This window comes from Cannabis sativa, chromosome 2, assembly GCF_029168945.1.
Source record: "Cannabis sativa cultivar Pink pepper isolate KNU-18-1 chromosome 2, ASM2916894v1, whole genome shotgun sequence".
Classification (NCBI taxonomy): Eukaryota; Viridiplantae; Streptophyta; class Magnoliopsida; order Rosales; family Cannabaceae; genus Cannabis; species Cannabis sativa.
The window spans coordinates 11,369,922-11,442,010 of record NC_083602.1 but is presented as its reverse complement, the minus strand read 5'-3'; the positions used below and the strand labels follow the sequence as shown (position 1 = coordinate 11,442,010).

Sequence of the window (72,089 nt, the reverse complement as noted above, 5' to 3'; positions counted from 1 at the left end):
TTAATTGTGAAGAAAAGAAGTTTTAAGGATAATGTATTAATTAAGAGACTTTGTGTAGTCTAATTAATAGATAATATAAATAGCAAATTTATTTAATAATTAATTATAATTTTATTAAATACATAGTTTTTGTATTTATAGGTTTGAAATTAGAAAATATGTTATTATTGAAAGAAGAATAAGTGGTTGAAATAAAAAAAGGTAAAATTGTAACTAGTAAAAAGCCTTTAAGTTGCCGGCCATTATGTGTGATTTTTGCTCATTATTTTATTCTTTTTAATCCATATAGTTTAAATCTAAGCCCTAAGTGAAATACTATAAAAGGAGCATGATGCTCTCATCTCATCCAACACTTTTAACCTGCCAAATCTAGTTTCTAACTCTGTCAGACAACTAGTAGATGAGCGACACCTTCTATAGAATTTTAAACCGTCCATTATAGTTCTTCACCTATTCGGCATATAGTGATAGAGTGTCATGCCAACACATAGCAAGTAATGTACTAAATCATAGTGTGGAAGACGGTGGTAACCAACCTGAAGGACAGAAAGAGGCTCAGATCTTGATAATACTCTATGACTGAAAAAAACAAGAGCTAGAGATCTGAGCAGAAGGAGTCATATTATTTCACTGCAATCAATGTAAGGTTTTGCAAACTCTTATTTGTTTAATTTCATCGTATTAGAGATATTGATATTTAGGATGTTAATTCAACATACTTGTTAGTAAATATAGATCCTAGTAAAATATTCCCAACAATCTAGTGTTCATCTTTGGACAACCTCCTGGCTTTTGTGGCTTCGACGCTGAACCTCTGAATATAGGTCTTTAGGCTCTTGGTCTCTCCTTTCTTGATATTGGCCAACCACATCCTTGGAATGACATAGTCTCGGGAGGCATGGTGTTTGGCTAAAAACTCATCAGTAAACTACCTGCATGAGGTAATTGAGCTGGGGGCCAACCTCTTAAACCATTTTTATGTTCCGCCTCTGAAAGTCATTGCGAAGAATTGACATCTCACCTTGCTTGTGACCTTTTTCATTTTCATGATTTCATGGAAGGAGCCCAAATAGTTCTTCGGGTAAGTGATTCCTATATTAGGGAGTATGTTAGGCTCTTTGAAATTGGGAGGTAGTTGTTCAAATTAAATCTCTCTAGAGAAGGGTGATTCATCATAAAAATCATCTTCGCTCTAACTACCTTCTTTTAACGCTGCGGATGCTATCCTTCACCGAAGATCTTCCATTTCCTTGTCCAACTTCTACTTTCTTATGTGAAGTTTTTCTCAAAAGTCTAATGCAGTGCATTTTGGGCCATCTTTAGGACAAGGGGTCACTAGCAACGATACCTGCTTCTCGATGGTGGATTTTCGGTTGAGTTTTCCTCTTTAATTGCCCTGGACTACCTGTAATTAGATTTTCTTTGGCTAAAATGAGGGTTCCAGGTCCTTTTGGGGTGACCCTTCTGTGGTGAGGACTCTGGTGTGTTATTCGTGGAGTACTTCAACATCCCCTTCTCCTCTAGCTCACCTTAGCCTTTTTCCTTGCTTCCTGCTATCTTTATTTGATTAAAGGTTCTTCCAACGCCCTTCCAAGAGTTCCTCCAGCACCTTTTGCTTGTTTGCAATTTTTTCTTCTAACCGAAAGTTGTTCATCTTCAACTCGTTCATTTCTTCATTGTGTATGCAAGTTCAAGAGTTTGAGGTCACAGAATAAACTCACTTCTCTTTTCCTGACCTATGGTGCGAGGTTCCACAATCTTTTGGTATGGGTGGCAGAGGATGCCTTATAGTCGACGGGGCCTTATGCCTTTGTGCCCCACCTTCACACTCGGTTGTTATGGAGGCAGTGGCTTTATTACACTGCTCTTCTATCGAGATCTCTTCACGGTGATGGTCTCTTTGCCTTCTAATAAGCAGATCTATAATTTACCAGGTAAATTCACTAACTTATTAATTCCTCATTGCACCACTATAGAACTTGGAATTGCACTCTCAGTTATATAGAACACTCTATATGTTCCACGATATAGATACACTATTAGTTATCCATTGTTATAATCCTAATAATCAATGATCCTCTATAGATGATTTACATTGCATAGGGATTAATTTACCGTTACACTCTTCAATGTATTTTATCCTTAAAAGACTTAGCAACCTTTAAATGATATTTTAGTGAACTAATATAATCACTGAAATGATCTCTATTTAGCGAAGCTCGAACGAAATCATCGTTTCACTTCTATGTCCGGATAGAAGCTATAGATTTCGTATCTATGATTAGCGCTCCCACTCAATTGAACTACCATGTTCTAAATCTATACGTCACGGGAAGAACCATTTGGTCGACTTTAAATAATAGATTAAAGAACACAAATAATGCAACTGAACTAGAACCTAACCATCGCAGGATGGAGATCATTTGATCTAGGATCAACTGGGTGATATTGAATTGAATAGATAATACAGTAAGTTTATTATATCTAGTTCAAGTTCAATATCGATCCCTTCTGATGCATACTCCATACATCCAACCCATGCTTACTTTAACCAATGCCCTGGAAAGGACATTGCACTTATCCAAGATGCAAGTAAACTATGTTGTAGATTATCATATCAGCTAAACTCTGTGTACTTATAAATAATCTAGGAATACATTTAATCACACAATCTTGATTACTTTCAACTGTGTTGACAGCACAATAAACAAGAATATCAGTGTGGTAAGGACTTGGATGAATTTATTAATCAAATAAGTAAATAAATGATCACATGAACCAAATAACACATTAAACACGTAATGAAATTAAATCTGTTTCTTTATTGATAATTGAATAGAAAAGATTACATTGAAATAGAGTTTTAGTTAGGGCACAAAGCCCAACAAACTCCCACTTGCACTAATATAAAACAATCAATACATTTCAATTGATTCTAAATTTAATCTGTGCTTTTCAAATGTAGTTGCAGTCAAAACTTTGGTGAATAGATTAGCTAAGTTGTCTTCAGTGTCCACTTTCTCCACCAGTACGTCCCCTCTGGCCACATAATCTCTGATGATGTGGTATTTCCTCTCTATGTGTTTGCTTCTCTTCTGGCTTCGAGGCTCTTTACTATTGGCTATAGCACCAGTGTTGTCACAAAGTAAAACTAGTGGTTATTCCATTCCAGGAACAACACCAAGTCTTGAGAAGAACTTTATTAGCTAAAAAAGTTCCTTAGCAGCCTCAGCGGCAGCTATGTACTCGGCCTCCATGGTAGAGTCTGATATTGCGGTTTGCTTAGCGCTTCTCCAAACAACTGCTCCACCCCAAGAGTAAAAACCATCCCAGATGTAGACTTTCTGTCATCAAGAGAAGTTTGGAAATCTGAGTCGGTATAGTCTACGGGATTTAAAGCACCACCCTTGTAGACTAACACATAATTCCTTGTACTTTTCAAGTACTTCAAAATATGTTTAACTGCAGTCCAATGTTCTTGTCCTAGATTTGTCTGATACTTGCTCACAATTCCTACTGCATAGCGAATGTCAGGTCTGGTGCATAACATTACATACATTAGACTCCCAACTGTTGAAGCATAAGAAATCCTTCTCATGTCCTCTATCTCTTAAGGATCAGTGGGACACTGTTCCTTAGATAGACGAATACCAAATCTAGAAGGCATTTGTGCCCCTTTGGCATTTGTCATTGAGAATCTCTCTAACACTTTATCAATGTAAGATGTTTGAGAGAGAGCAAAGGATCTGTTCTTCCGGTTATCGATAATCAGAATACCAAGAACATAAGCAGCTGCACCCAAATCTTTCATTTTGAATTGAGTGTCAAGTCATTCCTTGATGTCAGTCATTTTCTTGATATTGTTACCAATAATCAAAATGTCATCAACATAAAGGACCGGGATTATTACCACTTGATTATCCTTGAGTTGGTAAAAACAATGTTAATCATCGTTTTGGTGAAAGTTGTAGGTCTTGATAATTTCATCAAACCTTTTATTCCAAGAGCGAGAAGCTTGCTTAAGTCCATAAATGGACCTATTGAGTTTGCAAACTTTCTTTTTCTGCCCTGGAAGAACATAGCCTTCTGGTTGCTCCATATAGATGGTTCCTTCAAGAATTTCGTTAAGGAAACCTGCCTTGACATCCATTTGGAAAATTTCATAATCGAAAGAGGCTGCTGTGGAGAGAAGAATTCAGATGGATTTGAGCATGGCGACCGGACTAAAAGTTTCCTCATAGTCCATACCTTCTCTTTGGGTATAACCCTTAGTGACTAATCTAGCTTTAAAAGTTTTGACTTCGCCTCCAGCACCTCTTTTCTTCTTGTAAACCCACTTACATCCAATTGGACGATAATCATCAGGTGGATCTACATATTCCCACACTTTGTTCTTTTTCATGGAATCCATTTCTAAATCCATGTCGGCTGACTATTGTTTCTGTTCAGGACTTGCCATTGCCTGTTTATAGGTTAATGGATCATCATCAATACCGTTACGAACGACCATATTGGTTTCACCATCCAAGCCATAACGAGATAGTTTTGTGGAAACCCTTCAAGTACGATGAGGATTCGTGATCTTCTGAGCAAGAACATTAGTGGTAGATTTATCAGTTGTATCAACTTGCAAAGGTTCAACCGAGGAAGTGGGATTATCCTCTACTTTAGTAGAAGAGGCTGGAACATTAGAAGGAATTATATCTGAAAGCATTTCCTCCAATACTACTTTGCTCTGCGGCTTGAAATTCTTAACATAGTCATCTTCAAAGAAAGTGGCATTTGTGGAAACGAACACTTTATCGTCCTTGTGACTATAAAATAGTCCACCCCTAGTCTCTTTAGAATTTCCAACAAACATGCAAACCTCAATTCGCTTTTCTAGTTTGCCATCTTTCTTTCTTAAGACGTGAGCAGGGCACCCATAGATTCTGTAATGGCGTAAACTAGGTATACAATCATTCCATAATTCTAAAGGTGTCTTAGGGACTGATTTAGATGGAACAACATTTAAAATGTCAGTAGCCATCTTAATAGCATATCCCTAGAAGGACGTAGGTAGAGTTGAGTAACTATGCATGGACCTAACCATTTCAAAAAGCATGAGATTTCTTCTTTCTACAATTCCATTTTGCTGTGGAGTGCTAGGGGAAGTCAATTGTGATTAAATTCCAAGTTCAATTAAATGATCTTTGAACTACATTTCCATATATTCTCCACCCCTATTAGTTCGCAAGATCTTTAAAGTTTTACCCAATTAGTTTTGAGCCAATGCTAGAAATTCCTTAAACTTTTCAAACGTTTCAGATTTCTTATGCATAAGGTAAATATGCCCATATCTAGAGTAATTGTCGATGAAAGTGACGAAGTACTCATAACCACCTCTAGCTTTGCCATTCAGTGATCCACAAAGATCCGAATGCACTATGCCTAGTGGTTCTTTGGCACGCTCGCCCTTTGCAGAGAAAGAACGTTTTGTCATTTTGCCTTCTAGGCAAGATTCACAAATTGGTAAATCACCTAAGGTGACATTTTTCAATGGACCACATTTGGTTAACCTGTGAAGTCTATCATAGCCTATATGACCAAGACGTAAGTGCCATAGACATGTTTTGTCTTCATTATCGATCTTTTTCTTTTTATGGTTTCTAGGTTTAGCTACCTTAAACAGTTTAGCGCAAATAGTTCATCTGGTCTTAGAACATAAGCCCTTGTTCCATGGATGCAACACAAATTTGAATGTCATTTCGAGAAATGGTAGAATCAGAACTCGAAAAATTCAATTTGTATTGTTGCAACTGTAAACATGAAACAGAAATCAAGTTTCTACTGAAATTTGGAATAAATAAGACATTGTCTAAATCCAAATTTCTGTTCTGAAACTTGAGTTTGGCTTTTCCTCTAGCTCTAATCGATACCATTTCGTCATTACCAACTTTAAGTTTCAACTCTCTGGATTTTAAATAATTCTAGTTTTCAAGCAATTGCAATGAACAACAGACATGGTTAGTAGATCCAGGATCAAGAATCTAGATGGATTTGTCATTCTCTAAAACACATGATTCAAAAACTAAAGCATTGGAATCACTGCTTAACTATTTTTGGATTGTTCTTATTGCTGGTTGAATCTGTTGTGAAAGATAATCTAAGGAAGTGGAAACATTTTTTCTATTCTTCTCAACTGAGCCTGAAGTAGTAGGATTGTCGGAGGAATTATTCTCAATATCTTCAACTTTTCTTTTGCCCTTATCTACATTACTGGAGAAGGATCTCCATGCAAGTGACAATGTCCGTTCATAAGCACACAATTCAGCATTCAGCATGTCTATGTCGGACGAGTTCCAATTGTTAATCACAAATTGGTTAAAACAATTCCCAGTATATAGTTGCTTTTGGAATTTCATGTTCATCATGAGAAAGTGTGAGGTGATAGTCTGACCAGGAGTCATCTTTACACTTTGAAGTTCATCCCTAAACACATACTCTAGATGAGGATTGGGGTGTGGGTTGTACATTTTTGACACTACAAATATCAATAAATAGAAATAACAAGTAAAGCATATATGTTTGTAAAAATACCAAAAACAAAACATATTTATTATTTTCCAAGGTTTCCAACTGATGTCGCCCAATTAGTTACACTGCCGTCGCGGTAGTAAACGGGTTATATGTCGTATCCACAGGGAGGAAAAATACACTCAAAAGGACAATTAGTAATTTTACAAGAATAAAATATGAACCTTGAATGTGATGAGAATATTGAGAAATGATTTTTCAAAATTAAACAAGTAATTAAAATGAGAAGTGATCAGAAAATGATTATGGAAGACACAAGCTTTGTACATGCAATTATATTTTCCTAATAAAATTGATTCTTTAACCTCAACTATAATTCTACACCATTAATTATAGTTGGAAAATGTGTATGATTAAGCTCACTAGAAAAATATGTTCTCTAATTAAATTAAAACTACTTCTAAAAATATTATCATATTATATAATTTAAATCGACAAAATAGCACCGGCAGAATGCGGTAAAAATCATATAATCTAATAAACACTCTAATAATTAATAGCCTAACTTACATAAGAAAAGCATGACTGAACTTATATAAAAAGTACTATTAAATTTAAAGTGTAATTAAGAAGAAGAGAAATTTAATATAACAAATGTGAAAATGAAGAACAAAGAGAATCAATATATTAGAAGAATAAAAATTGCATGAACTTACACTTGAGTCTTGCCAAAGAAATTAGCCTAGAAAAGGCATTGTCTTTACACCAAAATTAATAGAGCAAAATAAAAAAGAAAGAAAGAAAAGACACAATTTTGGTATAATAACTCTAGTAAAATCTGATGCTCAACACTCATTTTAGGGTCCTATTTATAGAGCCAATTTTGCTCTCAAAATTGATATTTTTCGTCCAATGAATAATGGAGAAAATGGCTCCAATTTTGGATGGAAGTGGAAATATGCGTCAGGTGAAATGGAGTGAAAGGCAGCGTGGGATTCGCATGCTTCAGCTGTTGTTGGAGTCAGACGTGGGACGTTGCTTTTGGCTGCTCCTATTGCTAGGAAATATCAATTAGAGTAAGTTGGGCTCTTAACATTGAAATGATATGAGGTCCATTAAATTCAAAATGGCCCATGCGTACAAGACTTGGTCAAAGGGCAAAACAAAGGGTTATTATATATGTATATGTAATGAATGAATCAATTGGGCCTCTTCAATTATACAATTTACTCAAATTTTAAAAATAACACAAAATTAAATATTTTCAACTTAATTAATTTTACAAACAAAATTATGAAAATATTTAACTTAAATTAACTTTATGTACACAATTAAGACCTTAAATTGTATAAATTTGAGCATTAATCACCAACATCATGAAATATAGTGTCCTAGTAGGCCAAAGTCAAAGATAACATTAGTTGAATAGAGTAGTCAGCTCATCTAAAATGGACACCATTTTAACAACCTTTTATTCGATCAAAATGAGAATCCAACGTTGTCCCGGTAGGCGAGTCAAGATTTTTCTCATTTTATGAGCTTCCACCATTGTTTCATATTCAATAAGTTTATTTCTAAGTAGTCACCGTAGGGGAGAGTCTAATAGAAACGAAAAACTTACAAAATACTTATCACATGAGATCTTACGGTGTTAAATACTTTCAACAAATAACCATCCATAAGGTGGACGAAGTCTAGCGTCTCGAGGTTATATTGAAAATATTTAACCATTGTAAGACCAACAATAGAGATTGAATATCTCTTTGACTAAAGCTCATTATTTAAAATAATGTATTTTTAAATTAATCGTTTATTTTAATCTATATATTTTAATAATAAAAATTACTTAATTTTAAGTTGATCCAAAATTAATTAAAAAAATAATTTTTAACTTTAATTTATTTTTCAAACAATAATTTCGAAAAATGAATTTATAAATAATTATAAAATTTCAAAATTATATAAAATATAATAAAATAAATTTTTGAAAAATATTTAATTTAACTTAATCTAAAATAACAAAATTTTCAACTTAAATAATTTTCGAAATAATTAAGTATCTTGAACTAATCACCTTAATTTGAAAAATATTCCTATTTAAGTTGATCCAAAATTAACAAATTTTCAACTTAAAAAATATTTGAAAGAATATCTTAATAACTAATTTTCTAGAAGATTCTACTTAATTATTAATTTCAAAATATTCTAATTTAAGTTGATCCAAAATTAGTTTGAAAAATAAATTTTCAACTTAAATATATTTTATATGAAAATTCAAATAATTAAGTGTCCAGAAGAATCTAATTAGTTATAACTTCTTTTATTTAATTAAATACAGAAAAATACATCTAGTTTATCTTGAATTTGAATTTCATTAAACTAAGTGCGTTTTTCTTAAATTAATTTCAAAATAATATGATGAATTATTAATTTCATATATTTCGAAATTAATTATGTTGCTAATCAATTTTATTAGGTTAAACTAGTTTAATTAACCTATTTTAGTTATTCAAATCAGGCAAATGGGCCTTCACAATTGGGGTTGTTCATGTGAGGAAGGACTGGGTTTAGTATGTCGTACCCACTAAAAATGGCCCCCTAACTCTCACACAAGGCCCAAAAGAGAGGAATTTAACTTTAATTAAAAGAACTGTTATTAATTGAATAGGCCCAACACTAATTGGGCCTAAATAAAATCTATCAATTGTGACAATTTTATTTAGCAACCTAGTCCATTTTAATTACAAAAATTGAATGGGCTCCCTATATGCATCTAAGCCCGAAACAAACATATAGGCTCACACAGGCACACTGATTTGGATGGATTCTATCATGTTACTAGGTTTATACACAGATGAAAGAAGATTACAAAATTTACCTATTATAAATTATTTATTGGACCTATTGACAATTGAACCATTGGTTAAAATCACATCATTGGATCTCTCAACAAGTTAACCATGACAATTTAGATCAAACAATAATAAGTTTTATAAAACAAGTTTTAATAATAAACAATATATAAAGCACAACATGCAACAAATTGGATATAAGATTTATTTAATTTAAATTAATAAAATAATTAAATAATTTTCAAAAATTCTAAATAATAAAATATTATTTTCGAAATTATAAAATTAAATTAAATAATTAATTTCAAAATTAAACCTATAAATTTGAAAAATTAGGTTTTCAACAAACCTAAATATCTATTCAAAAGATGCTAACAACTTTTCAAATTTTATGTTATTTTAAAACTAAAATTAAATATCCAGTAAAATAAAATGATAAATAAATATCATTTATCTAATTTTATAATTTAATTTAAATAAAATAACAAAATTTGAAAGTTAGCAAAATATCTTTTTATATTTTAAAATTTCTAGATTAAAATAATCTTATTTTAAATTTCAAATAAGATCATTTTATAAAATTAATCAAATAACATAAAATATAAAATATATGACCTTAAATTTAAAAATAAGATAAAATAATAAATCTAAAAATAAGATAATCAACTAAGCAAAAAGATAGATTTTTATCTATTTTCAAGGTTCAAAAACTACTAATATCTTAAATTAATTAAAAAAATTAATTAATTTAATTCTGATAATTAGATTTTACATTTGAAAAATAAAATTCAAAATACAAAACTACACAAAAAAATCGAAACTAATTCCATGAAAAAGCATGAAAAAAATAAAAAAATTGGAAAAAATTGCATTTGGTATGATTGCATACCATCCGCGCGTCCCAGGGGGTGATCAGCCGAGGTTTGCCGCACACTAAGGCTGCATGCAGCATTTCCGCGCGCGTAGGGAGGTGTTCAGATAGGGGAACAACCGAGAAACTTCAGACAACCCCTATCCTAATGCGTGAGCACACGGTGTGATCACTCGTGTCCGCGCGCGCACGTGGGTTGACACCACCTCCTGATTTTTCTATTTTTCAAAAAATTCATGACTAATTCAAATAAAATCGAAATTGAGTTCTGTAAATAAGTGAATAGCTTAATTTTTTCCATACTATCCAATAAAAATGATTAGAACGAAAATCCAATTATTTTACGTATTGTAAACATCAATCAATCATCAATAAACACATGGATCAACATGAATCACATCCAAATCACACATACATTGTTTTAAATCCATATTACTTGAAAGTAAATCAATTACCATGACTCTGAGGCTAGTTGTTGGAATATGTTTTACCAGGATCTAGATTTACTAACAAGTATGTTTTTAACATCCTAATATGAATTTCTAAAACGATGAAAATAAACATATAAAAGGTATGAAAAACCTTACATTGGTTGCAGTAGAATTAAATGACTCCTTCTTCTCTGATCTCTAACCCTTGTTTCCTTTCAGTCGCAGAGTATCACCAAGATCTGAGCCCGAAAGTCCTTCAATTGTTTGGATTCTTCACAGTCTTACATACTATGATTGAGGACTCACTTGTTACGTGTGAACATGCACGCAATCACTAATGCCTGAATTTTGTTTTGTGAAGAAGAGTAAGGATTCGAAAATAAGAGAAGAAAAGAAGAAGAAGTCTCAAAAACCTAGAGAGAAAGAAACTTGGTTAATTGCCTTTTAAGCATTTTTTGGATAATGAGACTTTCTTTTCCTTTTATACTACTTCTCTTAGGGTTGGGGTTGATTTATTTGGAATAAAAAAATGATAAAAATGGAGCAAAAATAGGGATCTAGTGGCCGTCCATGAAGTGGGCCCAATACTAGTTAGATTTTTACAATTTTTCCCAACTATTTATCTATTTTTCGCAAATACCACTTTTGCAATTTCAACCGTATAAATTCCAAAACTATTTATTTAATAATTAAAATAATTATCAAATAAAATTATCATTTATAATATTTATTAATTAGACTCCACAAAGTCTCTTAATTAATAAATTAACCCTGAAATCCTATTTCTTCACAATCAAGGCATTACATAGTGAAAAATAACAAACTAGACTAGAATAATTTTAAAATTATAATTGATTAACTAAAATCAATTAACTAAATCTTACAAGCAGTTTGTCTCAACTAGTATAGGACCATGAGCCTATATAACCGAGCTTCCAATAAGCAGATCTAGAATTTACCAAGTAAACTCACTAACTTATTAATTCCTCATTGCACCACTATAGAACTTGAAATTTCACTCTCAGTTATATAGAACGTCTATATGTTCCACGATATAGATAAGCTATTAGTTATCCATTGTTATTATCCTAATAATCAATGATCTTATATAGATGATTTACATTGCATAGGGATTAATTTACCGTTACACCCTTCAAAGTATTTTATCCTTAAAACACTTAGCAACCTATAAATGATATTTTATTGAACTAATATTGTAAACACCGCATATGATTAATACCTTGAATTATGAAATAATTAGGGTTTATGTATGAGATTTTATTATTATTAATAATAATACAATTATGGGAATTTATTTGAGTTCGTATATATTTATTATGCTATTTATGTAAATTTCTCAATTACTGTGTTTGTGTTCGGAAGCGGTGGAAAGCGGCGTTGGGCCTTTAGAGAATTGTATTATATGGTTTAGAATATTTTTCGGAATATCATTGTTAAGCTTTAGCGGTGTTGGTATTTTAGGGGTTTGGTAAATGACTAAATTACCCTTGAGTTGTTTAATTATTTTTATTAATGGAGGGGCAAGGAGGTCTTTTAGTAAGACTTTTCTTTTGACTTTAATGGTTAAGTCTTGGCTGGGAATGGATTATTTCTAAGAAATTTAACAAAAAAAAAAAAAGAAGAAAGAAGAGAGGTTGCTTAAGTTTGAAGGAAAAACAAAAGGAAAATAGCTTTTTTCTCTCTATCTCTCTCTCTCTTTCGATTCTCTTGGGCAGCAGCTGGGGGTTGAGAATTTGTGTTGAATCAAGGGATTCTAGTAGTAATTGAGGCTTTGTTCAAGGTAATCATTCTCTCTATCTCTTACTTGAAGTTTGTTGTAGTTTAAGTTAGGTTTTGGTGTGAATTTGTGGAAATTGGTGGCTGTTTGATTTGGGAATTGTTTAGGTTAGTTTCTGGTGTTAAATAGAGATTGTTATCTTAATTATAAGCTAAGCTAGGTGAGTATTTTAATGTTTGAATTGAATTTGAGTTTGTGAGTTCAAGTTGGAGCTCTAATGGTGAATTGGGATTTTGTTGGATTTGTTGAGTTCTGTTGGTTGGGTTTGGTTTGGAATAGTGTATGCAGGTATTCTGGAAGTTTTTAGAAGATTTGGTTTTGATTTGAGTAAAGGGGAGGAATTTTTGGGTTCCCAACTCAAAACCGGAATTCCGGTTCCTGGGGCCTTGTCGCAACCGGTCGACCAGTTGGTGCCAGGAACCGGACTTCCGGTTGGCAACCGGTCTGCCGGTTGGGACTTTTTCCCGAGCCCTAGTTTTTCCCGTTTTCTCATAATTTAGGGTGTTATCATCCTTTTTATCGATAGGGTTAAGCTTAGTTTGTATTTTAAATCCCCGTAAAATATTTAGCGTGTCTCTCACCGAAGTTTGAACATTATGGTTTAGGGCCCTGTAAAACGTCGAGCTGCACTTCCACTCAGGCTGACCGGCACACTTGAGCACGGAACGAGGTAAGATAGCGTAAGAATATATATATGAATGTATATGCTTGTTTTGAATGTTATACTACTAGCACTAATATAAAATGATTATTAGAGTGTTAGTATAGTATTGCATGTTAATGTGGTTACGGTGTTACCAACACGAGTACCCAGGGTACGTCGTGTTCGTGGTACAACACTTAGAAATTCCCGGGAGTACAGTTAGGGCTCTACCAACACAAGTACAGAGTTGGTACTTTAGTGCATTTGGTATAGTAGTCGTACTACCCTTAAGAACGTTCTTAATCATTTGGTGAGCTTCGTTGTTAAGCTCAGGGCAGCTTAATCATAAAGCTGGCAGCGTGCTACTTTTATATATTTCTTGCATATCTTACTGAGTTTGTTGACTCATCAGTTTGCTACCTTGTGTAGGTAAAGGAAAAGCAAAGCTGGAGGAACAGTGAGGCGGAACTCGGCATGATTGTACATATCGCGGCAGTGCAACTTGGAGGGTTTCGGTTTACTAGTATTTTGGAGTCTGTATTTTGAGGATGCTTGTCCGCTAAACTTTAAAAAAAATATATATGTACATATTAGTAAAATACTTTTAACTTGTATTTTGATACTCGGGATCCCGATCCATATGATTATTAATGTATAAATTATTAAAATTAATTTTCGGGTTTATTATTATAAAATACGGGCGTTACAGTTTGGTATCAGAGCCACTGGGTTGTCCACTGAAGACCGTCAAGATATGTACAATCAAGGCCAGTGTCGAGTTCAGCTCACGGTTCCGTAAGCTTTATTTCTTTTTGCGAACTGTTTTAAGATATGTTGTATTGTATATATGATTAAATAAGATGTTTTAAATCTTAATTGCAGTCTTGAAAATATTTTCACCACTGTCTGCCCTACGTGCCTTGTGGGTTCGCAGGCTAAGTCCTAAATAATGGACGACCAGCGAAACGTTAGAAGGCAGGGTGAATTGGTTGAGACCGGAGGTGGTCGGGGTGGTAGAAATCCCCAAAACCCCCGTGGACGCGGTAGAGGCCGCGGTAGAGTTCCGAGAGGTGGACAGGAGAATCCACCTCAGGCCCCGGTTGATTGGGAACAAAGGTTTGCTGAGATGCAAACTAGAATTAAGCAACAAGAAGAAGAGATCCGACGACTTAGGCAACTTGATGCTCCTATTGAGCTTCCCCCGCAACCGCCTGCTGCAGCTCCTGCAGCCCCTGCGGTGCCAGCTAAGCAAAATATTGCTGGCAATCGCATGGACCCTTTATATGAGAGGTTCAGGAAGCAAGCGCCTCCAGTATTTCTGGGAGGCCCTGATGTTTTAAAGGTTGAGCAGTGGTTGACCGTTATTGAGAAAATATTGAATTTTATGGGAGTGGTCGGAAATGATAGGGTGGCATGTGCCACATTTCAATTTCAAGAGGATGCCCTGATTTGGTGGGAAATGGTATCCCTCACCAGAGATGTGACCAGAATGACCTGGGAAGAGTTCCGGGAATTATTCAACGCCAAATATTACAATGAGGCGGTCCGCAGTGCAAAGCGGAAGGAATTTGTTGAGTTGGTACAAGGTGAGGGTATGTCAGTGACTGAATATACAACCAAGTTTGATCGCTTGGCTAAGTTAGCCTCTGGAATCGTACCAGCAGACTTCATCAAGAAAGAAAAGTATTTGGCTGGACTGAATGCCAAAATCAGACATGACCTGGTTATTACAACGAATGATACCACAACTTATGCAGAAATGGTTGATAAGGCTCTTTGAGCTGAAGGAGCAGTTAAATTTTTACAAGAAACCCGAGAGTCTTCTGGTGTTGGTGGGATCACTACTCTCCCTATGTTGGGTCCTGAAAAAGAGAGTGGGGGTTCTACCCTTGAACAGAAGAAAAGAACTTTTCCATCTTCGGGAAGTTCAGGGCAAGGAAAAAGGTTTCGAGGAAACCAGAACAGAGGAGGACGTCAGACTTATTCTTATCCTGAGTGCCTGCGTTGCAAGAAGCATCATCCCGGAGTTTGTAACCGGAGAGCCTGTTTTCAGTGTGGTTCGGTGGGACATCTCAGGAAGGACTGTCCTCAGTTGAAGAAAGAGGAACCAAAGCTCGAGGTCAAACCTGTGCCTGCACCGGATCGTGTTTTTGCTATAACTCAGGCTGATGCTGCAGCCAGTCCTTCAGTAGTTTTAGGTCAGTTTCTAATCAATGGTTTTGCTTATACTGTTTTATTTGATTCGGGTGCTACTCGGTCTTATGTGTCATCAAGACTTCTTGATCAGTTTGATAGACCTAGTGATATTCTCGAGACGGGGTTTGGAACCCTGTTGCCTAATGGAGAATTAATTATTTCAAGAAAGTGGATTAGATCTGTAATAATTAGAATTGAAGATAGAGAATTAAATGCTGATCTTGTGGAGTTACCATTGGCCGAATTTGACATTATACTTGGTATGGACTTTTTGTCTAAATACTCTGCTAGTATTGATTGTAAACGGAAAATGGTGACTTTTGAGCCGGAGAATGAGGAACCTTTTGTTTTTGTTGGTTCGGTCCAAGGCTCTCGTGTTCCAAGAATCTCAGCGTTGAAAGCTAGGGATTTGTTACGTAATAGATGTGTTGGATTCTTAGCAGTGGTAGTAGATTCCAGTAAACCTGTGTTACTTGGACCTGACGAAGTTAAAGTGGTTAAAGAATTCCTGGATGTGTTTCCAGAGGAATTGCCTGGATTACCACCTCAGCGGGAGATAGATTTCATCATTGATTTAATTCCTGGAGCAGAACCTGTTTCAAAAGCACCCTACCGAATGGCACCTGCTGAATTAAAAGAACTGAAGATACAACTCCAAGGGATGTTGGATCTAGGGTTTACTCGGCCTAGTGCGTCACCTTGGGGAGCCCCTGTGCTATTTGTGAAGAAGAAAGATGGAACTCTTCGGATGTGTATCGATTATCGGGAGCTGAATAAGTTAACTATTAAGAATAAATATCCTCTGCCCAGAATTGACGATTTGTTTGACCAACTTTAGGGCAAGACAATATTTTCCAAGATTGATTTGAGATCTGGATATCATCAATTGAGAATTCGAGAAGAGGATATTCCGAAGACAGCTTTCCGAACCAGGTATGGTCATTATGAATTCCTGGTTATGTCTTTTGGATTAACAAATGCACCGGCAGCCTTTATGGATCTCATGAATAGGGTATTCAAGGATTTCCTCGATAATTTTGTAATTGTGTTTATCGACGATATTCTTGTATACTCTCGGTCAGAAGCAGAACATGAGCAACATCTTCGAATGGTTCTGCAGTGACTTAGAGATCATAAACTTTATGCAAAGTTCAAAAAGTGTGAGTTTTGGTTGTCACAAGTGTCTTTTCTGGGGCATATTGTTGGAAAAGATGGAATTATGGTTGATCCAGGGAAGATTGAAGTAGTAAAGAATTGGCCTAGACCTAAAACAGTCACCGAAATTCGAAGTTTTCTCGGTTTAGCGGGTTATTATCGGCGTTTTGTGGAAGGATTTTCCAAAATTGCGATGCCGTTGTCCGAGTTAACTAGGAAAAATCAGCGATTTATATGGTCAGATAAGTGTGAAAAGAGTTTTCAAGAGCTGAAGCAACGATTGATTACAGCTCCTGTTCTAGCCTTGCCATCTGATCAAGAAAAGTTTGTGGTGTATTGTGACGCTTCAAGGCAGGGTTTAGGCTGTGTGTTAATGCAAGCAGATAAAGTCATAGTTTATGCTTCTCGGCAATTGAAAGATTATGAGCAGCGTTATCCAACTCACGACCTAGAACTTGCAGCAGTGGTGTTCGCCTTGAAAATTTGGCGACATTACTTGTATGGTGAAAGGTGTGAGATCTATACTGACCACAAGAGTCTCAAGTATTTCTTCACTCAGAAGGATTTGAACATGAGACAGAGAAGGTGGTTAGAATTGGTAAAAGACTATGACTGTGAAATCCTGTATCATCCTGGAAAGGCAAATGTTGTAGCTGATGCCTTAAGCAGAAAAGGACCTGATCAGATATCCAACATGGTCATGATTTCCTCTCAATTAGCCTCAGAAATGGCTAGAGCAAACATTGAGTTTGCGACTGAGAAATTATTTAATCTAACACTTCAGTCAGATTTGTTGGAAAGAATCAGAATGGCCCAGTTAGAAGATTCTGAATTGGTTAAAATTCGAGAAGATGTCTTAGCAGGCAAAGCTAAGGACTTCTCAACTTCTGATAATGGAATGCCGTTGTTTAAAGCACGGGTGTGTGTCCCTGATATCAGTGAGCTTAAAAAGGAAATTTTAGAAGAAGCTCATACTACCCCTTACTCATTACATCCAGGAACCACCAAAATGTATCAAGACTTGAAGCCTTATTTCTGGTGGTATGGGATGAAGAGGGATGTAGTGGACTACGTCACTAAATGCTTAACCTGTCAGCAAATCAAAGCTGAGCATCAGCGACCAGCGGGGTTACTTCAGCCATTAACACTTCCAGAATGGAAGTGGGAAGACATTGCAATGGACTTTGTGGTTGGCTTGCCTAGAACCACAGGAATGTACGACTCAGTTTGGGTTGTGGTGGATCGTTTCACAAAGTCAGCACATTTCTTACCTGTTAAGGTAACCTATACAGTAGATCAGTATGCTGATTTGTATGTGAAAGAAATTGTCCGTCTTCATGGAGTACCGAAGTCAATCGTTTCAGATAGGGATCCTAAATTTACCTCAAAGTTTTGGGTGAGTTTGCAAAAGGCTATGGGAACTAATTTGAAATTTAGCACAGCCTTTCATCCTCAAACCGATGGGCAATCTGAACGAACCATCCAAATACTTGAAGACCTGTTACGAGCTTGTGTCATGGATTTTGGAGGGTCGTGGAGTAAGTATTTGCCTCTGATTGAATTCTCCTATAATAATAGCTATCAAAGTACCATAGGAATGGCTCCCTATGAGGTGCTCTATGGAAGAAAGTGTCGTTCCCCAATTCATTGGGACGAAACAGGAGAACGGAAATACTTGGGCCCTGAATTAGTCCAGAAGACGAATGAAGCAATAGACAAGATCAAAGCTCGAATGCTTGCTTCTCAAAGCAGGCAAAAAAGTTATGCAGATCCCAAGCGATGGGATGTTACATTCCAACCTGGTGATCATGTCTTTTTACGAATATCCCCGGTGAAGGGAATCAGACGTTTTGGAAAGAAAGGTAAATTGAGTCCTAGGTTTATTGGACCTTTTGAAATTTTGGAGAAAGTTGGGCAAGTTGCTTATCGGTTAGCTTTACCTCCTTCCTTGTCAGCAGTGCATAACGTGTTTCATGTTTCCATGCTAAGGAAGTATGTATCTGATCCAATGCACATTTTGAGTTACGAAGCATTGGAATTGCAACCTAACTTATCATATGATGAACAACCAGTGCAAATTCTGGATAGAAAGGAAAAGGTCCTTCGAACTAAAACCATATCATTGGTTAAAGTACTCTGGAGTAATAGTAAAGTGGAAGAAGCCACTTGGGAATTGGAATCTGATATGAAGGCTCAGCATCCTGAGTTGTTCAGGTAGATTTCGGGGGCGAAATCCTTTTAACGGGGGGATAATTATAAAGACCGCATATGATTAATACATTGAATTATTAAATAATTAGGGTTTATGTATGAGATTTTATTATTATTAATAATAATACAATTATGGGAATTTATTTGAGTTCGTATATATTTATTATGCTATTTATGTAAATTTCTCAATTACTGTGTTTGTGTTCGGAAGCGGTGGAAAGCGGCGTTGGGCCTTTAGAGAATTGTATTATATGGCTTAGAATATTTTTCGGAGTATCATTGTTAAGCTTTAGCGGTGTTGGTATTTTAGGGATTTGGTAAATGACTAAATTACCCTTGAGTTGTTTAATTATTTTTATTAATGGAGGGGCAAGGAGGTCTTTTAGTAAGACTTTTCTTTTGACTTTAATGGTTAAGTCTTGGCTGGGAATGGATTATTTCTAAGCAAATTTAAAAAAAAAAAAAAAGAAGAAAGAAGAGAGGTTGCTTAAGTTTGAAGGAAAAACAAAAGGAAAATAGCTTTTTTTTTCTCTCTCTCTCTTTCGATTCTCTTGGGCAGCAGCTGGGGGTTGAGAATTTGTGTTGAATCAAGGGATTCTAGTAGTAATTGAAGCTTTGTTCAAGGTAATCATTCTCTCTATCTCTTACTTGAAGTTTGTTGTAGTTTAAGTTAGGTTTTGGTGTGAATTTGGGGAAATTGGTGGCTGTTTGATTTGGGAATTGTTTAGGTTAGATTCTGGTGTTAAATAGAGATTGTTATCTTAATTATAAGCTAAGCTAGGTAAGTATTTTAATGTTTGAATTGAATTTGAGTTTGTGAGTTCAAGTTGGAGCTCTAATGGTGAATTGGGATTTTGTTGGATTTGTTGAGTTCTGTTGGTTGGGTTTTGTTTGGAATAGTGTATGCAGGTAGTCTGGAAGTTTTTAGAAGATTTGGTTTTGATTTGAGTAAAGGGGAGGAATTTTTGGGTTCCCAGCTCAGAACCGGAATTCCGGTTCCTGGGGCCCTGTCGCAACCGGTCGACCGGTTGGTGCCAGGAACCGGACTTCCGGTTGGCAACCGGTTTGCCGGTTGGGACTTTTTCCCGAGCCCTAGTTTTTTCCGTTTGCTCATAATTTAGGGTGTTATCATCAATTTTATCGATAGGGTTAAACTTAGTTTGTATTTTAAATCCCCGTAAAATATTTAGCGTGTCTCTCACCGAAGTTTGAACATTATGGTTTAGGGCCCTGTAAAACGTCGAGCTGCACTTCCACTCAGGCTGACCGGCACACTTGAGCACGGAACGAGGTAAGATAGCGTAAGAATATATATATGAATGTATATGCTTGTTTTGAATGTTATACTACTAGCACTAATATAAAATGATTATTAGAGTGTTAGTATAGTATTGCATGTTAATGTGGTTACGGTGTTACCAACACGAGTACCCAGGGTACGTCGTGTTCGTGGTACAACACTTAGAAATTCTCGGGAGTACAATTAGGGCTCTACCAACACAAGTACAGAGTTGGTACTTTAGTGCATTTGGTATAGTAGTCGTACTACCCTTAAGAACTTTCTTAATCATTTGGTGAGCTTCGTTGTTAAGCTCAGGGCAGCTTAATCATAAAGCTGGCAGCGTGCTACTTTTATATATTTCTTGCATATCTTACTGAGTCTGTTGACTCATCAGTTTGCTACCTTGTGTAGGTAAAGGAAAAGCAAAGCTGGAGGAACAGTGAGGCGGAACTCGGCATGATTGTACATATCGCGGCAGTGCAACCTGGAGGGTTTCGGTTTACTAGTATTTTGGAGTCTGTATTTTGAGGATGCTTGTCCGCTAAACTTTAAAAAAAAAATATATATGTACATATTAGTAAAATACTTTTAACTTGTATTTTGATACTCGGGATCCCGATCCATATGATTATTAATATATAAATTATTAAAATTAATTTTTCGGGTTTATTATTATAAAATACGGGCGTTACAAATATAATCACTAAAATGAGCGCTCTATCATTTATCTCTATTTAGCCAATCTCGAAGGAAATCATCGTTTCACTTTTATGTCGCGATAGAAGCTATATATTTCGTATCTATTATTAGCACTCCCACTCCATTGAACTACCATGTTCTTAACCTATACGTCATGGGAAGAACCATTTGGTCGACTTTAAATAATAGATTAAAGAACACAAATAATGCAACTGAACTAGAACCTAACAATCTCAAGATTGAGATCATTTGATCTAGGATAAACTAGGTGATATAGAATTGAATAGATATTATGGTAAGTTTATCATATCTAGTTCAAGTTCAATATCGGTCCCTTTCGATGCATACTCCATACATCCAACCAAAACTTACTTTAACCAATGCCCTGGAAAGGACATAACACTTATCCAAGGTGCAAGTAAACCGCGTTGTAGATTATCATATCAGTTAAACCCTGTGTACTGATAAATCTAGGAATACATTTAATCACACAATCTTGATTACTTTCCACTGTGTTAACAACACAATAAACAAGAATATCAGTGTCATAAGCATTTGGATGAATTTATTAATCAAATAAGTAAATAAATGATCACATGAACCAAATAACACATTAAACAAGTAATGAAACTAAATCTATTTCTTTATTGATAATTGAATAGAAAAGATTACATTAAAATAGAGTTTTATTTAGGGCAGAAAGCCCAACAGTAAGTGATATCACTACTACAAATTAGGCTTTTAGTGACAATATATAGTGACACGCATAAAAGTGTAGGTCACTAAATAAATAGGAGTAGGTTTTAGTGACACACACTATTAGACTCTAAATATTCGGTGTTTATCACCCGAAATGTGGGTCACTAAAAATATGTAGTGTCACTAAATACTAAAACCCAAAATTTATAATTTTATAAAAATAAAAAAAAATTATGGCCTATAGAGACGTGCCACGCGTGTGAGCAAATCTATTTGCCAACACGTTATGCGTGTCGCTAAAGGCACATGTGATTACGTGGCGTTAGCGACACGCATAAGGCGTTGGCAAATAGATTTGCTCACACGCGTAGCGTGTCACCATACACCCTTTTAAAATAATGATTAATAATTAGCCTATTAAAAGGTGGCATGGTTTCCTATAATTTCAAACCCTTAAAACTTTCTTTTTCTATAAAAACTAACCAAACAATATAAAATATTTATTAATAAAAAGAAATAAATTGGGGTTTGATTCATAAATAAAACGCGCCCTAAAAAAAGCCCTAATAAAATCGCCTCTTCCCCTCTCTCTCTTCTTCTACAATATCTCTACCTCTCGCCTCTTCCTCTCTCTATCTCCTCTTCTTCAATATCTCTCCTCTCGCCTTCTTTCTTTCTCTTGAAAAATATTGCTGCCCAGCTTCCTCTGGGGACAAGTGTCTGAGACTTTGGAGATTTAGGGCGTAGACGACAGAGATGAGGAGCTTAGGCCGTGGATGCAACAAGGAGATGGTTCTGGTTAGGTGGGATTGGAATCGCACGAGGATTGAAGGTGCTCACTCTCTTCCATTCTTTTCTTTCTCGTTTTATACAAAGTTTGAGGTCAAATAGATTTGATTTGCTTATATCTACTTCTTCCATACTTGATTTATAATTTTTGGAGTTTATTTTTTATGGATCTCTTTCATTTACGTTCTCCTTTACCCCAATTTGTAATTATTTTGTTTCACTGTTCTGGATTTTGATGTGGGTGTGTGAGAAATTTTGTTATTTGATTGTAAACCTAGGCTTTTGATGGAGGGGAGATATAATGGGAACTGAATGTTGAAGATGTTTATAAGGTTGTTTACTTGAATTATTTTTGGAATAGCAATGATATACCAGCTGCCGACTCCGTCAGTAATAAAACCCTCCAAGGAATTGAATTGAAATGGGAAATTCACGCCTTACTTCTCTGTCAATGGAGAATCATCACCCTTCCGGCCACCATGTTGTCCATGGATTCCAGTGCCTCCTCCTTTCACAACGAAGTGGATTTGGGGATGATGTTAGGACCAAGGTGCGGTTCACTTATGCTAGGAGAGGTCAAAATGTTAATGCTTAAGGGTAGTTTGGTCTTATACGGTTAAAGGGTATGATTGTAATTGTGAGTGAGATTGCAAGTTTGTTAAAGTACTGTTTGTGAGGTTTATGGGGTTTATGCTGGTATTGAGATTTCTCTCTCTGCAGCAAGAGCCTTGTAGGCTCTATCTTGTAATCTTTTTACTTGAATTCAATAACACTCACTGTGATGTTTTCTTCTATTTTCTATTGTTAATCTATTATTGAGTAATTGAGGCAGCAGGTTATATCAATTGGTATCAGAGCAATTGATCCGGGAACATGGCGAATACGAGAAGTTCAAAGAAGGTGGTGGAATCGGTTCAATTGGGTGAAGAGGAATCACAGTCACAAGTTCACGGGGATCGGGATTCGATGAGGGAGAAGGTTGAATCTCATGAGCGGGGCATTGCTGTCATTAGCGAGAAGTTGGATCTGCTACTCCGGGGACAAGCGAGAATGGCTACAGAGCTTACCGATGGTTTGCGAAGCCCAATTGGGAGGTCCGTTCAACCTCCGATCGGGTCTAGTGGAGCGGGAAGCCATAATCGGGATGAGACTGGTGGTTATAGGGGACGACGACCTAAATTCCGCCCAAGGAATATCGAGTTGCCTCTGTTCGCTGGTTCGGACCCCGATGATTGGAAGTATCGGGAAGAGAGGTATTTCGGATTGGAGAGGTTAACGGCGGAGGAGCAGTTGGAGGCGGCTGTCTTGTGTTTAGAAGGACCGGCTCTTCGCTGGTTCAGATGGGAGAATCGACGGCGTGAAATCCGCAGCTGGGGCGAGTTGAAGGACCTCGTTCTCCGGCGATTCCTCCCTGCGCACGAAGGATCGGCGTACGATCGGTTTTTGGCGTTGCAGCAGACGTCCACCGTTCAGGAATACCGGCAACAGTTCGAAGCTTTGACGGCGTCATTGGGGGCGGTGGCGGAGCCACTGTTGGAGTCAGCGTTCTTGAAGGGATTGAATTCGGAGATACAAGGGACACTCCGTCTCCTTGAACCGGTGGGGTTGGAGAAGACTATGGAGTTGGCTGAGATAGTGGAAGCCAATCCTAAAGTGGTTCGGGCTTTTGGGAGTGGGCCGAGTAAAGGGGTAAGCCCAAATAGAAATTCTTCATTTAATCCAAATGGGCTCACTCAAAGGACTTTTAATGGACTGAATGGGACAATTAATAAAAGTCTTTCTTCCCAAAATAGTTTCCAACGTGCATCAACCCCCTTAAACCAGAGAAGAGAAATGGAGTTTGGTAAGGGATTCAAGAGACTTACGGAGACTGAGGTGCAAGAGAAAAGAGCTAGAGGAGTGTGTTTCAAGTGTGATGGACCATGGACAAGGGGACATCAATGTAAATCCCCAGAATTACAAATTATTTTGGTGCAAGAGGAAGTGGAAGAAATGGAAGAGTTGACTGCCATGGAAGAACTAGGAGTTAATGAGCAGGAAGGGTTGACTGAAGCTCAAGTGGTGGAAGTGTCACTTAATTCTGTGGTTGGGTTGACTTCTCCAAAAACTATGAAATTGGTGGGTAGTGTTCATGGCCAAGAGGTGACGGTACTTATTGATAGTGGAGCTACTCACAATTTCATAGCTACATCCTTGGTTACTCAACTCAAACTTCCCATTTCAACTACGGAAGCCTATGGAGTTCAAATGGGAACGGGTCAAGCGGTCAAGGGAGCGGGAATTTGTTTGGGGGTGCCGGTTTCATTGCAAACAGTAGAGATAATTGACAATTTTCTGCCTTTGGCTTTGGGAAGCACCGATGTAATCTTGGGTGTCCAGTGGTTGGAGATGTTAGGTGACACTCACCATAATTGGAAGGAAGGGGTCATGAGGTTTCAAAGGGGCGGCCAAACGGTGGAGTTACGAGGTGACCCCACCCTCCACAAGACTCGGGTCTCACTTAAGACGATGATCAAGACCATCAAAGAAGAACATGAAGGGTTGTGGGTGGAGTTCGGCCATACAACTGCCGTGGGGGCTGGGGAGGACATTCCAGCGGCTGTTTTGGAGTTGTTGCAGCGATTTTCAGGTGTTTTTTACATGCCAAACAAATTGCCACCTCCCCGACATCGAGACCATGCTATTTGCCTCCGCTCCGGAGTAGCCCCGATCAGTATACGGCCCTATCGTTACCCTCATGTGCAAAATGATGAGATTGAGAGATTGGTGTGTGAAATGTTGCAAGGGGGGATCTGTCAGCCAAGTACGAGCCCGTTCTCGAGTCCTGTATTACTTGTGAAGAAGAAGGATGGAAGTTGGCGTTTTTGTGTGGATTACCGGGCTCTCAATAAAGAACCCATTGCTGACAAGTTTTCGATACCAGTCATTGATGAGCTTCTTGATGAGTTGTATGGTGCCAAGGTCTTTTCGAAGCTGGATTTGAAGTCGGGGTACCAACAAATTCGGGTGCAACCGGAGGATGTGCCTAAGACTGCTTTTTGGACTCACGAGGGTCACTATGAGTTCTTGGTTATGCCGTTTGGACTCACCAACGCGCCAGCAACATTTCAGGCTAACATGAATGAGGTCTTTAAACCCTTTCTTCGTCGCTTAGTGCTTGTTTTCTTCGACGACATACTGGTTTATAGTCCAACCATGGAGGCACATCTCTCACATTTACAGGTAGTCCTGGATAACTTGGCTAAATACCAATTTTATGCTAACAAGAAAAAGTGTTGTTTTGCCCAACAACAATTGGAATACTTGGGTCACATTATCTCTTCTTCTGGGGTCTCGGTGGACTCCAACAAGGTCCAAGCAATGTTGGATTGGCCGCTGCCCACCAATTTGAAAAGTCTTCGCGGGTTCTTGGGTCTTACGGGGTATTATCGAAAGTTTGTCAAGGGGTATGGATCCATTGCTAGGCCTCTTACGGAGCAATTGAAGAAAGATCGATTTTTTTGGAATGATGAAGCTACCACCGCTTTTGAAGCTCTCAAACACGGCATGGTCACAGTTCCGGTTTTAGCTCTTCCGGACTTCACTAAACAATTTGTTATAGAGGCGGATGCCTCGGGATATGCTCTAGGAGCCGTTCTCATGTAAGAAGGCCGACCCCTTGCGTATTTCAGCCAAGTCTTGAAGCCACGGGCTCAACTTAAGTCCATTTACGAGAAGGAGCTCATGGCCATAGTGTTGGCGATTCTCAAATGGCGGCCATACTTGTTGGGTCGGAGGTTTTTGGTACGCACCGACCAACAAAGCTTGAAATTCCTTTTGGAACAACGTTTGGTGTCTCCGGAACACCAAAAGTGGTTGGTGAAGTTACTGGAGTTTGATTTTGAGATACAATACCGTCCGGGCATTGCTAACAAGGCTGCTGATGCTTTGTCGCGAGTTCTTCCCGCAACTTGTGTCATCCTTACTACATCCTCTTGGCTTGATTGGAATGTGGTCCATCAAGAAGTGCTAGCCGACCCCTTCTTGGCTAAGATTTGTGCTGATTTGGAGCAACACAAGGAGGTTTCCGGGTTCTCCTTTGACCATGGCCAGCTGAGGTACAAGGGCCGAGTAGTGCTTGTTGCCACCTCTTCTCTTTTACCTCAGTTTTTGAAGGAATATCATGAGACTCCCATCGGGGGACATTCCGGGGAATCCCGCACTTACCAACGCCTTCGGGCTGATGTGTTTTGGACGGGGATGAAGCAGCAAGTTGTTGACTTTGTTCGTCGTTGTGAGGTGTGTCAACGCAACAAGTCTATGGCGATGTCTCCAGCCGTTTTGTTGCAACCGTTACCCTTACCCGCCCAGGTGTGGGATGATATCACCATGGATTTAATTGAGGGCTTGCCTCGTTCCGAAGGGGTGGATACTATACTGGTCGTGGTTGATCGTTTGAGCAAGTATAGTCACTTCATTACTCTCTGCCATCCATTTACTGCCAAAACAGTGGCGGAAGCATTCATTGACAATGTTGTCAAGCTCCATGGTATTCCCTGCTCTATTGTCTCGGATCGAGATCGTGTTTTCCTTAGTCACTTCTGGGCTGAACTGTTCAAGCAGCAAGGCACGATTTTGAAGCATAGTACGGCCTACCATCCCCAAACCGATGGTCAAACGGAGGTAGTTAACCGCTGCCTTGAGACCTACTTGCGTTGTTTTGCTTCGGAGAAACCTCGGGTGTGGGCCAAGTGGTTGTCTTGGGCGAAATATTGGTATAATACCAGTTTTCATTCGTCTTTGGGGTGTACACCTTTTAAGGTGCTTTATGGCCGCGACCCTCCCCCTTTAATGCGTTATCCTTCAGGCGGGTCGGCGGTCTTGACCGTGGACCAAATGTTGGAAGATAGGGATTCCTTCCTTGATGATCTCAAAATGCATCTCCTTCGTGCTCAACACCGCATGAAGACCACGGCTGATTCCCACCGTCGTGAGGTCCATTTTGCGGTTGGTGACTTGGTGTTTGTCAAACTCCGTCCCTACCGACAGAAAACGTTGGCTGTCCGTCGTAATGAGAAGTTGGCAGCCCGCTACTATGGGCCATTTCGAGTCTTGAGCCGCGTTGGTGAAGTAGCCTACAAGCTTGACCTTCCTCCTAGCAAGTGCAATGCAGACACCCCGTCTTTCATGTTTCTCAGCTCCGAGCCGTCATTGGGGCAGCCTCCTCTTCTTCCACCTTTCCTCCCCAACTTACTCCGGAGTTGGAACTGCAAGTGGAGCCCGAGGAAGTACTGAATGTGCGCCATGGCACTAGTGGTCCCGGTGATGAACTTGATGTTTTGATCCGTTGGAAGAATTTACCCTTGTTTGAAGCCTCATGGGAGAAGTTTGAGACCATCCACCAACAATTCCCTGTTTTCAACCTTGAGGACAAGGTTCGAGATATGGGGGGGGGGGGTAATATTAGGACCAAGGTGCGGTTCACTTATGCTAGGAGAGGTAAAAATGTTAATGCTTAAGGGTAGTTTGGTTTTATACGGTTAAAGGGTATGATTGTAATTGTGAGTGAGATTGCAAGTTTGTTAAAGTACTGTTTGGGGGGTTCATGGGGTTTATGCTGGTATTGAGATTTCTCTCTCTTCAGCAAGAGCCTTGTAGGCTCTATCTTGTAATCTTTTTACTTGAATTCAATAACACTCACTGTGATGTTTCCTTCTATTTTCTATTGTTAATCTGTTATTGAGTAATTGAGGCAGCAGGTTATATCAGATGAATCGCCAAATCATGCCCTCTCATCCTCAAGAGATCAATCTACCTCTCTCAATTGAGGGCAGCCCTCCTCAACAACCTTGGAATATCTACTCTTGCGATATTTTTGGGTATTTTTCAAAAAAATGTTTTATGTTTCAATGGATATTTGTCAATACTTGTTAGGTTTATTTGCTGTGTTTCTTAATGATTAAATTTTTTGAACAAGGCTTTGTATTTTTTCAAAGGAATATTTTTTGTTCAATATACTTTATTTTTTTTTTATTTTTACTTTCTGTAAATTAATTTTTGGTTATTGAATGTAATTGTATTTATACACTTTTTATGTCTTTTTTATATGAAAATTAAAATAAAACAAATCTGATGTATAAGTATATTAATTATTAAAATAAATAAATAAATAAATAAATAAAATAAAACCCAATCTCAAAAAATTTATTAAAATAAATAAATGAATAAGTATAGTGACTTTTTGTGTGTCACTATATCTCTAAAAATATTAATAAAAAAGAAAAAAGGGATATAGTGACACTTCATGTGTGTGGCTGTTACCTTTGTAGTCTGACAAAACCTGACATTATACGCCTATAGTGACGCGCAAAAAGTGAATATAAAGGGTTCAGTGACACGTGTGAAGTGTCACTAAAAACTAAAAACTGTCTTTCCAATCACCCTCATCAATGACGCGTGTTGAAGTGTCACTAAATAGTTTTAGAGTTACTCAATGTGTGTCACTAAAACGAGTTTTTCTAGTAGTGTATAAAACTAAAGAATTTATAGCTACCCTCATCAACAACCTTATGCATGTTTTTGAAACTATTTTTATCCCTCTAAATCAGGCTTTCCAGTTACAATATACATTACTAGAACAACAATTAAATAGGTAGAAAAATGTAGAACCTCTCTTTCTTTCACTTTCTCTCAAATTTGTACTTCAAATTCAATTGGGAGGGTTGATATGAATCCTGGATCAACAATCTTTTTAATACGAAAACGAGGTGTATCTCAGCCTCTGTTCAACAACATTTACTCTAACTAATCTTCCATCCAAACTCTAAAAACCAAAAAGAAATTGAATTGGGCAAAGAAATGTGATAGACAAATGACTCATTTTGGTTTTTAAATGTTAAGTATAATGTCAAATGCACCTGAAAATAAAATGGGAGAGTGGGTTGTTCACCTTTCTATCGAGAGCAGCAATGGCATCATTCACTTCTGTCTCGTAGTTTCTTGATTTTCATTTGATGAACCTCTAATTTTTATCTCTTTGAACCAAGAAATAAGAATCATAGATGCCACTTGGGATAATGTGAAGTTATGAATTATTAAAGGGAACATGAGGAGAGAGATTGTGAAGATATAATGTCAGATCCGTTGACGCATTACCTGCCACTGGACACTAGATAGAGAGGTCAGTGCATTCCTAACATAGTTCAATAAGTAATTTCTAAGATGATTGGGAAAGCAAGATATAATTCCTTAATTTTTATTTGAACCCTTGATTTAAATGATATGAACATATGATATTAAAAGACTGCCACATATTTGGATCACAATTGGACATGTTAATGATATGAAGTGTCCTCAATTTTGAGAGAGGAACAAATGTGTTAGAAGTTGTTGATGATGGTTTTTTAAGTTCATGTGTTTTGTTGAATTTCCTTCCCTTTTTGGATATTAAAGTCTTTTTTAAGCTAGCGTTCTCTACTAGTTGTAATCCATCTGTGAAAAAAATAATAATTATAATGTAAATCCTTATAATTATTTAATCATACACATGCTCTAACTAATTCCCTGATGCTATTGGATAGTATAACAATGTACAAGCAACTTTATATTTTTATTAAATGCTTAAAAGATAGAACAATGTCATCTCCAGAAAGGTTTTCATCCTGACCTTGCAATTTCCTAACCAACTATAGATTCAAGATAAAAATAGAGTAATTCATGTCAATGCAGAAAATAATTTCTCTAATTTAATATTCTCAATAAAATTTGATAAATATTTAGTTATATATATAAATAAACTTTTTATCACCTATATTACAGCTTCACACATTCATTTAGAAGTTCTAACCATGTCTAAAAAACATAATCTAAACTCTGACCAACTACTTCAGAAATTTGAATGGTCTTAAATATTGGATTGGAATATAATACATACATATACATTTTTTGCAGGGAGATAAACAAGTAGAAGCAAACCTTTAGGGAACAGGAAAAGAAGGAAGGACTATAAAAATCAATAGCTTTCGCCCTCGCCTCCAGTAAGTATGTGCTTTCTCACAGTACATAAAATCTGCAGACCAGCCTAAGCATCATAAACAACATTACAGAGAAGTATCAAATCAATAACTCATGCATGTGTTGCATCTTCATTTTTTCAACCAATCGCTTTGGCCCTCACCTCCATTTCGTCATGAGTTGCATCTTCTTTGACAGATAAAATGTCATAGTGAGTCTTCTGGATGTTGTTGGTTCTGCTCTGGTCAAATAACATAATTGTTGCTTATTTTTTTCAACTTTTAATAGAAAATGCACATAGTAATGAACCATTTAGAAAAAAATACAGAAATTCACAAAAGGGTGCAGATGCTAACAATGATGAATCAATATCGAAAAAAAAAAAAAGAATTACGGAAACAAATATAACATCAAACCCAATCCCCAGTAGAGTTTGAGGATGAAGAAAGTTAGTTATTTTTTCATCACTATGTTAGGACTGTAAGGCCCTAAGATAAATATGGTGTGCTAGAATATAATAAATAGAAAAGTATATGAGTCTTTAGGAGGGTAATTTTGACTGAGGAATTACTATAGAGAGGAAAATTAAAGGGGCATAAGGAGCTTTAATCCTATATTCAATATAATTTTCTACTATTTTGCTACTGTTTAATTGGTTTTATTGAGCTTGAATTACTTAGTTCTCATCACACTATTATCCAAAACTACTGGTGTGGACAACATTTATACATTTTATGTGCTTTTTATTACCAAAATATCTATATGTGTGATACTATGTATAATAAGGTGGGGACAACATTTATACATTTAATGTGCTTTTCATTACCAAAATATCTCTTACACTATCACTTACACAATCAAAAAATAGTTGCAGGGTAATTGCTCGGTTGTTGGCCGAAAGTTGTATCAAATGAAAGTTTCAATCAGACGAAGGTTGTGGGTGATTGGCCGAAGATTGCATCAGACAAAGGCTTCAATCTGATGAAAGTTGCAGGGTAGTTGGCCGAAGGTTGCATCAGACGAAGATTTCAATCAGACGAAATAATTGTTAGCCAAATGTTTATACAACTATTATCAAACACTAAAAATCAGAACAGTGTTTCCACGTATGTAACTCGATTTACATGTCTCTTCATGATTTAATGTGAACAAACACTACTACAAATATTAGAATTCGAGACGGTCCTAAAAAAATTATTTTTTTAGGCGACTGTCTCTAAAAAATTCACTATTTAAAAGCGTCGGGAAAAATGTAGTATTCCAAACGATTTAATATCGTAGTAAACCAAATAGGCGACGTGTTTTAAAAAAAATGTAAATTTTTAGGAGAGCTTATACCAAACAGTTTAAAACCGTCGGGTATAATCGCCGCCTATACTATACCCGACGGTCTTGAACCGTTGAGTATAAGGGCTCATTAAAAATCGTCACCTACTTCTCGCCACATTTCTCACGTGCCCACCTATTTTTTTTATTTTCTACATGCCTACCTATTTCTTCTCACCTATTTTTTTTTCTATTTCCCACACCCTAAAACGAAAATCTTAACTCTCCAAAACCCCACCCATGCCTCCACACCATCACCCTCCTCTCTTGCCGTCTTCCTCTCTCTCCCAACCTCCCTTTCTTCTCATCATTCTCGTCCATCAATCTCCACCCACCCCTCCTCCCGTCGGTCTCCCTCTCCTCTCTGTCACATACGTCAGACCAACACCACCTCCCGCCGATGTCTCTCTCATCTCCGTCTCATACGTCGGATCACCACCACCTCCCGTCTGTCTCCCTCTCTCTCTTTCTCTCTCTCCGAGCTCAATATAAATATATTTTTTTATTTATGTATATACTTTTTTATTTATTATATATATTTATTTTGTTATTGTTTAAAATTAATGTGTTTTAACGTTAGTTGTTATTGCAATATAATTAATTAGTTATTTTATTTTAATTTACATAAAACTACTACAAAACACCCTTTAGAGGCAGTTTTTAAGCTCTTTCAGCGTCGGTTTTGGCGAAATTCGCTACCGACGCTGATCAGAGTGACGCTAAAGGATTTTTAAAAGCTGACGCTATATATACCCCTATGGCGTCAGTTATTATCTAGGAACCGACGCCATAGGGGTATATATGGCATTGGTTCCTATCTAATAACCGACGCCATAGGTGGTGTAGGAACTGACGCTAAAAATGAGCATTTTTCAGTTTTTTAATTTTAGATAATTTATTTTAATTATATATTTATTAATTTATACATTATTTTATATAATTTAAATTACATATTTACTTTTTAAAAGGTAAATTAAATATTATTTATATTAATTTTAAAATTGGCTAAAATACATAATTTCATTTCATAAAAGTAATTAAATATTACACAATCATTAATGTAAAATTAGTCCAAAATATTAATAAGTTAATAAATCTAACTACAAGTTAATCTTAAAAAATTACATAAGGAAAAAAAATTCTTGAGTTTTTCAACCTCAATCGTCATCGTAAATCACCGCCATCAATCGTTCTATCCACTGTCGCTGTAATGGTAACAATTTAGTTTTTGGATCGTATTGCCCCTTACCCCCAAACTGTTAAAAAAATTATAAATTTATATTAGTTGATATATATGTATATTATATCTTTGTTATTATAATAAATACTATAATCAATAATTAAAACTTATAGCTTTTTGATCTTGTATGTAACGGTTGGAGTTTGCATGTGAGACGATGTCAATCATGTATTTCAAAACATAAAAACCACATTCTTGGCTTTTAGGTTGTCTTGGACAATTTGCAAGTGAAATTTCTTGCCACCCGCCAAGATACACATGTGCGTCCCCTATATATCTGAATGCACTGTTTTAAAAAATTATATTAGCATTTCAATTCATTAGTTAATTTAAATTTGTTACATAAGAAGTCATTAAATTATTACCTTTTGATCATTTGATTAATTTCTTCGAGAATTGGGCGGTAACGTACAGGGTCTAAATGGATAATTTTCTTTGACGTAACGACCTCTAGCGTCCAATGCGCACTAGAAAATTATATTGGAATATAAGTAAGATAGTATAAAAATAATTTGAAGTCATAATATAGAAATGAACAATTAGCACTAAAGAATTAAATAGAGTTTACCCGATATTCTAAGGAATAAAGAACATTTGGTGGTTGTTATTCATCAATGATAACCAATCAGCCAATCATCTTGCCGCATTGTCAAAAGACTGACTCTTCTCTTCATCAGTTTTCCCATTCACTACGAGAAGCTCTGGGTCGTAAAACTTGAAAAAATTTCTCATACCATTGATGCTCTCCTAGATGTGCCTGCAAAAATTTTTTTTAAGTGTTAGTGTCTTATAATAATTAGACTAGAATTTGATATATAAGGTTAATTAGATTAAAGAAGAGTATATATCATTCCAAACAGCATTCCCTGGTTGCCGATGAAGTCATACGTAGCAACCTGCTGCAAATCCTCTCCAGATAACGTGATCTGGGTACGCGGTGCTATGAATCCTCGGGGTACAGGAATTGTGATTATATCACGTTTATCTTTGAGGTTCAGGAATTCGAAAACCATCCATTTTAGCGATTTAGGGATCAAGTCCATCTTCTTTTTCGAGAACAATTCATCTTCCCGTGCACCACCGCCTTGTGGAGAAAGCATCGGAGCTTTCCCCTTCGACGCATCATGGGGTCATTGAAGAAATATGGGAGCTCAAGGCGATCTTGAAGTATTATGGGAGCAAAGTGCATAGTTTCTGCAACGATACGTATGCCACTATTTTGAACCTCTCGAGCATCATCTCTTGACTTTGTATGAAAAAGTTTACCCCTTACAATCAGGGACGGAGGGACTTTAGCCCATATGTGGGCTAAAGCCCTCACTCAAATATAAACATCAAATTTTTTATATGTAGATATATACATATATTAATTCACTTTGCTCAATTTATTAAAGTCCAATTCACAAAAGCCCTCACTCAATATCTTAATCATGATTGATGAGCCTACTCTTATTCTAATCAATCCCATTTTAAAAGTAGTCCAATACAAATAATAAAAAAAATAATACTTTATTAAAAAATAAATTAATACCATTGACAATATTTTATCTTATTTTTGTCAATAGTATTATTTTATTTTGTTGAAGATGAAAATTTGAAAGATACATTTATTATTATTTTTATTAGTTTTGACTTAATATTTATTCAAGCCCTCACTCAACTAAATTTCTAGCTTCGTCACTGCTTACAATGTACGCTTCATGCTTTGCTACCGCAAAAGTTGGTCCAAGGGCAATACGACTCAACACATCAGATACTCCATGATTCGGTTCGTTCAACTTTGCTATAATGTTATTCCTTAACCACCCAATGAAAGTTTGACGATGTTGGTCTGCAACCTATTTTTGTTTATTTTTATGATTTCTTGGAACCATTGATTGTAACAGCTCCATATGGTCACTGTAAAACAAGTAAGGTAAATCAAGTTATTGTTCATCGTGACTTAAGTAATGTTAATCAAAGAAAACCATTCTCATACAATTCTATTAAATCGTCAATCAATGGTTCCAAATATACATCGATATTATGTCCAGGTTGTTGCAGGCCTGGTATCATTAAAGAAAGCATGTTAAATTTCCCCTTCATCACTAACCAGGGAGGAAGATTGTACATAACTAGGAAGACAGACCATGAACTATGACGACTACTTAGAGATCTATGTGGATTTACTCCATCCGCAGATAGACCGAGATAAATGTGTCTTGGTTCAAATTTGAATTCAGGATTTATGTAGTTTACTTTTTTCAAAGTTTGGGATTTTGCAGGATGTCTGAGTTTTCCATCTTTCACTCTCTTGGTCTCATGCCAAATCAAATTTTCAGAATGTTCTGCACTACGATATAATCGTTTCAGTCGCGGAATCAAAGGCATGTACCACATCACTTTTTGGGGGATAAGTTTCCTATTCTCCTTACTCTTGTTTACTTTATGGCGGGATAAACCGCAAGTCGGGCAATAATTCATGTCTGCATATTCCTCACGATATAAAATGCAATCGTTCACACATGCATGAATTTTTTCATACTTCAATCGTATAGAATTTAACGTTTTTTTTTCACTTCATAAGTAGATTTTGGGAAGTAGTTTGCAAATGGTAAGATATCTTTAAAAGCAGCTAAAAATTGAGTAAAATATTTATCACTCACTCCATTTTCTGCTTTTATGTTGTAAAACTTTACCATTGTTGGTAATCTTAGTTTTTTACAACCATCGAACAGGGGTTTATCAGCATCACTTAGAAAATTATCGAATTTCTCAGGATCATTAAGAAATTCCTCCTGTGCTTCGTTAAGCAAGTCCAGTGGATGATCATCGAAATCATTACCCTCGATATCATCTACCCCCCACTTTCGTAATGGATATGGATCATCAGGTAAACGTTCGCCATGCCAATACCAAGTAGTATAACTTCTATTGAAATCTCGTAAATACACATGGTCCTTAATCATTGTAATATTCCCTTTAGATACAATACAACAATCTACGCACAGACAATGAATACGATCTTGATTTTTAGAATTCTTTAAGGCAAACTCTAAAAATGTATCGAACCCTACTTGAAATCGCAGTGTGTCTCTCTCCTCACGCATCCATGATTTATCCATAACAAAAATCCTATCTAAAAAAATTCAGTATTTAGTAACTAATTATAGCTAGTTACTAATTACACAATGTAACTAACTAGGTTTCTCACAATTAATTCATATTAATTTATAAATTACTCAAATTCTTGTTTTAGTTTAGTTCATGTTTTTAAGTTGTTTAGTTGATTAGAATGTTGGTAAAATTGAAAAGTTTATATAAATGTGTATATAATTATTTTTTATGTCACCTAACTTCTTATTATTATGTTATAATTAACTAGTTATTTGTGTTATGTAAATATTAATATGTTTTTAGTAAGATTTATCCTAATTCTACCGAAATTTCGGCAGCATAACGGCTGTAATTGTATGTTCCTAAAAATTTTAAAAGTATCTAAAATAACAAACAAAACAAATATAACAATATAGAACAAACAAATTAACATAAACAATACAAAAATTATCCACCCATCTGACCGCAGTACATGTATTCACAGAACCTACTTCACTACGGATTAATATTTAAGATATTCAAACTCAACTAACATGCATTGATAATTAATTATATAATAAGAAAAAGTTAGTTAAATTATATACCTATAAATGCAAGCTCTCAAATACGATCAACACAAAATTATGTCAAACCTACAATATAAAAAAATACAACGAAATTGCAAAAATAATTATTTCATTACTTATAACTAGTTATAAAAAATAGTAACAAGTTACTTAGTTACTAAATTATACATACATATATAATCAATTATATCTCACACTAATTCAATTTTAAAAATTTTATTTCTAAACTAATTAAATCCTTCCAATGTCATTAGCATGCACAATATATATATATATATATTACATAAAATATATACAATACAATATACAAATTGTGTTTACATAAAAATTAATATACACACAATATATACACACATATTCAATAAAATATAAAAATACATATATATACTATATATTGAGGTTTAAATTTTTACCTTATAACCACAATCCGACGAGCAATTCCAGAAAAAATCCGGGCACTATGCACACACAGCACAACAATATTATTAAAATGAAAAAACCCGAAAAATAATTTACAAAAACTAAAAATAAAACAATGTACATTATAAAAATGAATAGAAACTGTATTTATACCTTAAAGGATGTTGAGATTCAATGTTTTCTCAACAAATGATGGTGGCCGGAGTTATACCCACTATTTTTGTATGGGTTCGGATGACACTTAAATAGGGAAAAAAATTAAAAAATTTTGGGTGTATAGGATTAAGTATCAAAAATAGAAGATTTTGCAACAAAAATGGGCTCAAATGGTTGAGAAATGGGGGAGAAATGGGCTGGCGGAGGTGGTGGTTGGCGAGGGTTTTGGGTTCTCTTTGGCTACTGATGGGCTCTGGTTTTGTTCGTGAGGAAGAAGATGAAGACGAGCATAGGGATTGTTTATATAACCCTATCGTCGGTTGTTATAGAATAACTGACAGCATAGTGTACACGTGTCAAATTTCACGTGCACCCTATGCCGTCGGTTATTCTATAACAACCGACGACATAGGGTTAAACTATCAAACCCTATGTCGTTTGATTCCACACCACCTCTAAATGGTATACTTCAATTTTATACATACGGTTTTTATAAAAAAGTGGCCTCTAAAGGTAAATTATCAATAGCGGGTATTTTCATACCCTTTAGCTTTCCTTTTTATAAAATGGGTTCAAAAAAGGGAAGCTAAAGACTTGTTTTTGTAGTAGTGTAAAATTTTAAAACTAATGCAGGAAAAAATAGGGAAAATACAAGGCACGGTTTAAACCGTCGCCTATAGTATAGGGCATGGTTTAAAACCGTCCCCTATACCCTGTTATTGGCGACGGTTTTGAACCGTCGAGTCCACATTAGCGATGGTTTTTAATCGTCGCCTATTTTGCTCGTTTTGCGACGTTGGTATAGGTGACAGTTATAGAAACTAACGGGAATACTTTAAACGACTATTGAAAACCGTCGGGAAAAACCATGTTTGTAGTAGTGAAATTTACCATTAAAAATTTGAAAAATAACGAAAATACACCAGGATAAATATTTTACTATAGTATTGCTGTAATTTTTTTACGGATTATACTTGAGTTGGATTTTTTGGGAGCTCCAGTTCAACTTTTTGGGATATGCATTTCATGGATCTGAAAATTGAAGTCAAGACATTAGTTTTATGGAAATTAAATTAGATTTCCGACTAAATTTTATTTTCGTAGTAGTTTTTCTACATTTTTTTATTAGTTCAAAACAACCCCTTTTTGGATTGATCTTGATGGTCTTCTCAAGTGAAGTCGCCGAAATTAATGGTGGTTCACTTTTAGGTTGAATTTTCGTTTTGATTACTTGGATTACTGTGTGGTTGCAGGATGGTTGACAAGGAAGCATGGTTCCTGGGTTGAAGGTATGCGTAAGTGGTATTTGTGTAATTTTATTTTATTTGGGTTATATATTTGTTTATTTAGCTCATTATAAGTATTTTTGTAATGCTATTTTTTTTTTGTTAAAACTGAAAAAAAGAACCCCTTATTTAATTTTATAAAACAAATTTATACCTATTTAATTTGTTATTATAGGTGAATAAAAAATGTAATTGTTACAATAAAAAGTAACTATTGAATAATGAATCATATACTATATATAATTTAATATAATATTATAAAATACAATGTAACATTGTATTTCTTTGAGTGTACCAAAATGACCCATAAATATAAATTTAAGCAAACTTTTCAAACAGAATATACTTTATTCCCATAATAACACAAATTAAAGAGTACGTAATTGAAATGTATGATGAGATCATCACACACGCACATATGATGATGACCATTTTTATTTATCACATTGAAAACTAAGAAGTGACGATAATATATATATTTAATTTAAAACATTAATTAATTTGTAGTAATATGGATGATCGAGGATCAGAACTGTTTCTGAAGATATTCAACAATATTCTTTTCCAATTTGAAGGCCTGTGCAAGAACATCAGGATTAATAGGTGGGGTTGATCCAAACACGGCGTTAGCAATGGTAATAGTTCCAGCGTTTTGGCTACTAAGTGCAGCAAATGCCACAGCTGGAATGTGTCCTATATTGGCCTGAAAATGAATCAATCCAATTGGGAAAACAAACACATCTCCCTTGTTTAGAACCTTACTAATAAGTCTGTTTCCATCTTGGTTGGACGTAACAAAACCCACATAAAGTGTTCCCTCAACTACAGTAAGAATTTCTGTGCCACGTGGATGAGTGTGAGGTGCATTTTGGCCGTACGGTGCGTAGTCAATACGAACGAATGATATTCCAAGAGTGTTGAGTCCTGGAATTTTGGTCACGTCCACAGCATTCACACTTGACCCAACTGGATTGTTAGTATTCCCAGGAATGTTCAGCCCTGCTAAGAAGAAATCATCTGCATTCGCCAGCTTTGGGTTCTTGCAAAATTTTCCATTCACAAACACTGCATGCACATAAAAAGTAACCCAACATATCATATAATGTTATTAGTATGTAGCCATGCATCAATATTTTAATTTTTAAAGAAGGACACCATGCGGTGAGTACATATATATATAATATATGTAAAATATATGTATTAAAATATACTGTTTTTTATTAAAATAACGTAAGGTTGAAGTTTAAATAAATGTGATTACTTTTTAACTGAGGATCTTAAATCATATTTTAGGTGCACATGTATTATTACTCTTTGGTTTTTTTTTTCTCAGTAGTGTACGTATCATATGCATGCATGGAGTAATTTCTTTGGTAAAAAATAAAACAATTACTTACAAGCTTTGGCTGGATCATCTATTGCTACGCAAAAGTCTTGGAGAGGGCTTGGATCATAGGCAGAAGCAAAAGAGATTGCTAAAGCCAATATAGCCAGAGTGAGAAGAAAACTAGTTCCTTTCATATCTTTTAATGTATATGTATATAGCAAACTTGTGTAATTAATATGATTGGGATGAGAAATTATAGCAGGAGAAAAGATGTATTTATAGATGATTTAGTATGAAGAATTATTCTTATTACTCATCAACTACTGACCACGATAAGGATAATTTAGTCGATATTTAGTGATCAGTGGGTTATTGACGACGTTATAAGTATATATTAATATAAATTTCAAGTGTAAATACCATTATTCGAGCCCACTAAACCTTAGATATATTTATTTAAGTTCCTCATATTTGTTTCTAGCAATGAACTAACATGGAAGTGGTCATTAGTTTTTAATATATATTTCTAATCACAGCGTGTCAAAATTCTCTTCTTTTTTTATTTATTATCGTGCTATTGTTTATCTAGTTGCTGTATCATCAGATTTCCACATATATGACTTAATATATATATATATATAATATCATACATATATTATATATATTACTTAGGTATTTCGTACATATAAACATGCGAAAATTATATATGCATGTATTTGTTTATTTTTTTTTCAAGTCAATTTGCCAAAATTCCACTATGTAGTGGTGTCCTAATAGAAAAAGATTCATTTGTAGATATTTGCTTGGTTATCTTATGTATAAGCTTTATCTGTTTGAATCATGTATAAAGATATGATATATATATATATATATATATATATATACTTTGTTTCCAATGTCACAAGCCCGAGTGCGAGTGATTTGTTGATTGATTAATCCGAACAAATAATTTAATAGAACTTCGACTTCCCTAGAGTGATTTTTCGACTAATCATTTATCTGTTTGAATCATGTATAAAGATATGATATATATATATATATATATATATATATATATATTTTGTTTCCAATGTCACAAGCCGAGTCCTAGGCCCTGACAAATATATAATATCTATAATTTGGGTGGTTAAAAGTCACACTTTGACTCAAGAAGATAAAGCTTATAAATGATCATTTAATTTATATCACAAAATTCTAATTTAAAAGTAATGGATTAACTCCTATATTAATAAAAAAAAAATAGTAACAAAATCAGGACCACACTCATCAATATATAAAAGAACAATAATATTCTCACAGTTATGTAGTTACAAAATAGATAGATTTAATAAGTCTATAAAATATACCAAAATAATACCTAGCATCTATCATTCTTCATTTCTAATTAGTACATAACTAATTTAAGTCATCTATCTATTTCAGCTTAAATACAAAATTAATTTTTTTGTTTTTTTTTGGTAAATCAGCAAGTGCATTAGATCAAAACAAACAATTTATAACAACCAAAGAGCACCCTCATAAAAGGCCTCAAGAAAAACTATAATCTTTACAAAGAGTTAAACCAAGCCCTCTTCACTACTAGTTACATTTTTAGGCCATATACAAGTTATTCTATTCTTAATGACATCTTTAACTTTGCACACAACTCTATCACTATTTCCTATCTCTCCATTCCAAAAAATGTTATTTCGAGTGCACCAAATCAAGTAAATCAAAGCTGTAATGGCAGCAGCAAACACCTTCTTTTTGAAGCCATTGCATCTTGCCTTTGACAGCCACCTGCATATAGCTTTCAAGGATACAGCCGTGACCTCCCATTGCAGCCACCCTTTGATTTTAATCAAGCAATCTTCTTCAATTACTCCAAATCTCATCAGTCTTTCTTTCGTCTTCAACTTCCCAAGCATCGCCAACCATGCAATACAAAATTAGTTTTATAGAAAGATTAAATAGTAGAATAAAACTAAACTAATATTTACTTTCATCCTCAACCGTACAATCCTCATCCACTAGCATCAAACTGAGTTCTTAGAATGGGAGAAAATAGGGGGTGAGCTTATAAAGCCCTGTAGGAAAACAACTATAATATCAAAGGACCCTTGGTTTAAAAAAAAAACCTGCATGGGTTATCTTTGTAAAAATAAAATATCTCATCACCAGTATCAAAATGTATAAACAAAGTAGAGAGACCACAAATAATCACAAAATCAAGCGTCAAACACATATCACACTGTCCACTAGACCCCTAGCTCTCAATACCAATCATAGAAAATGACATCCAAAACCAGGTAATTGTAACTGATAACCACCATAATATCAGGATTCAGATTTAATTCATGTACAGATTCTATGTCTTTCACATACAGGTGAGTGCACACCTAATCTACCTATGATGACACAGAGACTAGGTCGTGAAACAACAATATCCACCGAACAAGATGAACATTGCTCTCATCAGTATAACCAAAGCATGCAAATTATACCATAACAAAAGAACATATTCCTTTTTATTTTCTAGAAAATTTGGCAGCATAACGGCTGTATTTTAAATAAACCTAAAAATCATAACCTGCATAAATATTTGTACAAAAATATATTTGACACTCAGTGTCCAAGAACAGTCCAGAAAAATATGCAGATTAAGTATTAAATTTTTTTAACAATTCAATACATAATACAACTTAGCTGAACCTAACCATATCAGTATTAAGATCCATAGACCTAAGATGAACCATTGATATTGACTTAGAATGATATAACAGTAAGTTTATGATATCATATCCAATATCAATATCGGTCCCTTCTAATATATACTCCATACATCTGATAGTGGTATGCTTTGCCAATGCCTTGGAAAGGACATCACGCTTATCCAAGGTGTCAGTATACTGTAATGACTGCACTTTAGAATATGGATTAGTAAAGACAATTAGCATTGATTATTGGTATTTTTATAGTTATTTATGAATTTATTTAATTGTGGGTCCCATTATTAGAAATGGGCATTAGAGTCATAATTTCTCAATTCTAAAGATTTTATTTAACTCTAGGAGTATTATTTATATTATGCATGAATTATGTAATTTTTATGATTTTGCTCGGCGGTGACGCAAAATACGATGGATAGCCATTTGAATCACTTGGGTAAGTTTAGAACCTTTCTCTTAGTGGGATAAATATTTGACATAGATTGAATACCAGATTTGAGCGGGATTGTAGTTTTTTACCATTTTACCCCTAGACTTTAAATTGCTTAAGTTTAGCACCATGGGAATTTTGGTAATTTGGCAAGTGGGGGGATAGGTGGCTGTTTTAGAACTTGACACCTACCCAATATTTATTCAGCATGTGATTAATGTAATAGACCTTTTACACTTAGGAAAAAAGACAACGAATTAAAGGAAAAATAAAAATCAAGAGAAATTCCATTTCTCTTTCTCTCTCTTTGTTCGGCCAACCCAAACCAGAAGGAAACCAGCTCCAACTCCTGTATTTTTTGAGTGTTGAGCTTAGATTCAAGTGATTTTAAAGCAAAGGTACCTCCTAGTACTCTTAGTTCTTGTTTTTGAAGCTTTAGTTTTGGTTTGAATGTGTAGGTAAAGGAAAGGCGAAGGCTAAACAGGAGTGAGCTTGAGCAAGGATGATGTTGTACATGTCATGGCGGCGCGACCTGGAGTGTTCGGTCTCGGGACATCTGTGGTTTCTATTTTGTAGTCGTTGTGCTCCCTGATTATTGTATTTTGGCATATTTTGTAAAAAAGTTTAGTAACGGGATCCCAGCCTTTGTAAATATTTATATAAAGTTTCATAGTTATTTCAAGAAGTTTTAATTTAACACAATTTTCAAGAAAATTCTTTGATTAGCAAAGATAGCACTTCGATTGAAAATTCACTGTAGCGTGCCTTATTATTAGGGTGTTACATATACCTTATCGTCGATTATCATGTCAATCGAAATCCAGTGAACTGACAAATCACGGGAATTAAACTTTTGAACATATTATCATGATTATATTCCACTGTGCTGACGACACTATAATCATGAACAAATATATATATTTATATATATGTTCTGCACTTAATAGAATTTATACGTTAAACATAATCATGAAATAAATCATGTGAACCATGCAACATAAATTAATTTCTGATCTTTATTAATGAGTAAATCTGATTATATTGAGATAGGTTTTATTTAGGGCAGAAAATCCAACACACTAGGCCAAAACTTTTGTATCGAGTGTTTTGTATTACAATTGTAAATATTTTAAATATAGTATCCCAGTTATGTAAAAGATATTTATCTTCAATTAAAGAGTAATTAAGATTTTTTTTATTAAATAATAATTTTTAATAAATCCGTTGATTAGCAATAGATTTTATAATTAATATAAAATCACGATAACATGCCTAAACTAGTAGGGTGCTACATAAGTCCAATTCAAGTGAGAACTAAACCACTAAGTCATTATTCTGATACTAGCCTACAAGCTCTAAGTCTATGTCTAATAACTCTCTTCTTCACTCTCTCTCACACGCTTGAGATTTGTCAATTCTAATTCCTACTTTGTATCCATAAGGGTGCTATATCAAATCTCATCTATAGTAATTTTAATAGTATTAACCCTCGTTATTAATACAGCTATAAGGAGTGTAGGTCATTACCCACTATCAAAGGGGACCGAACCTCTATAATAATTTTATGTGTTTTTTACTTTTTCATTCTATTTGTGTAACACGTGTAAAGCATCCGATCCATACGACCTCCTGTCGGTTGATCACTTTTCGAGCTCAACACTTTTATTAGTACGTAATTATTAATCATAGATATCTATTACTCTATTTTTCAAGAATATTTGATATCTAGTAATTACTAATTTATTATATTATTTGAATTTAATCTCATCAAAATTCAAACCTAAATATAATAAATTAAGTTTCCATCCTATGAAGTCAATTACCAAGTCATCCTTGTTATCATGGATATTTAACTAAAATATATCATATAGCATTATATTGATTACTATAATCAATACCATTTTAATAAGGTTAAAATCTCGCTCATATTAAAATTCATCATTCAATAACATCTTAATGTATTGAATACTTCAATGAGAGTATTAATGCATGATTATTGAATAATAATATTTCGACTCTAAAGTTCGAAATTTGAAAGTGTTAACTTTTCTATTAATTTCTTTCTCATTAGGCTTTGATATTCCATGTTAAAACATTCACTAATTTAAATTAGTTGGATATTCAAACAATTCCTTGGTATATCTTGTACTTAATTAAATCTCTCATTTATTGAATTATGAATAGTTCTATCGAAAATCATGCTTTAGAAACACTAATTGCTTTTATGAAGAACAATTTAGTTTTCTCAAAATGATCTTGTATTTTAATGAGTAGTATACTCCCACTAAAATACGTTATTACCACTGAATTTTATTAATGGACATGACTATTAAAATTTATAATTTTAATTCTTCAAAATTATCCTCCTTTTAATTGTTTTCTTTATTAAGTTTTAATTGTATGATCACTTTCTATTAATTATTCTATATATCGATATAGTCCTAGCTACCATATCTATTAAAAATATTTTAATTTATTTAAATCATATCTCATATCAATTTAAATTGTTAGTTATAATCTATTAATCTTAATAGATTTAACTATTGAATGTTTAAATGTGAGTTTGTTTTAATTAGAATATTTGATTGAATGTATATGTTTCTGCTAATGATTCCTAAATGAATCACTGATTATACATGATTGAAATAGAATTCCATATCTAGGTATATGTTTGAATAGTCAATTAAATCATATTGAATTTTAAGTTTAATCATATAGAATTAAAATCATATTTTAACTCGTCTTAAAATTACATGTAGAAATATTGATAAGTTACTATTGAATATAGTTACTTATTTATTATTTAATAAAAATTAATTAAAATATTTAAACTTAATTATAGAATTATACTATGTGCATTTAAACAAAAACTAAACTACTTAAGTTAATGGGGCACTCCTTGAGGCATTAAAGACTCATTTTTTATGGGAAACCCAATAAAAAAAGGAATTGGCCCTACTTATTTAGGGGGACTCGAGGTGCCCGTGGTAGGCGATGAATGGAGAAGTCGATTAAGGCAAGAGGGTGGTCTACGATCAGGCTTAGTCTTCTATCCTTGCTCTTCCTGGGTTGGTCAATAATTTCTAAAATATTTGCTAAACATAGATCCTAAAGAGTGAGTTCAAGCAGATCACTAGAAGAAAGGAGTCGATGAGGTTTTCAGACTCAAGGCTTCTGTATCAGTTCTGGTTTATCAAAAGAAAAGGTTATTAGATATCCGTTCAAAACCTAGGTTTGCAAATATCTGGTCCTCGATGGATTGGATGGAAAAGAAGGTCAAAGCAAACCTATTGATTGACCATAGATGGGAACTCCCACACCCTTAGCCAATACCAGCGACTAGTCTTTGGGATACAAGGTATATAGGGTGAGAGCACACTAAGGTAACCCTTAAGCCTACCATGTTGGGCCTCATGCATGTGTTGAACCTAAACATAGCCTGTTAAGCAACCCAGTAGCCGACTCAGTACGCTCTTTTTTTCGGGACCACTTTATTCAGCATATAGCAGTGCAACATCGGAAAATAATCAGGAAGCATACAACAGCAAGCAACATCGGACATTCACCGATTTTGGCAGGGTCCCCAAAAACTAATTTTCTCAATTCTCGTCCATTTGAATGCCTTAGTTGAGTGTTTCCTTATTTCCTGGGATAGTGTAATCCCTAGAGAGTATAATAGAGCCTTGAGTTGTAGACTTGGGTTTCCCAGATTAGGGTTTCCGACATGTGATTTACCTAGTTTTAATATGTGATTAGGGCATCCATCCAGCACGAGACTTCCGTTCAGGTCGACCAACTCACTTGAATCTAGAAAGGAGGTAAGAACTATAAATAATGTGTAATATGAGTATGCGAATGTATGTATGTGTTAATGTATATGCATGCTTTTTGTGATTTATACGCTACCCGCACTTGTACGGTAGTGGTATAGAGTGAATTGATAAAGTGTATGATGTCTGAAGAGTACACTACGGTGTTACTAGCAGTAGTACAGGAAGGTACAAGGTGTATGTGGTACAACACTTAGCAATACTCAACGTGCGGTTTATACCCTACCTACAATAGTACGATAGTAGTACTCTGTAACACCCTAACTAGCATAGGCGTATTACGTGATTTTTAAACATGTTGTGCAGCTCGTTGCTAATCAACGAGGTTTATGGAAAACATGATTAATTAAAATTTTTCCTTTTTAATTAAACTTGTAAAATATTTATACAAAAGACTCAGGATCCCGATTACAAAACCATTTACAAAAGTTTACTGTTTATACAAAATACTTGTCGCCTAGCGACTAATTACAAAAATAGCCTCGCTGTCCTGATGATCGTACGCTCCAGGCCAAACCGCCCCGACATGTACAACATACCACTCTGTAATTACCGGTGACACCCATAAAGTTCAGAATTTTGGTGATCCGTTAGCCACTGTTCAGCCTTCATCACATCTGGAGCTTCCAGAAAGACCGGAGGTGCTTGCTTCCAGAACCGTTCATACAATGGTTCCAATCTGTTGGCCGCCACTACCATTTCGGCCTGAGCAGCAGGGGAGGGTGCCACTGGAACTACTGGCACAGGCACTGCAGGAGCCCCCTGCTGCCTCAATCTCTGTATCTCGTGGTCTTGCTCTTCTGTTCTGGCTTGCATTTCAGCAAACCTAACCTCCCAATTCTGGGCTCCCTAATCGGCTTGGGGAGCCTAGGCAGCCTGTGGCGGGTTCTCATCACCCCGACCACGAGCCCTGCCCCAGGGACCTCTACCTCGGCCCCTAGCTGGCGGGGGAAACTGAGCTCCCTGACCATGATTCGACCCTACCGAATTGCCCTGGCTCCTGGTAGTCCGCCTGGCGTCCATCTAGTCGGAACCGCCTGCGAAACCAAGAGTTGGCATATCAGGTCGTGTTCAAGGAGAGCTTACTAATGTCGCTTAATTTGGAAATTAAAAACGAAACATGCGCCTATTCTACTATCAGGCTACTAACATGTTTCCTATCAGGCTTTTCTTATTCATAAAAATTAAATAAACTACTAAAGCAATAAAAGTTTACTGAATCGTAGAACGAGCTAACTGCTGATGATGATTGTACATGTCGTGACGATCTTCGGAAGACAACCTGGCGGCTCTGATACCAAATTGTAACACCCTAACTAGCATAGGCGTGTTACATGATTTTTAAACATGCTGTGCAGCTCGTTGCTAATCAACGAGGTTTATGAAAAACGTGATTAATTAAAATTTTTGCTTTTTAATTAAACTTGTAAAATATTTATACAAAAGACTCGAGATCCCGATTACAAAACCATTTACAAAAGTTTACTGTTTATACAAAATACTTGTCGCCTAGCAACTAATTACAAAAATAGCCTCGATGTCCCGATGATCGTACGCTCCAGGCCTAACCGCCCCGACATGTACAATCTTCACCGGCTCGCTCACGGTCCATCAGCTCTAGCCTTGCCCTTACCTACACAAAAACATAGCACTGTGAGTCGACAGACTCAAGAAGAAAAGCATTATAATAGTCATACATAAATCCTGGTCATGATCAGACGCCCATACCCCTGACCATAACCCTAACTGCCGTGTCCAACACGATACTAAGTCCCCCTAACTGCCGTGTCCAACACCGTACTGAGTTCTGAACGTTCATAGGGACGGTACTATTGACAAGTAACAGCCTAATCGGTCGAACCGGTCATACTCCGGCTGCTGGTCATACTCCAGCCTGTACCGACGTGTTACAGTATCAGCCTAATCGGTCGAACCGGTCATACTCCGTCATACTCCACTGTACCGACGTGATACGTCAAATAGTACGGAACCACCAACCTAAGTATCAGCCTAATCGGTCGAACCTGGCCATACTCCGCCGCCGGTCATACTCTAGCCCGTACCGACGTGATACAATGTCACTTAATCGGCCGAACCGGTCATACTCCGGCTGCTGGTCATACTCCAGCCTGAACTGACGTGACACAGTTGGATGGTTCGAAGCCAACATACATATCTAATGTAATCTAACAGGCTTCCTACATGCACGCTAAACATGTAAACTACATATGCATACTGTTATACTAATCTTACATGGATTCCGAATTCAGGTGTGCCGGTCAACATGACTGGAACTATCTGCGCGGCGGATTACAGGCTCCTAAACCATAAAAATCACAACACTATAAGTGATACGCTAAATCACTTCCCGGGGACTTAAACTAGGAACTAAAAGTTTCCCTATCGATAAAAAGCATGACAATACCCCATATAACATAAAAACGAGGAAAACTAGGGTTTCTGAAATTTCCCCAACCGGTAGACCGGTTGCCCAACCGGAATTCCGGTTCTGGGAATTTTCAAAACCCATCCGGAATTCCGGATGCACAACCAGAATTCCGGTTCCTCGCAGACAGAAATTCAAAAATTCACACAAAGCTCAAATCTAATCCAAACAACCTCAAACCTTCCAGACCTGTTCTATAGGACCCAAATAACATTTCTAAGGCAACGAACTCGCCCAGATTGCACAGAAACAAAAAGTGTCATTAAAGCCCAAGCTTTGAGTTCCAAAACTCAAACTTGGTTAAAATCAACTAACATGCACCAAAATCAGATCAAACCTACTTAAACATGCATATAAAAGCTTTTGAAAACATAAGAATTCGACCTCAACAAACACAGCAACCAAAACTCACAATTTCACTTTGAAAACTCAAGCTTTTGCATAAAAAATTCAAACTTCAAACAACCTAACTATCAAGCACCACAAGTAGCTTAATTAACTTCAAATGAACATGCTTAAATCTCAGAAATTAACAACAAAATCACAGCAGCAACAACATCAATTTATCATGCATGCATTACACTATTTTCATCAAAATTTAACAAACTTTAAGAAGAAAAGATGAGGAGCTAACCTAGCTTGGATTAAACACACATAAATCTTGAATCCACAAAGAAAGAGGAGAAAAACCCAACTGCTCCTAGGGCCGAAAATAGAGAGAGAACTTTGAGAGAGAAAGAGTTTTCCAATTTTTCTAACTTTGTAATTTTTTGGTAAAATGAAATAAAAAGCTACTAAACACATACAACTTCATTTCAGCCAATAATAACATAAATAAACATATATAACTCATTTACTAAGTCCACTAAAGGACAAAATATCATTGGGGCAAAACGACCATTTTGCCCCTCCACACTAAAATAAAATAAATAACACTAAAGGGGTATTTTTGGGAAAATCTAAATTCCCGGCCATTCCCGACATTCCCAAAGTCAAATAAACCGTCCCAAACTACTAACATACTAAGTTGTGATTTTACTGAGCCAAACACCGAGTTCCATGTTACCGGGCACCGGAAATGCAAAATTATGAAAACTACTAAATGACATAAAAATGCATCTCTGAATTCAACAATAACAGTATAATAATTATTTAAATAGCTATAAATAATTTTCATAATTAAACGTGATTACTGCTAATTTCCAAATTAAACTAAGCGGTCTTTATGACTATTCCCCCCTTAAAAGGATTTCGTCCCTAAAATCTAACTTGAATAACTCTGGATATTGAGCTCTCATATCTGACTCTAGCTCCCAGGTGGCTTCCTCCACCTTGCTGTTTCTCCAGAGAACTTTGACCAATGCTATGGTCTTATTCTGAAGGACTTTATCCTTTATATCCAAGATCTGCACTGGCTGTTCTTCATAAGTCATATCTGGCTGTAGTTCTAGGCTCTCATAACTAAGTATATGAGAGGCATCTGAAACGTATTTTCTCAGCATTGAGACATGGAATACGTTGTGAACTGCTGATAAAGCTGGAGGCAACGCTAACCGGTATGCCACTTGACCTATCTTCTCGAGAATCTCGAAAGGTCCCGTAAATCTAGGGCATAACTTGCCTCTTTTCCCGAAACATTTGATCCCCTTCATTAGAGATACCCGTAAAAACACATGGTCCCCTACTTGGAACTCAACATCTCTGTGTTTCGGATCTGCATAACTTTTCTGTCTACTCTGTGAGGCAAGCATTTTAGCTTTTATCTTCTCTATTGCCTCATTGGTCCGTTGCACTGACTCCGGACCCAAGTACTTTCTCTCCCCTGTCTCATCCCAGTGGATGGGAGATCTACACTACCTACCGTATAACAGTTCATAGGGAGCCATCCCTATCGTACTCTGATAACTGTTGTTGTAAGAAAATTCTATCAACGGTAGATATTTATTCCAAGAGCCTTCAAAATCCATAAAACAGGCTCGTAACATGTCCTCCAATATTTGAATTGTCCTTTCGGACTGACCATCTGTCTGAGGATGGAATGCTGTACTGAATTTCAACTTTGTACCCATTGCTCGTTGTAAACTTTGCCAAAATTTGGAGGTGAACTTCGGATCCCTATCCGAAACTATAGACTTTGGTACCCCGTGAAGTCTTACAATCTCTCTGACATACAATTCTGCCAACTGATCCACTGTAAATGTTGTTCTAACAGGCAGAAAATGAGCAGATTTCGTGAATCGATCCACCACTACCCAGATGGAATCAAACAAACCTGTGGTCCTAGGTAACCCGACCACAAAATCCATCGTGATATCTTCCCACTTCCATTCAGGTAGGGTTAAAGGCTGCAACAACCCTGCTGGTCTCTGATTTTCAGCCTTAATCTGCTGACAAGTGAGGCACCTCGATACGACTTTTACCAAATTCTTGTTCATACCGCTCCACCAGAAGTACGGTTTAAGATCCTGGTACATCTTAGTGGTGCTGAGATGCAGAGAATAAGGGGTAGAATGAGCCTCCTCAACGATCTCATTCCTGAGTTCCACACTATTCGGAACACAAACCCTAGCTTTATACAGAAGCATCCCGTTGTCTGACACTGAAAAGTCCCTGGCTTGACCAGCCAAAACCTCATCTCTGATCTTCACTAACTCTGAATCCGTCATCTCAGCAGGTTTAATTCTATCCAACAGATCAGATTGCAGCGTTAAGTTGTGAAGCTGACCTACCACAAACTCAATGCCGGATCTAACCATATCCTCTGCTAGCTGAGGTGAATCTGAACCATGCTGGTTACTTGCCCGAGACCCTTTCTGCTCAGGGCATCGGCCACTACATTGGCCTTCCTAGGGTGATAGAGAATCTCAGAGTCGTAATCTTTCACTAATTCCAACCAACGTCTCTGTCTCATGTTCAAATCTTTTTGAGTAAAGAAATACTTGAGACTTTTATGGTCGGTATAGATTTCACACCTTTCTCCGTAAAGGTAATGCCGCCAAATCTTCAATGCAAAAACCACCGCGGCCAACTCTAGATCATGAGTCGGGTATCGCTGTTCGTAATCCTTTAACTGATGGGAGGCATAAGCGATGACCCGATCGGCTTGCATCAACACACACCCCAGACCCTGTCTGGATGCATCGCAATAAACAACAAATTTCTCGTTGTCTGAAGGCAAAGCTAGCACTGGAGCGGTAATCAACCTTTGCTTCAGCTCCTGAAAACTAGCTTTGCACTTGTCTGACCAGACAAACTGCTGATTCTTCTTTGTAAGTTCGGTTAGGGGCATTGAAATTTTTGAAAACCCTTCCACGAACCTACGGTAGTACCCAGCTAAACCCAAGAAGCTTCTAATCTCTGTCACTCTCTTCGATCTCGACCAATCCCTGACGAATTCGATCTTCCCGGGATCCACCTTGATCCCATCTTTGTTCACAATGTGCCCTAAGAAGGACACTTGAGATAGCCAAAATTTGCATTTCTTGAACTTGGAATAAAGCTTGTGTTCGCGAAGCCGTTGCAGTACCATCTGAAGATGTAATTCATGCTCCTCTTCTGACTGCGAGTACACAAGGATGTCGTCGATAAACACAATCACACAGATATCGAGGAAATCCTTGAATACCCTATTCATCAAGTCCATGAATGCTGCAGGAGCATTGGTTAGTCCGAACGACATAACCAGGAATTCATAATGTCCATACCTAGTACGGAAAGCCGTCTTCGGAATGTCCTCCTCTCGGATTCTCAACTGATGATAACCCGAATGGAGATCAATCTTAGAAAAGACCGTCTTCCCCTGAAGCTGATCGAACAAATCATCGATCCTAGGTAATGGATATTTATTCTTCACTGTCAGCTTGTTCAATTTTCTATAATCGATGCACATCCTCATAGTTCCATCTTTCTTCTTGACGAATAAAACCGGGGCTCCCCAGGGTGACACACTAGGCCGAATAAACCCGATATCAAGCAACCCTTGGAGCTGAATCTTTAATTCCTTAAGTTCAGCTGGAGCCATTCTATATGGAGCCTTCGAAACCGGTTCCACCCCTGGTGCCAAATCTATCACGAAGTCAATCTCCCGCTGAGGTGGTAACCCTGGAAGTTCTTCGGGAAAAACTTCTAAAAATTCTCGAACCACCTTGATGTCCTCTGGCCGAATGGTATCTGGCCGAGTGGTGTCCACCACCACGGCCAAAAACCCTAAGCATCCACCATGAAATATTTCCCTAGCTGACATGGCCGAAATCAGCGGGATCCGAGATCCCCGAACTGAACCAACAAACACGAATGGTTCTTCACTTTCCGGTTGGAAGATCACCATCTTCCTTTTGCAATCAATACTCGCCGAATATTTAGATAGGAAATCCATTCCTAAAATAATATCGAACTCTACTAGGCTCATCTCTATCAAGTCAGCACTTAACTCTCTATCATCTATCCTGATCGGCATAGACCTAATCCACCTTTTGGAGATAACTAATTCTCCCCCAGGTAATAGGGTTCCAAACCCTGATTCATATCTATCATACGGTCTATCCAATTTACTAAAGACTCTGGCTGCCACATAAGAATGTGTAGCCCCAAAATCAAACAGTACTGAGTAAAGCGAGTTATTAACAGAAAGCTGACCTGTTACAACTGATGGGCTGGCATCTGCATCAGCCTGAGTGATGGAGAACACCCTAGCTGGAGTGGGTATCACCGGAGCCATCGCTGCCTCTGAGCGGAGCTGGGGACAATCCCTCTTGAAGTGTCCGAGCATGCCACAGTGAAAGCATCCCTGACCCTTGCATTCACCCCGATGGTGCCTTTTGCAACTGGGGCACTCGGGATAGGAGAACCGGGTCTCTGCACCACTAGAACGACTACCTCTATTCTGGTTCCCCCGGAACCTCTTGTTCTGACTCGAGCCTCCGGATGCAGTGGATGCTCTCCTCTTCTGGTCCATGGCCGAATCACTACTCCCCCTGCTAAAACCTGATGCAGGAGGGGTAGGAGCCCCGCCACTCGCCGGAGTACTAGCCGACTACGACATACACCCAACTGCGCCCTCAGCTCGCACTGCCTTCTCCACCATCTCCGCATAGGTGGTCTTGTCGTCAGTGGTGATCATCAAGTCATGTTTAATCTTCGCATTTAACCCGTCCAGGTACTTCTCTTTCTTGCTGAAGTCGGTTGGCACTATACCCGAGGCTAACCTCGCCAACCGGTCAAAATAAGTAGTATACTCGGTCACGCTCATATTCTCCCGCTGGGTCAGGTGGGCGAACTCTTTCCTCTTGGCGCTTCTGACCGTCTCGTTATAATACTTGGCGTTAAAGAGTTCCTGGAACCTTTCCCAGGTCATGGTGGGGACGTCATGGATCTGAGACACCATGTCCCACCAGACCAGAGCGTCTTCCTGGAACTAGAAAGTGGCACACACCACTCTATAATTACAAGTGACACCCAGAAAGTTCAGAATTTTGGTGATCACCGTTAGCCACTGTTCGGCCTTCATCACATCAAGACCTCCCAGAAAGACCGGAGGTGCTTGCTTCTAGATTCGTTCATACAATGGTTCCAATCTGTTGGCCGCCACTACCATTTCGGCCTGAGCAGCAGGGGAGGGTGCCACTCGAACTACTGGCACAGGCACTGCAGGAGCCCCCTGCTGCCTCAATCTCTGTATCTCGAGGTCTTGGTCTTCTGTTCTGGCTTGCATTTCAGCAAACCTAACCTCCCAAATTCTGGGCTCCCTAATCGGCTTGGGGAGCCTGGGCAGCCTATAGCGGGTTCTCATCACCCCGACCACGAGCCCTGCCCCTGGGACCTCTACCTCGGCCCCTAGCTGGCGCGGGAAACTGAGCTCCCTGACCATGATTCGACCCTACCGAATTGCCCTGGCTCCTGGTAGTCCGCCTGGCGTCCATCTAGTCGGAACCGCCTGCGAAACCAAGAGTTGGCATATCAGGTCGTGTTCAAGGAGAGCTTACTAATGTCGCTTAATTTGGAAATTAAAAACGAAAGATGCGCCTATTCTACTATCAGGCTACTAACATGTTTCCTATCAGGCTTTTCTTATTCATAAAAATTAAATAAACTACTAAAGCAATAAAAGTTTACTGAACCGTAGAACGAGCTAACTGCTGATGATGATTGTACATGTCGTGACGATCTTCGGAAGACAACCTGGCGGCTCTGATACCAAATTGTAACACCCTAACTAGCATAGGCGTATTACGTGGTTTTTAAACATGCTGTGCAGCTCGTTGCTAATCAACGAGATTTATGGAAAACGTGATTAATTAAAATTTTTGCTTTTTAATTAAAGTTGTAAAATATTTATACAAAAGACTCGAGATCCCGATTACAAAACCATTTACAAAAGTTTACTGTTTATACAAAATACTTGTCGCCTAGCGACTAATTACAAAAATAGCCTCAATGTCCCGATGATCGTACGCTCCAGGCCTAACCGCCCCGACATGTACAATCTTCACCGGCTCGCTCACGGTCCATCAGCTCTAGCCTTGCCCTTACCTACACATAAACATAGCATTGTGAGTCGACAGACTCAGTAAGAAAAGCATTATAATACTCATACATAAATCCTGGTCATGATCAGACGCCCATACCCCTGACCATAACCCTAACTGCCGTGTCCAACACGATACTGAGTCCCCCTAACTCTCGTGTCCAACACGGTACTGAGTTCTGAACGTTCATAGGGACGGTACTATTGACAAGTAACAGCCTAATCGGTCGAACCGGTCATACTCCGGCTGCTGGTCATACTCCAGCCTGAACTGACGTGACACAGTTGGATGGTTCGAAGCCAACATACATATCTAATGTAATCTAACAGGCTTTCTACATGCACGCTAAACATGTAAACTACATATGCATACTGTTATACTAATCTTACCTGGATTCTGAATTCAGGTGTGCCGGTCAACCTGACTGGAACTATCTGCGCGGCGGATTACAGGCTCCGAAACCATAAAAATCACAACACTATAAGTGATACGCTAAATCACTTCCTGGGGACTTAAACTAGGAACTAAAAGTTTCCCTATCGATAAAGAGCATGACAATACCCCAAATAACATAAAAACGAGGAAAACTAGGGTTTCTGAAATTTCCCCAATCGGTAGACCGGTTGCCCAACCAGAATTCCGGTTCTGGGAATTTTCAAAACCCATCAGGAATTCCGGATGCACAACCAGAATTCCGGTTCCTCGCAGACAGAAATTCAAAAATTCACACAAAGCTCAAATCTAATCCAAACAACCTCAAACCTTCCAGACCTGTTCTATAGGACCCAAATAACATTTCTAAGGCAACGAACTCGCAGATTGCACAGAAACAAAAAGTGCCATTAAAGCCCAAGCTTTGAGTTCCAAAACTCAAACTTGGTTAAAATCAACTAACATGCATCCAAATCAGATCAAACCTACTTAAACATGCATATAAAAGCTTTTGAAAACATAAGAATTCAACTTCAACAAACACAGCAACCAAAACTCACAATTTCACTTTGAAAACTCAAGCTTTTGCATAGAAAATTAAAATTTCAAACAACCTAACTATCAAGAACCACAAGTAGCTTAATTAACTTCAAATGAACATGCTTAAATCTCAGAAATTAACAACAAAATCACAGCAGCAACAACATCAATTTATCATGCATGCATTACACTATTTTCATCAAAATTCAACAAACTTTAAGAAGAAAAGATGAGGAGCTAACCTAGCTTGGATTAAACACACATAAATCTTGAATCCACAAAGAAAGAGGAGAAAAACCCAGCTGCTCCTAGGGCCGAAAATAGAGAGAGAACTTTGAGAGAGAAAGAGTTTTCCAATTTTTCTAACTTTGTAATTTTTTGGTAAAATGAAATAAAAAGCTACTAAACACATACAACTTCATTTCAGCCAATAATAACATAAATAAACATATATAACTCATTTACTAAGTCCACTAAAGGACAAAATATCATTGGGGCAAAAAGACTATTTTGCCCCTCCACACTAAAATAACATAAATAACACTAAAGGGGTATTTTTGGGAAAATCTAAATTCCCGGCCATTCCTGACATTCCCAAAGTCAAATAAACCGTCCCAAACTACTAACATACTAAGTTGTAATTTTATTGAGCCAAACACCGATTTCCATGTTACCGGGCACCGGAAATGCAAAATTATGAAAACTACTAAATGACATAAAAATGCATCTCTGAATTCAACAATAACAGTATAATAATTATTTAAATAGCTATAAATAATTTTCATAATTAAACGTGATTAACTGCTAATTTCCAAATTAAACTAAGCGGTCTTTACATACTCAGTCCATGTGGTACATTGGTACATGAACGTAACTTAGTTAGAACGTTCTTGCTCATCTTTTAAGCCTTGTAAATAGGTGTATGGGCGCCTGGATACAAGTCGAAATTATATGATATATTATGCTTTTCTTAATGGGTTTGTTGACTCACAGTTCTGCTATCATGTGTAGGTAAAGGAAAGACAAAAGTTGAATAAGAGTGAGCCTAAGCTAGGATGAGGTTGTACATGTCATGGCACCGCAACCTGGAGTGTTCGGTCTCGAGACAACTCGAGTTATTATTTTGTAGTTTTTGTGCAACCTAGTTATGTATTTTGTGTATTTTGTATAAACGTTTAAAAACGGGATCCCGGTACTTGTAAATAATTTTATAAAGTTATAAAGTTTAATATTTAATGTAAAAGTTTTAATTTCACACGATTTTCGAGTAAGTTCTTTGATTAGCAAAGATAGTACTGTAATTAAAAAATCAGTGTAGCGTGCCTTAGTATTAAGGTGTTACAATTTTGGTATCAGAGCTGCCAAGTTTGTCTACTGAAGCTTGCCCAAACATGTACAATCTTCATCAGAGAAAGCTCGGCTCACGGTTCAGTAAGCTCGTACTTGTTTAGTATTATATGTGATTATTAAAGCATGTTAGGAAGCATATTAGATTATGGTTATTTATTTTAAATGTGTTGCCTTAAAATCTATAGGAGCAGTATTAAGTAATATGATCGCTATCTAACCTGCCTGGCTTATGGGTTCATAGGCTAAGTCCTATTAAATGGATGCCCAATGAAATACAAGAAGTCTGGGTAATATGGTTGAGACCGGAGGCGATCAGGGAAATCAAATTCCCTGGAATCCGCGTGGTCGCGGTTGAGGCCGTGGCAGAATTGAAGGTGATCATCTTGTAAATCCACCACAAGCTCCTCTTGATTAAGAGCAGAGGTTTATGGAGATGCAATATCAAATCCGCCAACAAGAAAAAGAAATTTTGAGATTAAGGCAGTAGGGTCCTCCTGTCGTGCCTCCATAACAAGCTCAGGTCGTTGTAGCTCCAACGGTGCCAGCAGAACAACCTGTTGCCAGCAACCGTATGGAGCCAATATACGAAAGATTCCGTAAGCAAGCACTTCCATTGTTTTTGGGAGGTTCAGATGTAATGAAGGCTGAGCAGTGGCTCACTGAGATTGAGCGAATTTTGAATTTCATGGGGGTGGTTGGAAATGATCGGGTAACTTGCGCCACATTTCAATTCTAAGAAGATGCTCTCGTGTGTTGGGAGTTGGTGTCCTCACTCGAGACATCACTGTAATGACCTAGGAAGAGTTCTGAGAGTTATTCAATGCCAAGTATTACAATGAAGCAGTCCGTAGTGCTCAGAAAGAATTCACTGAGTTGGTGCAAACTGAGAGGATGTTAGTTACTGAGTATACAACAAAGTTTGACCATTTGGCCAAGCTCGCCTAGGGTGTTGTGCCTAAAGACTTCAGTAAGAAAGAAAAATATCTAGTCAGTTTGAATGTGAGAATTAGACATGATTTGGTGATCACTACTAAAGAGGCAACATCATACACAAAGATGGTTGAGAAAGCTCTCCGAGCTGTGGGTGCGGTAAAGTTTCTGTAGGAGCCCTATGTGACTCCAAGTGTTGGTGGGACCCCCACTCTTCCTACGCCTGCTTATGGTAGGAATGGTGGTGATTCCACCACTAACCAGAAGAGAAAAGTTACCCCAGTATCTAGTGGCTCGAGGCAGAGCAAGCAGTTCTGCGGGAACCAAGGTAGAGGTGGACGCTAGGGTTATTCTTACCTTGAGTGTCCACGTTGTATGAAACATCATCCCGGAGAGTGTAACCGGAAGACATGCTTTCAGTGCGGCATGGTAGGGCATTTCAAGAAAGATTGCCCTCAGGCAAAGAAAGAAGAGAAGAAGCCATAGGCAAAGCCCACAACTGCTCGGGTGTTTGCCATCACTCAAGCTGATTTTGCAGCCATTTCTTCTGTGGTGACAGGTCAGTTTCCTATCAACAACTCCTTTTATACTGTGTTATTTGATTCGGGAGTTACACACTCATATGTGGCTACACAAGGTAATTGATCTTTTGGGTAGGCCTTATGATTTTCTTGAAAGAGGGTTTGGAACCCTAATGCCTAGCGGGGAATCGGTTATCTCCAATAGGCGCATTAGGTCTATGCCAATTAGGATCGAAGATAGGGATTTGAGTGCTGACCTTAAAGAATTGAAATTAATAAAGTTTGACATCATACTTAGGATGGATTTTCTGTCCAAGTATTCGGTCTGTATAGACTGCAAGCGAAAAATGGTGACTTTTCAGCCATTAGGTGAAGATCTATTTGTTTATGTTGGATCGGTTCGGGGGCCTCAGATCCTAGTTATTTCAGTATTAAGGACTAGGGATCTACTACACAGTGGATGTGTAGGATGTTTAGCAGTTGTGATTGACTCTAGTAGACCCAAAAACTTTGGGCCTGGCGTAGTCAGGGTTGTTGAAGACTTTCTCAACTTATTTCCCGAGGAGTTGCCAGGATTACCGCCACAACGAGAAATTGACTTTGTGATTTATTTGGCACTTGGAGCCAAACCTGTTTCTAAAGCTCTATATATGATGGATCTAGCAGAACTCATGGAGCTTAAGTTACAGCTTCAGAGGATACCTAATATTAGGTTTACTCGACCTAGTGTATCGCCTTGGGGAGCTCCAGTTCTGTTTGTGAAAAAGAAAGATGGTTCCCTCAGAATGTGTATTGACTATAGGGAACTAAACAAGTTGGTAATTAAGAATAAGTATCCATTACCAAAAATTGACGATTTGTTCGATCAACTTCAAGGAAAGACAGTATTTTCAAAGAATGATACGCGATCCGGCTATCATCAACTAAAAATTCGAGAAGAAGATATACCAAAGACTACATTTCGAACCAGAAATGGGCATTACAAGTTTCTGGTATTGCCATTCAAATTGACTAATGCTCCTACAGCTTTTATGGATCTCATGAATAGTATTCAAGGATTTCCTCGATAACGGCATCATAGTGTTTATCGACAACATCCTCGTATACTCTAAGTCAGAAGAGGAGCATGAGCATCATCTTCGAATGGTATTGTAGCGACCCAGAGATCATAAGTTGTATGCAAAGTTCAAAAAGTGTGAATTCTGGTTGTCAGAGGTATCTTTTCTAGGGCATATTGTCGGAAAAGATGGAATTATGGTTGACCCGAGGAAAATTGAATCAGTGAAGAATTGGCCGTCGCCGAAATCTGTGACAGAATTTCGAAGTTTTCTCAATTTAGCAGGGTATTACCAACGTTTCGTCGAGGGATTCTCTAAAATCTCTATGCCGCTAACCGAGGTAACTAAGAAAAATCAGCAATTTGTATGGTCAGAGAAATGTGAAGCAAGTTTTCAAGAGTTGAAGTAACGTTTGATAACAGCTCCGGTGTTAGCTTTGCCATCAGATAAAGAAAAGTTTGTTGTTTACTGTGATGCATCCAAACAGGGTCTACGATGTGTTCTGATGCAAGCTGACAAAGTTATAGCCTATGCCTCTCGTCAAGGTACTGAAAGATTATGAGCAGCGCTACCCAACGAATGATTTAGAGCTTGCTGCTGTAGTATTTGCTCTAAAAATATGGCGATACTATCTTTATGGTGAAAATGCGAGGTTTATACTAATCATAAGAGTCTCAAATACTTTTTCACCCAGAAAGATCTAAATATGAGGCAGAGAATATGGCTGGAATTGGTTAAAGATTACGTTTATGAGATTCTATAGAAAGCCAATGTGGTGGTTGATGCACTGAGTAGAAGAGGTCCCGGGTAGGTTTTCACTACTGTTATGATATCTTCTCAACTGGCTTTAGAAATTGTTAATGCGAGAATTGAGTTTGTGGTTGCAAAGTTGCATAACTTGACACTCTAGTCTGATTTCCTAGAGAGAATTAGAAAAGCACAGTTTGAAGATCCCAAGCTAGTTAAGATTCGAGATGAGGTGACGGCAGGTCGGCCTAAAGACTTTTTAATCTTGAATAATGGAATGTTACTATATAAAGCTCGAGTTTGAGTTCCTCATGCTGTTGAACTCAAGAAAGAAATCCTTGAGGAAGCTCACACCACACCTTATTCACTGCATCTGCGAACAACCAAAATGTATCAGGATGTAACACCCTATTTCTGGTGGTATGGGATGAAAAGAGATGTGGTAGACTATGTGTCCAAGTGCTTAACTTGTTAGCAAATAAAAGTTGAACATCAGAGGCCGGCAGGGTTATTGCAACCATTAGCCCTTCCTAAGTTGAAGTGGGTGGACATTGCAATGGATTTCGTAACTGGTTTCCTACAACCCTGGGAACGTATAATTCGGTATGGGTCATAGTGGATAAATTCACAAAATTATCTCACTTTCTACCAGTGAAAGTCACTTATGCAATGGATCAGTATGCTGAACTGTATGTAAAGAAGATAGTTCGTCTCCATGGAGCTCCTAAATCCATTGTTTCAGACAGAGATCCAAAGTTTACATCAAAGTTTTGGGTGGATCTTCAGAGAGCTATGGGTACAAAGCTAAAGTTTAGCACAGCTTTCAACCCTCAGACTGATGGGCAATCAGAAAGAACAATTCAAATACTGGAAGATTTACTGCAAGCCTGTGTCATGGACTTTGAGGGTTCATGGAGTAAGTACTTGCCTCTAGCTGAATTCTCTGACAACAAAAGCTACCAGAGTACAATAGGGATGGCTCCCTATGAGATGATGTATGGTAGGAAATTTTGCTCCCCTATTCATTGGGACGAAACTAGAAAAAGGAAGTACTTAGGTCCGGAGTCAGTCTAGAGGACCAATGAAGCTATAGATAAGATTAAGGCTCAGACGCTTGCTTCCCAAAGCAGGCAGAAAAGTTTGGTTGATTCGAAGTGCAGATATGTCACATTTTAGGCAATAGAACATGTTTTCCTCCGGGTTTCACCAGTGAAAAGTATTAGATGCTTCGGGAAGAGAGGTCAGTTAAGCCCTAGGTTCATTGGGCCATTTCAGATACTTGAGAAGGTCAGGCAGGTAGCGTATCGGCTAGCCTTACCACCATCACTGTTGGTTGTTCATAATGTATTCTATATTTCAATGTTGAGGAAATATATTTAAGACCCGACTCATGTCATGAGTTATGAAGCCCTTGAACTACAGTCACACGTCTCCTATGAAGAGCAGCTAGTTCTGATCCTTGATAGGAAGGAAAAAGTTCTTTGGAACAAGACAATTTTTTTTGTCAAAGTGCTCTCGAGAAACAGCAAGGTGGAGGAAGCCACCTGGGAGTTGGAGTCTAACATGAGGACTCAATATCGAGATCTATTCAGGTTAGATTTTGAGGACGAAATCCTTTTAACGGGGGAATAATTGTAATGCCCGAATTAGTAATTTGGATTAGTAAAGGCAATTAGAACTAATTATTAGTATTTTTACAATTATTTATGAATTTAATTATATGTGGGCCCCATTATTAGATATGGGCATTAGATTTATAATTTCTCAATTCCGGATATTTTATTAAACTTTAGAAGTATCATTTGACTTATATGTGAATTATGCAATTTTTGTAGTTTTTGCTCGGCGGCAACAGAAAATGCGATAGATGGCTAGTTTGATCACATGGGTAGGTTTAGAACTTTATTTCTTAGTGGGATATATATTGGAGAGAATAAAATACTTAGGTTGAGCGGGGTTATATGTTATGGGGCATTTTAGTAATTTATCAACGGGTGAGTGGTGGTGGTTGCCTTAGGTGTTGATACCTAGTCTCTATATTCAGCCAAGGTTAATTCAATTAACCTTGATTTCATATTAAGAAAAAAAAAAGAAAGAAAACCAAATGTGAAGAACTCTCTTCTTTCCTTCTCTCTCTCTTCGAACCAGCTAGGAACCAGGAATTTCTTTATTCAATTTTGTGTTTTCACCAAAGAATTCAAGGAGGATCAAGGTAAGGTAAACCCTAGAACCCATGAATATGTGTATTTTTAAGCTTTGAGTTAGTTTGAGTATGTGATTTTGAAAATTAGTAGTTGTTAGGGTTTGAGCTTTATTTATGTTTGTTTTAAGCTCTGGATACTAGTTTTGGTGTAAGGTAACAGAATTGAGGAAGCTTGAGCTATAAAACTCAAGTTTAGGTCTTCAATGGCATGTTTGGTTTCAATGAGTTTTTCTTGGTTTTTCTCGTTGGATTATATTGTGTATATCCTATTTAGGTACTTTGGAAACTTTGGAGGCAATTGGACAAGTTTTGAGCAAATTGGAAGTGTTCTTGGGGAGAATTGGTAGAAACTGGTTCACCGGTTTTGGCAGGGCCCTAGAAAAATTGATTTTCTCAATTCTCGTCCATTTTAGTGCCTTAGTTGAGTGTTTCCCTATTTCCTGGGATAGTGTAATCCGTAGAAAGTATAACAGACCCTTGAGTTGTAGACTCGGGTTTCCCGGATTAGGGTTTTTGACATGTGATTTACCAGGTTTTAATATGTGATTAGGGCATCCACCCAGCACAAGACTTTCTGTTCAGGTCGGTCAACTCATTTGAATCTGGAAAGGAGGTAAGAACTATATATAATGTGTAATATGAGTACGTGAATGTATGTATGGGTTAATGTATATGCATGCTTGTTGTGAATCATACACTACCAAAACTTGTACGGTAGCGGTACAGAGTGTATTGGTAAAGAGTATGATGTCTGAAGAAGACATTACAGTGTTACCAGTACTAGTACGGGAAGGTACAAGGTGCATGTGGTACTGTTGGGTTTTATGCCCTAAATAAAACTCATTTCATATAATCAGATTTACTTATTTATAAAGATGAGAAATGACATGATTATTTCATGATTATATATATAATGTATGAATTCTTTTTAAGTCCAGAACATATGAGTTTGTTAAAGATTATAGTGTTGTCAGCACAGTGGAATATAATCTTTATTATATGTTCTAAAGTTTATTCCCTGATTTGTCAGAACACTGGATTTAGACTGACATGGTATAATCAGCGATAGGTATTCTTACACCTTGGAAAAGTGTTATGTCCTTTCCAGGACATTGGCAAAGTTTACCAGTATCAGATGTATGGAGTATACATCGGAAGGGACCGATATTGAACTTTGATTAGATATATTAAAACTTAACGTAATATCTATTCAATTCAATATCACCTGTTGATCCTAGATCAAATGATCTTAATCCTGATATGGTTAGGTTCAATCTCAAGAGTGTTACTCGTGTTCTTTGATTTGTTAGTTAAGCCTACTTTTGGGTCAGGGTGATACGTACATTTTGGGAACACGGTAGTGAAATTGAGTGGGGGCGCTAACATAAATATGGAATCTATTGCTTCTATTTGGCAAATAAAAAGTAAAGGGTGATTTCCTTCGAGCTTAACCAAACGAAGATAAATGGTAGAGATCTCATTTCAGTTAGCTGAAATATCATGTATACAGGGTTAAGTGTTTATAGGATAAAATACATTGAAGGTGTAGCGGTAACAGTAGTGCCTTTTCAATGTAGATCATCTATATAGTGGATCATTGATCACATTAGGGTTATAACAATGGATAACTAATGACGTGTCTATATCATGGAACATATAGAGCGTTCTATATGACCGAGAGTGCAATTCCAAATTCTAAGTGTGGATTCAATGAGGAATTAATAAGTTAGGGAATTTACTTGGTAAATTCGGTTCGACTTATTGGAAGCTCGGTTATATAGACCCATGGTCCCCATACTAGTTGAGACCATACTGCTTGTAAGACTCAGTTAATTGATTTTGATTAATCAATTATAATTCTAAAAGTTAGACTATGTCTACTTTATGAATTTTCACTAAGCAAGGGCGAAATTGTAAAGAAAAGAGATTTTAGGTTTATTTATTGATTAAGAGACTTTATATGTCTAAATTAATAAATATATTAAATGGCAATATTATTTAATAATTATTTCCAAGATATTAAATAATTAGAATTGACATTTAAAAGGTTAAATTGGAAAATTGGCATTTTTGAGAAAATGGGAATGGAAAATAACAAAATGGGAATGGAAAATAACAAAATGGAAAAGTTGCAAAGTGAGGCCCAATACCCTTTGTATGACCGGCCCTATGAATAGGAAATTCCATTTGTAGTTTCCATTATTTTAATGCATACAATTCTAACCTAAACCTAGAGGGTTTTCTATAAATAGAAAGTGTTGGCTTGTGGAAATAGATATACATCTTTGATCACTTTGTTTCCCTCAGAAAATGCCTCACATGCCTCTCTCTCTCTTTTCTTCTCTCTAAATTTCGAAACTCTGAGTGAATGAGTAGTGCCCACACACATCAAGTGGTATCTCAATCATAGTATGTAAGACTATGGAAATTCTACATCAAAGAAGGAGAAAAGAAGATCCAGGTTCAGATCTTGGTGATGCTCTGCTACAGAAAGGAATCAAGGGCTAGAGATCTGAACGGAAGGAGTCATATTATTCCGTTCCACCCACTGTAAGATTTTCTTAACTTTATATGTGTTTATTTTCATTGTTTTAGAATTCATATTAGGGTGTTAATCAACATACATGATAGTAAATAGATCCTGGTAAAATAATTTCCAACAACTGGCAGCAGAGCCATGGTAATGATTTACTTTCATGTAATATGAATTAAAACAATGTGTTATATGTTTTTGTGTTGATTTGGATGGTTTCATATTTGTTTATGTGTTAGTTGATGAATGTTGATGTTGTACAGTATTTTTTCCATGAAAAATATTTTTTCGATTTTTGAATATATTTTATTTGGATTCCTTGTGAAAAATTAAGCAATTTTGTTTTTTACGGAACTTGATTCCGATATAAATTGAAAAAGATATGATTTTTTGAAAAAATTTGATTTCGGGTATGCATGGATGCTCAATCGCACGCCCAGGAGGTTCGGACAAGCTCCACCTCCGCGCGCGTGAGCTGAGCATCCAGCCCGTGTGCACCCTGCTGTCCGCCCACATACGCCCACGAAAATCCTGCTAGCGCCGAGAAAACTCGGCGCCCCTCCTCACGATCCGCGCCCGTATGGGCTGCTAGCAGGCCTCCTGGGCTGCAGTTGCAGCGTACTGGGCAGCGATCCCCTAAAGTTGCAATTTTTGGGATTTTTTCCCAAAAATCCAATTTTTTCATGGGATTTTTTCCCAAAAATCAAATTTTTTCATGGGATTGTTTCCCAAAAATTCATTTTTCCATTTTTAAATATTTCTAAATTGAAATGTTTCCAATTTTAAATATTTTCAATTTGGAATTTTTCCAATTTTTAAATATTTCTATTTTGGAATGTTTCCAATTTTAAATATTTCCTATTATGGTTAGATTTAAAAATTTGTTAAGTTCTTTAATATTTAGTTATTATTTAATTATAAGATGAGATATTTTGATAGTTAAGATATTTTAAATTAAAAGATAACTTTGTCTTTTTATTTAAAATATTATATTAAAATTATCTTATATGGAAAATTAAATAATTAATAAATTTGAAATTAACATAGATAATTTTATAGATATACTTACCATAATATTTTCAAATTCAAAATTTGTTATTTTGTTAAATATTTAATTATTTATAAATTATAAGTCTAAAAATGATATTTTTTCTATATATATCATTTTTTCCTTATTAGAAATTTATAAATCATATCTTAAATATTTAAATAACATAAATATTTTTGTAGAGATTTGAATATTGCTTAATTTGAGATATTTTGACATATAATTATGGTAATTATTATTCATTTATTATTTTATTTCTAAAATAATAATTATCTAACCAAATCTATTTTAAAATTGGTTTATTTTATTAAATTATAAGATCTGAAAGTGATATTGAACATTCTTTCCTTTCAAATCATTGATCTTATTGGATATTTAATTTAATTTGATTCAAATAAACCTAGATATTTTAAAATTAGTTTCCTTTATTTGGTTAGTTCAAGAATAATAATTTAATTATATTAATATCTTAATTCACATCTGTTACATGGACAATGTTTGCTTATTTATATTGTTTATTCAAAACTTTTTAACAAACCTATTATTTATCTGATCTAAATTGCTAAGATTAACTTGTTGACAGATCCTATGATCTGATTTTAATCATAGTCCAATTGACGATAGATCTTATAAATAATTTGTAATAGGTAAATTTTGTACTTCTTTCATCTGTGTAAACCTAGTAACATGATAGGGCCCATCCAAATCATTTGACCTGTGTGAGCCTATATGTTTGCTTTTGGGCTTGGATGCATATAGGAAGCCCATTTAAGTTTTTACTAAGTAAATGGACTAGGTTGCTAAAATAAATTTTGACATAAGGAAATTTATTTAGGTCCAATTAGATTTGGGCTTATTCAATGAATAACAATTATTTATTTAAAGGTTAAATTCCTCTCTTTTGGGCCTTGTGTGAGAGTTGGGGGCCAATAGAAGTGGGTACGACATACTGAACCCAGCTCCCCCTCACATGAACTACCCTAATTGTGAAGGCCCATTTGCCTTATTTAAATAATTGTATTAGGTTAATTATATTAGTCTAACCTAATTAAAATTGAATTAACAACATAATTAACTTTTAAAATATATGAAATTTATTTTTCATGTAATATTTTAAAGTTAATTTTAGAAAAAACACTTAGTTAATGATATATTTTAGATAGTTATTTCTAGTACTAGTTATTATTTCTAATATTAAATAGGAAAATATCATTGACTGTGAAATTAATTGTCTAATAAATTAATTTTGGTACAATATAAGTTTAGTATATTTTCCTAGCTTAATGACATATCATTGGATGAATGGTCTATAAATCATATAAAGTCTTATTTTCTCTTAAGAAATTAGATGACGCATATGATTATATTCCCGGAATTCTATCCCAACATGATATAAATCCTCAATCTGAGAAATCTCCTACTTGTATAGGCAAATCATAGAGTTAGATTAGTAGTTGTGGTCCAAGAAAGAGTTACTAATTATACAGTTACACTTTCACAAGTGTTTAATAACCATTTTCTATCAATGGATTTAAACTGTATGAGTTTAGTATTCTGTGACCAGAATCCACTGGCACTATTCTAAGAACTCTTTGATGTAACTAAACTTAAGTCATCAAAAGATACAACCACATATTTTATAAATCTATGGCATTTGTATCTTGTTCATAGTGGTTTTGACAAGATCATTCTCTGCAAAGAGTTAATATGCCTATATCCACTGAAATTAAGTTCATCTCATTCGCAGATGGATGTACATTCAGGGGTGGATATGAGTTTTCATTGTATTCTTAAAACGATCGCTCTAGCTTTTACCTTATGCAAAAGAAATTTAAAATGTTTGAAAAATTTCATGAATTTCTAGCAATGGTGAAGGTAAGTGGTTAAAGATCTTGCGAACTGATAGGGGTGGAGAAAAAGTTAGTAGATATGCAGTTCAAAGATCATTAATTTGATTTGCATTATATCCAAGCTTACCTCCCCAGAAATTCGAATTGCATATTGATGATTAGTTACTAGTCGTTGCCTAAATCCTTCTATGGTAATAAAATTTCAGAATGATGCAATGGTTGTATACTTAAAGTAAATCATTACTAGATTCATGGATTACCTAATCGAAATCTTAAGAAAAGCTAGAACTGCTAACCTTGGTTTGCATATTTGTTAGCTATTCTAAGTGATTAGGGGTGGAGCATCCCATAGTCATTTGATAAGAAAGTGTTTGTTTAAACAAATACTGCTTTTCTATGAAAATGACTAAGTCTGAAAATAAAGTAGCAAATAAAGGAGACATTTTTTTCTTGATTCCAAAAGTGTTCTATCATCTTATTTTACAAGATGATCCCACTGCCTCTGTTGTCTTAACACAACTGAAGAGGTCTATCCCATTTAGTTTTCTTAGACATAGTTCACGGTACCTTGTTGTAGTGGGAGAGTTTCTAGGAACTCACCTTCTTATAACTTGGAAGACACTAGTGATTAAAATCCATTGTGAGATTAAAAAAGTAATGGATTGTCAAGATAAGAAACTAAGAAGAAAGCCAAGAGAACTATGGTTTGATCCATTCACATGGAGTAACCTAAAGTTTTATGTTACAAGGACATGAAAGGAAATTTTCGTTCATAAGTCTATTCAATGGACTTAACAAAACTTCCTGTTCCTAGTATTATAGGTTTGAGTTTATCTAAACCTATGGCTTGTGGTATACCTGGTAATTACTTACTCTAATGCAAGCAACTTACTTTAGTAAGATGGATAAGCATTTTCTTTCCAATGGCAATCTATAGAAGCTTCACAACTTCTTAGATATAGATTTTGTTTATCTAAGGAAAAGTCTCAACTATTCCAAAAAAGATAAAGCCATGACAGAATTTCTTAAATCAACAGTGAGAGGTCTCAGATATGCTTTAGTATGCCTTGGACCAGACACCTGCTGTTGAGTGGGAGTAATGAATAAGTATCAAATTAATCCAGGAGAGGAACATTGGAAGACAATCAAGTAAATTTTAAGATTAAGAAGAGGAACTATATGTTAGTCAATAAGGGTGGTTTTGAAACTCTTAGACTACACCACATCAGATTTCGAGACTTGCATGTGTGCTAGAAAGTCTGCTGATCAGATGGTGATTACTTTGGGGGTGGAGTAGTGATTTTGGAGAAGTGTAAAAACCTATCTGAAATCTCTTAGTCTACCAGAAGGAGACTGAATGTTAAAATTTGCAGGAAAGATACTTATTCAGTCTATGGAAAGTTCTATACTTCCTGAATAACCAAAGAGTAGTTGCCAAAAGTATAGAATCCAGTATCCCAAGAGAGTAGACATATAGAGAGGAATTTCACATTATCAAGGATTTTGTGATTAAGGAAGAGTAATGGTGGAGAAGAGGTTGTGTTTAATTCAACTTGTCAGATCCCATTACGAGGAGTTTACTACTACTACAATTGATTGGTATATCAAGGTGTTAATGATTATTTGAAATGCACTTTTTGTTTTATATTAGTGCAAGTGGGAGTTTGTTGGGTTTTATGCCCTAAATAAAACTCATTTCATATAATCAGATTTACTTATTAATAAAGATCAGAAATAACATTTTATGTTGCATGGTTCACATGATTTATTTCATGATTATATGTATATAATGTATGAATTCTTTTTAAGTCCAGAACATATAAGTTTGTTAAAGATTATAGTGTTGTCAGCACAGTGGAATATAATCTTTATTCTATGTTCTAAAGTTTATTCCCTGATTTGTCAGAACACTAGATTTAGACTGACATGGTATAATCAGCGATAGGTATTCTTACACCTTGGAAAAGTGTTATGTCCTTTCCAGGACATTGGCAAAGTTTACCAGTATCGGATGTATGGAGTATACATCGAAAGGGACCGATATTGAACTTTGATTAGATATATTAAAACTTACCGTAATATCGATTCAATTCAATATCACTTGTTGATCCTAGATCAAATGATCTTAATCCTGATATGGTTAGGTTCCATCTCAAGAGTGTTACTCGTGTTCTTCGATTTGTTAGTTAAGCCTACTTTTGGGTCCGGGTGTTACGTACATTTTGGGAACACGGTAGTGCAATTCAGTGGGAGCGCTAACATAAATATGGAATCTATAGCTTCTATTTGGCAAATAGAAAGTAAAGGATGATTTCCTTCGAGCTTAACCAAACGAAGATAAATGGTAGAGATCTCATTTCAGTTAGCTGAAATATCATTTATATAGGGTTAAGTGTTTTAAGGATAAAATACATTGAAGGTGTAGCGGTAACAGTAGTGCCTTTTCAATGTAGATCATCTATATAGAGGATCATTGATCACATTAGGGTTATAACAATGGATAACTAATGGCGTGTCTATATCATGGAACATATAGAGCGTTCTATATGACTGAGAGTGCAATTCCAAGTTCTAAGTGTGGATTCAATGAGGAATTAATAAGTTAGGGAATTTACTTGGTAAATTGGGTTCGACTTATTGGAAGCTCGGTTATATAGACCCATGGTCCCCATACTAGTTGAGACCATACTGCTTGTAAGACTCAGTTAATTGATTTTGATTAATCAAATATAATTCTAAAAGTTAGACTATGTCTACTTTATGAATTTTCACTAAGCAAGGGCGAAATTGTAAAGAAAACAGATTTTAGGTTTATTTATTGATTAAGAGACTTTATATGTCTAAATTAATATATATATTAAATGGCAATATTATTTAATAATTATTTCCAAGATATTAAATAATTAGAATTGGCATTTAAAAGGTTAAATTGGAAAATTTTCATTTTTGAGAAAATGGGAATGGAAAAAAACAAAATGGGAAAGTTGCAAAGTGAGGCCCAATACCCTTTGTATGACCAGCCCTATGCATAAGAAATTCCATTTGTAGTTTCCATTATTTTAATGCCATACAATTCTAACCTAAACCTAGAGGGTTTTCTATAAATAGAAAGTGTTGGCTTGAGGAAATAGATACACATCTTTGATCACTTTGTTTCCCTCAGAAAATATCTCACACGCCTCTCTCTCTTTTCTTCTCTCTAAATTTTGAAACTTTGAGTGAATGAGTAGTGCCCACACACATCAAGTGGTATCTCAATCATAGTATGTAAGACTATGGAAATTCTGCATCAAAGAAGGAGAAAAGAAGATCCAGGTTCAGATCTTGGTTGTAATGACCGCTCTAGTAATATGGATTAGAAAAAGGCAATTAGCACTAATTTTTATTA

At 36.3% G+C, this 72,089-nt stretch overlaps 2 protein-coding genes across 2 annotated transcripts; one reads left to right on the top strand and one right to left on the bottom strand.

Moving 5' to 3' along the window:
• The first annotated feature begins 25,865 nt into the window (after positions 1–25,865).
• On the top strand, positions 25,866–27,416 carry LOC115720307 (transposon Tf2-1 polyprotein). The gene has a single exon (XM_061109145.1). The coding sequence runs from the start codon at positions 25,866–25,868 to the stop codon at positions 27,414–27,416; it is 1,551 nt and encodes a 516-aa protein (XP_060965128.1).
• Positions 27,417–38,537: 11,121 nt separating this feature from the next.
• Positions 38,538–39,858, bottom strand: LOC115720647 (germin-like protein subfamily 1 member 13). Its single transcript, XM_030649811.2, has 2 exons — positions 39,622–39,858; positions 38,538–39,289 (listed from the first exon to the last, which is right to left on the bottom strand). Exons 1-2 carry the CDS (start codon positions 39,743–39,745, stop codon positions 38,751–38,753), a joined length of 663 nt encoding a protein of 220 aa, XP_030505671.2. The 5' UTR covers positions 39,746–39,858; the 3' UTR covers positions 38,538–38,750.
• Positions 39,859–72,089: the final 32,231 nt, after the last annotated feature.

Excerpts from the sequence above, each read along its gene's own strand:
- LOC115720307 (XM_061109145.1), top strand. The coding sequence starts at position 25,866 with ATGGCCATAGTGTTGGCGATTCTCAAATGGCGGCCATACTTGTTGGGT.
- LOC115720647 (XM_030649811.2), bottom strand. The coding sequence starts at position 39,745 with ATGAAAGGAACTAGTTTTCTTCTCACTCTGGCTATATTGGCTTTAGCA. Across the intron at positions 39,290-39,621 it reads AGATGATCCAGCCAAAGCTT|TGTTTGTGAATGGAAAATTT; the intron begins GTAAGTAATTGT and ends ATGTGCATGCAG.